Below are 72,089 nucleotides of genomic sequence, written 5' to 3'. Positions count from 1 at the left end.
TATTGCTGCATGCAATGATTCATGGGTTATAGATTTGGATGCATCATTCCATGCTACCTATCATAAATAAATCTTACAAAATTATGTGGAGGTTGATTTTAGAAAGGTTTATCTTAGGGATGACGAACCTTGCGACATTGTTTCTAAGGGTGATGTACATATTAGCTTATCAGATGAGACATCTCTACAATTGAAAAATGTAAGGCATGTTCCGCAATAAAAAGAAATTTGGTTTTTGTTGGGCAACTTGTCGTTTCAAGAACATTTACCACATTCTTGGGTGATTCATGGAAGATGACAAGAGGGGCTATGGTGGTAGCGCGTGGCAAGAAAGAATGTATACTTTATGTTATATCTGGTACCAATAATACAATTGCAGTAGCAACCGCATGGTTGGATGCAAATACATGACATTAAAGACTTGGGCACATAAACGAGAAGGGAATGAATGTAATGCATTTAAAAGGTAAATTATCTTGGTTAAAACATATTAATTTAGACTTTTATGAAGATTTCATATGTGGAAAACAAAAAAAGGTGAGTTTTACAAAATTCAAAATGGCTCCAAAGCTTTAGAAATTGGAGTTGGTTCACATTGATGTATGAGGGCTAGCTTAGGTACCTTCACTTGGTGGTTATCGTTATTTCGTCACTTTCATTGATGATAATACTAGAAAGATTTGGATTTACTTTCTGAAACATAAATTTGGAGTATTTAATTTGTTTAGAAAATGGAAAGCTTTGGTTGAAAATGAAATAGGTCTGAAATTGAAGTGTCTCAAGTCAAATAATGGTAGAGAATATTGCAATGATAAATTTGAAGAATGGTGCATACTTAATGGGATCAAAAGATAGAAAATAATTCCCAAGAAACCACGACAGAATGGTATTGCTGAGTCATTGAATAAAACTATTATAGAACGTGCCAGAAGTATGCAGATTAATATTGGATTATCTAAATCTTTTTGGGCGGATGCTGTGAACACTGCAACTTACTTAATTAACAGAGGACCATTGATTGCATTGGACTTTGGAATACCAGAAGAAGCATGGATTGGAAAATAGGTAAACCTATCCCACTTGAGAGTTTTTGGTTGTACTTCTTATGTCCATATAGGTGTGCTCCCCCTATGGTCTCAAGTTCGATTCCCACCGACTACTAATATTAGTGGCCATGGACCGTAGGATTAAAACCTTGTTTCGCAAACCTTGTTCGGGGAGGAGGGAATAGTTGGTGCGCTTAAGCTGGCCCAGATACCCTTCTTATAAAATTAAAAAATCAGTAAATTAGATCTTAAGTCCAAAAAATACATATTTATTGGATATGACATTGATGAGTTTAGCTACCAATTTTGGGACTCAGAAAATCGAAAAGTTATTAGGAGCAAGGATGTCATATTCAATGAGAAAGTAATGTATGATGAAAAGTTACAAGAAAACAAAATTTTAAAAAGTTGAGTTCAGATTATATTAAAATGGCACCTTTTGGAACTTGTTGTTCTACATACGAGTTAATTTGTTACTTAATATACCTTGGAGTGGATCCTAACCACATCAATTTGTGGCATCCAAAAACATGATTTAATAGCACAAGGTTATAAATGACAAAATTATAAGAACTTTGAATTCTTTTTTTATTATTTAAACAAAAATTTAATTTTCACTATTGAAATTTAGCTTTAAAATTAATTTTCACAGTTGAATTTCAACACCATTGATTAAGCTCAAAAAAGATTTTTTTCATTGAATTTGAGTTTTTCCATGAAATCTAGAAGGTTGTGGATTGGATTTCTAATTTAATAATCCATGTGTGCCCAACGAACCTTAGTAAGATTTCAGCCTAACCTGATTTTCTTCATGTTAGCTGGTAAAACTCTCTTGATTTTCCTTCTTTTCTATTCAAACATATATTTTCTTTTCAAAATTTTCATTATTATTTACTTTTAGTCCAAGCTCCTTATAAGGTTTCATATATATTTTTTTGTTTCGTTTTTTGGGTGAATGCATCATGCTTGAAGGTAGTTAGACTTATGTTTATTATTTGCTTTGGTCTTCTGTGTTGGTCTTTGTTTTTTCCGTAGGATGGGCTCCTCAACACCCTTGCTTCGTTTTTTCCATGGAATTTTTTACTCCATAGCAACTCAAACCTTTCATTCTATTTACTTTGGTTGTTCTAGATTGTTACTATGTTCTCCTATTGCTTTCACTGAAATGTTATTTTAGATGTCCTTTGTAAATTTTTCTTTATATGTATCCTTTTCACCTATCAAACATAATAATCTCCAGAAAATGTAGTATTTACATATGATTGTTAAAAATAAACTTGCACATCAAATATTTTGGTATGAAGTTTAAGACAATGGCATTTAAGTTAGTTTGGATAAGTTGTGTTTTGCACACGAAGAAACTGTGCAAAGAAACGATATGTTCTTGAGATATCCAAAATTGGGGTTGTTGTGGTGAATCTAGAGTGTTTGGCAAGAAAGTGAAGACAAGGCACTCCCACAAAACCCCAAGGTCAAGTGTATGTCATCAATTTGATTGTTTGTGCATGGATTGTTAGAACCCAATTTTGTGTGGCCCAATTGACTTACACGTTTTTAATACTTTATTTGCACAAGGATTCTATATATTAAAGACGACAATAATAAAGGATAATTCCCAATATAATTAGAATTAGAAATACACTATTTAAGTTTTAGTAGAAAACCTTGATAGATATGAATCTTACTAAAAGAGAATATCTAGGCCTTCTATCTCCATCTATTTAAGTGGATCGACACCCCATAATAATAATAAGAGAGAGAGAGACGCATAACACATACATAGGGTTCTAAATCGTAATGATCTCCATCAATTACTAGAACTCTAGCCGATCCAAATAGAGAGGAGAGAGAAGGTGAGTCTAGAAATTGAAGAACTCGATTGGGGATTTACACCCATTAGTTCATTAACACATGGATTACAAAAGGCACACCTCCAACATAATCTTGGATCATCGATTTGACTTATGGCACAAGGTAAGTACCATAAACTTTGATTCTTAGGAACATGAATAAGTATCTTGAGATATATAAATGATTCTTGATACTTGGGAATTATAGACTAATAGTTATGTGAATAAGATTTTATATGTTTTAAATCTAACAGGGATGTCTCAAATATTACCAAAACCAACAGGGCTGCATCTATATTACCAAGCAAAGCCACAATCCTTGTTATAGAATGAAACTTGTACCTTTAGAGTGTGAATGGGCGAGTTTTGGACAGGTTTGGTTTAACCTTAACCTGGTCCTAAGGAGGTAGACTTTATTTTAAACTAGGCCTATACCCCTTTATAGTGGATTGTTAGATTTTGATTATAGGTTTCTCTCAAGTTCTGTAGTTCATGTTGTTCCAAACCAATTTGTACTAACTTGACATTCTATTTATAATCAAATAGAAACCACTAAGTGGAATGTTATTGCTTTGACTTGGGTGTTATTTAATCTGTATATGATATCCTATATCAATATTCAACATTCTAAGAGTTGGGGGACCAATAGAAACTCAACCTCTATTTATTTTTTTAGATTTCTATTTATTAGATTTAGGATTTTATATGGGCTTAATCCTAACTGTAAGCAATTGTTGAAGGCGTTTGAATGTATTATAATGCTTTGTAATGTCAAAATAATGAGATGAATATAATTATTTAACTCATCTAAGTCGAATCATGAGTCGCTAAGTTTGAAGTTTTTGTTTATTTAAAAAAAAAAAAAAACTAGATGCATTAGTAAAGTTTGAAATATTAATAATTATGACTTTAATTTGGGTTAGTAGAATACAATAATTAAAATTTTAAACGCAGAAGGAACACTTGCAAGAGTAAATGACATGTGCATAGGCACAGGCATTGCTAGTGTCTATATATATAGCTCATCAAAATTTTTAATTCGGGAGCCAAAACTTTTCTTATATGGCTTAAAAGTTTCGAATTGGGCTGATTTTTTGTGAGGAGATCTCATAAAAAATCAGCTTAATCTGGAACTTCTAACCTCGTCAAAAGTGATTTAGCATTGTGGACTGTCGATTTTTTACCATTAATTTGTAAATTATTTTTTATGGTTAGAAGTCTCATATTGGGCTGATATTTTTTGTTTTGTTTGTGAGGATGTTCTCCTCACCATAGAGGTCACCCTCGCAAAAAATCAGTACATTCCAAGACTTCTAACCCATATAAGACAAACATTGTCTTCTTAATGTTGGTTGTCAAACGAGAGACAACATTTGTCCTATATGGGTTAGAAGTTTCAGAATAGATTGATTTTTTGTGAGAATGACCCCTATGGTTAGAAGATCATCCTCACAAAAAAATCATCCAATCCAAATTTTGAATTGTAGACCATCGATATTTACCATTAATTTGTAAATCACATTTGATGCGGTTAGAAGTTTCAGATTGAATTGATTTTTTTTTATTAGGGTGATCTCCTCATCATAAGGGTCTTCCTCACAAAAAATCAGCCCAATAAAAAACTTTTAAGTCATATAGGACAAATTTTGACTCCCAACATTGTGTGCTAAATGCCACCTATATATATATTATATATATATATATATATATATATATATATATATATGGGTTGGATTCCGTATACAAACTTCTAGACAAAGTGTTTTGTCTTATATGAGTTAAAAGTTCTGGAATTGCCTGATCTTTTGTGAGGTTGATCTTTATGGTGATGAATCACCCTCACAAAAAAAATCAGCCCATTCTAAAATTTCTAACTCTAGTGTATGGAAGAATTATGGATTGTCAATTTTTTACTGGTAGTTTGTAACCACTTTTTGTGGGGTTAGAAATTTAGGAATGAGCTGATATTTGCAAGGATGATCTCCTCACCATAGAGATCATCATCACAAAAAATCAACCCATTCTAAAATTTTTAGCCTTATAAGACAACTTTATCTAGAAAGTTGTCTACAATTTTGTCTACCGAACTTTAGGGGGACCACATTGAAGACAAAATTTGTCCTATATGGCTTAAAAGTTTTGGATTGGGCTGATTTTTTTAGAGGATGATCTCTATAGTGAGGAGATAATTCTCACAAAAAAAATAAGAATAATAAATAAAAAAAAATCAGCCCAATTTGAAATTTCTAATCACATCAAAAGTGGTTTACAAAGTTGAAGAATTAGGGAATGTCAAGTTTTATTGTTAAATTGTAAATCACTTTTGATGGGGTTACAAGTTTCAGATTGGATTGATTTTTTGTGAAGATGATCGTCTCACCATAGAGATCATCCTCACAAAAAATCAGTCAAATCCAAAACTTTTAAGCCATGTAGAAAAAAATTTCTCTCCCAACGTTGTCCCCTTTATATTACCTGCCGAATGCTACCCTATATATATATATATATATAGGGTAGCGTTCGGCAACCAAACCTTAGAGATCCAAAGTTTTTTCCTATATGGCTAGAAGTTTCGGAATTGACTGATTTTTTTAGGATGATCTCTATGATGAGGACATCATCCTCACAAAAAATCAACCCCTTCTAAAACTTCTAGCCCATCAAAAGTAGTTTATAAATTAATGGTAAAAATTGACAATTCACGATTCTTCAACTTGTAAATTGGGGTTAGAAGTTTCAAAATGGGCTGATTTTTGTGAGGATGTTCTCCTCACCATAGAGATTATCCTAAAAAAATCACCTTATAATGAAACTTTTAGCCCATATAAGACAAAATACTTTGGTTATCTTAGGGGTGTACAAAATACCCATTACCCGCTCGAAAAACGTGTCGAAAATTGACTCGAACCCAAATCAGACCAAACTTTTCCTGTATTTGACTTATTACCCATACTCGTACTTGATACCCGAAACCATAGTAAAAAAAATTCAAAAAATATGAATTTTTAACACCCCCAACAGTTTTATGATTGTTGGGGGGTAAGTTGGTTCAAAAAAGTGAATTTAAAAAAAATTATATATTTTAAAAATTATTTATTTATTTATTTTATAAATACATCCCTTTAAATCCCTTTCCTCCTCACACAAATCATTCTATTTTTTAATACTCTCTCTTACTACATTCGCTCTTAATCTCTCAAGTATTCACATTTCAAACCAAATCACCAATCATTTTGTAAACATGAGATTTTTTGTATCTAAAGATCTTTACAACTTGAAATTGGAGTTGTCATTTTTTTTAAGAAAAGTGTGAATGGGTATCCAAAAAATAATTTTAAAAATTCATTTTTGTTTGTAGTGACTCTTATACGAATAAGGGTATTGGTCTACCTAAGATTTAGGTAAAGGGGTCCATGTTAAGAGATAGGGAAGATGTTAGGTACCCTACTCCTTCCATCATAGGTGGTAACCTTTGAAAATAATCATTTTTTTACTTCTATAAATTTTAAGAGAGAAAATCAGTAAAGAAGACAAATTTGTACCCTCAAACTAAAGAGATTTTATTTGGGCCTAAATCATAGGGGTCACCTCATTATGAGAGGGACCCTATTGTGTCTAGGCCTACAATGCTTACCTTTTTAATAGAAATGGACTTTCAAAACTCCCCTAAAAAAATGAGGAGGAGAGATAGGAGAAGGAGGTGAAGATTTCAAAGGGGGAAGCTACATAATCCTATTACACATTATCTTGAAGCTTATATTCTTCCTTCTTATTATTCTTCTTGAATTCATGGTGGAATTATTTTTAATGATGTACTTTTGTTAGACTTTTGGAGAGTTGAGTAGGGGTTTAAGAGGGTTTTAAGGAGGTTGAGAGAGAGAGAGAGAGAGAGAGAGAGAGAGGAGAGAGAGAGAGAGAGAGAGTTAAAGCTTGATAAGGGATTCAAGCATTGGGGGATTTGTGAGAGAGTGGTAGGTTTTTATAGATTTTTTAGGAACTTTTTAAGGGTAGAATGGGGGAAAATAGAAAATGATGGTAAATGACTTGGGGTTTGTGAATGAGGTGTAGGGAATTTGTGATTAGAAAAGGGTACACTTGGTAAAAAGGGGTTGAAATGGATCTCTCAACCTATATGGGTTGAGTCTTAGGTGAGGTTAAGGGGTGTGGGTGTTGATTGGAATAATGATTATGTAAGGGGGGTAAGTATTTTGATTTTGATAGGGTGAAGGATATGGTGACACATGACAAAAGGGTATGGAGGTATATGGGTTAGGTGAGTTGATTAAAGAGAAGGGGTATGGGGGTATAGAGATAACTTGTGGAGTGTTTTGAGGAGAATGTGATGGGTTAAGTAGTGGCATGTGGTATAATGCGGGAATGGTGATGGGATGAGGAAAATGATTTCTTTTGGGAGGTTGGTTGTAGGGGGACATGTGTCCACATTGATGATCAAGAGTTGTATAAATCTTGATTGGTTATGATCATGGACATGGGTATGGATTTGTGCTAGAATAATGGCTTGAGCTTAGGATTAGGTAATAATTGAGTAGGTTGCATTTATGATTGGTTTAGGCTCATTGGGTTTAGGGGTTGATTGGACTTGATTAGGTTAGGGTTAGAATGATGATAGGTTGAAAATATGATGGAGTCTAAATAATCCTTATTGAGGGTCCATAAGACTATTAAGAGTTTTAAGGCCTTTGATTTGAACAAAAATGTCAAATTTTGAATATGTTCGATCCTTAAGCCAAGATTCGATCCACAGAGATAACGTTGATCTAGTAATCTTTTCACTTTAAATCCAATTCAATTTATGCAAACAATTTAAAAATAGTTTTCGAGAGAAGTTATCTAAAAGAAAACACTAAAAACAAAAGATTTAAAATACTATGGAGAAGTGTAGATCAGTCAGATCCACCATTGCAAGTCCTATTAACAATATTTAGATGTCCTCTATTTATCTTGATCTATTAAATAAAGCTAATGTTTGTGGATCGAAAAATCAATCTATTATATTACAGATGAATTCAAAATTATGTAATCAATGATTAAGTTAAGATTATAAGAGAAATATTGAAAGTTCTTTGCAAAGCATGATTTATATTGAATTTATCTAAGTATAAACCATCAGAACAGTTAGAACAATCAAAATTCCAACTAATAATATTTACTTGATAAATTTTACAATAAACAAGAAAGCATAACTACGAAAACAGTAAAAAGAAATTAATAGAAACTCACTCCAACTTCCTCGACCAATCTAATGGGGAGTTTTAACTGATGGTCATCGTAAACATAGTAAATAAAGGAAACATAAAAGAGAAAAAAAAATTAGAGATGAGAAAATAAAATTATTTTATATTGTTCTTAATTCTGAAATCGGTAGAGTCTCCTTACAATTTTTAAACTAAGAAAGAAAGAAAAAAAATATGAAAACCTAAAACTAAAAAAATAGAATAAGGGAAGTTCATCTCGAGGGAGATGAGATGAGATGGCTATAGTCTGGTATCTTATTTATAGAAATCAGATAAGGATTTTTAGGGTTTTGGGACCCTTCTGTAAACATAAAAATTATAATATTCTAATTCAATCTGAACAATCTTCAGCCGCAAAACTTCTGTGCGAATCTCGAAGTTGGACTCACTGACTTGACCACACTGCCCTAGTCAACCAGGGTGTCATGGTCAAGCTAGGTTTACTGGACTTGGGTCTTGGTTAGTTGACTTCTTTCAAATCCTTGATCGTAGTGGTTTCTTCGAATTTTCTAAATTATTTCTGAAAATTTACAACTTTTTTCTATTATATGAAAATAACAGTAATTAGTTCCAAAATATATTATTTTATTGAAATCAATAATTATTATGAACTGACAATGAATTATATCTAATAAGGGGATTTAGTGTAAATTTTATTTATAAAGTTTATGTAATTAAGGCTCTAAAAATCACTTTATAGATCTTGATCACACCCCAAACCTAGATTTTACTAGTCTCGAGCAAAAGTAAAATAAAAACGAAAGTACAGACCACTTTCGTAAGTTACACAACTACATTTAGCGGATGCAACAATCCCTTAGTTACCCCTAGCGGACGAGTTTGACTCATGAAGGTTTATAGTGAATATACCCACAATATTTAAATACTTTAAAAATATTAAAGTCAAAATCAAAGTATGTAAGATGAATAACGACATTTTACAAATCAATCAAAGTTCCTTATATTTGAGCAAAGTTCTAGTTTCCATTCCTTACTTTAAAAAATTTCAAAGATAACTTGAGTGTCTGTGCATTTTACGGATTTTTCTTTTAAAAAATAATATCTTTTCAAGAATAAGATTTCACCTCTTAACTGCTAAGAATGATTGGTTCTACTTATGTTTTACCTTGAAACTAAGCATCATGTCTAGGATTGTGAGAGGTGTGGATGTTTATTTTAATACTTTTAAGGGGTTTTATCTGTGATATTCCAGCTTACTCATGTTTTTACCATTGATGACTTTCACACTATTGAAACTACTTTTTTTTTTCAGTTCTAGCATTTGTTGCTCTACTTTGATCTTTTTCACATCTTTCTATTTTTTTTTTCAACTTTTTCACACATCACTATGTTTTGGTGTTTTCTTTCAAAAAGCAAGTAGCAATTTTTAAGGTACTTAGTTTAATTCTATGGTTGTTGTCCAAATCATACTAACTCCAGTTATATTTTTCTTTTAACCAGCCAACCAAAAGACTAGGAAGTTATAGTTCACTAGACTCGATTTCCCTTAACACTCTAGACAGAGAAGAGAGTCAACTCTTGTTCCATAAAATTTTATTTTTTCGGTAACTTAATCAGAAGTATCATGAATTTTTCAAAGTAATCTTTTGATTTTCTTGATGAATAAATAAAAAGAAAGCATGATAAATAATTTTAAGACATGAGCCTGAGATTTGAAATTCATATGTAAACAGTACATACAAAGATTTTGAAGAAAATATTTCAAAAGTGTTAAATATTCTTTTGATTTTTTTTTTTTATCATTTTTGAAAACTTGAAAATAAATTAACAATGCAATTGTGAGCTAACATAATAACCCCAAACCTAAATGAAATATTGTCCTCAATATGTAAGTAATAAGGAAAGAGGGAAAAAAAGTTAGATCACACTTGAAATGGATTGGGCATTAATGTGCAAATTTTGGTTATGACTAGTCTAAAAATAGTAAAAGTTATAACAATGATAATTTCTGAAACAGTTTTGCATAAAAGAAATCCTACCTAAGAATTGAAAAATAACCCAACTAAAAAATTAAAAACATCATAATCTAAAACTTAAACTCATCCTAATCTGAATCTGAACTCTCAGTAGCCCGTGCACTTGTACGTGCCTTCTTTTCTTTAATATAGGCTAATATTTGTCTCTGCTTCTCAATCAACAATTGCTGACCAGTCTATAGTCCTAGTAGCATTGGTTGATTGATTTGGTTGAAAGTTAACTTAGGAAAGAAGAGAGAGATTAGAGTTTGAGGATTTTTAAGTGGAATGTTTTCAGGAAAATAAATTTTCTCACTTGAAAAATCCTAAGAAAATAAATTTGCCAAAATTTTTTTTTGAAAAATTCTTGAAATTTTCAACCCTTGTACCTCTTTTTGGTGAGTTCAAATTTAGAAAAAGAAAAAATAAGGTCCTATGTGAAAACCTATAATTACAAGAAAATAAAGAAATCCTAACTATAGTACTCATTAAAACAAAAACACATGGGTTATTTCCCAAGCAATGCTAAGTTTAACATCTCTAGTTGGACCTATCAAAAGGTCTAATTTTTATGAATTTTCGTAACATCTAATTTGATGGGCACAACGATTGATTTCCTACCCTAAATGGTAGGCAGATAGATTTGAATCATCGTTAGAAAATGAAAATGATTTTGAAAATGATTTTTTAAAATTATCAACATCCCTCGTTTGTCCTCAATTTTTAGTGTCATCACCTTTTCGAATAGTTTTTAACCATCGTATTCCCTAAGAGAATAGAAGTTGTAAGATAGAAGGGCCTTTACAATCTTATGAAAGGATAGACCAGATGGGGTACGAAGTTGGATCTGTAGTGGTTGGAATTAGTGTGACTAACAAATTAGAATTGATCATTGATTCATTCTAGACAACAGTCTCCTCTGATGGTTAATCAATTTTCTTAGCCAAATTTATACAATCGCCTTGCTCATTGGGAATTTAAAACACAACTTAACTCTCGAGGATGATTTCATTTGAAAACTAATCATTCTTTTTTTCTTCTAAGGGCATAATGAGCTGACCTAGCTGGATTTCCATCATTGCTTCGATTGGAACTGTGACCTCATTTGTTTGTGTTTGAACTTCAATTGAGAATGGATTATCAGTTATTGATAGACAATCATCGAAATCCTAAAAAAAGTGGAACTTGTTAATATGGTTATTTTGAAATAATAATATATTTTTTAAGATTGAGATATCCTCAGTTTTGAATTGGTCAATTTTTCCCAGGTTGATTAAGACTTGATCCATATCTTAGAGCTGTTGTTGTTGAATGAACTGTTGTTCTTAAATGAACTGTAATTATTTGATGAACTATTGTTATTGATTTAACAATCCAGTCATCGAGGACTCTAATGACAAAGTTAGAGGAGAGAAAAAAAAAATGAATAATGGAATATTGACTCTGGCTCTACAACTTTATATTTGGAGAAATGTTGAGAATTATAAGATTATTGGGAAATTATGGTTGGATTCATCATCGAGGTGTCGTGAATATAAAAATCCTTATGGTTACAAAAGTGACTATCTTAGGTGAACTCGTTCTGACTAGATATGATATTTGAGGAAAACCAATTATTTATATGGCATGGTTGATCAAACGAATTAGGTGTCGACATCCAATAAGAATTTGGAAAATTACGCATATTAGCCTGCCTAACACGAAACATAGGCAGACTCAGACAACACTCGAGAGAATGATTGTAATTATCACATAGAATGCACGGGATTCATGATTTTTTCATTTGTGGGCTTCCTTATGGGCTTTACAACCTTGCCTTCATGGGCTTGCAAAATTACAATAATATGGACATAGGATAGATACACATTTGATTTTGAAGACTTTAGTGTACTAAGTCTATTAATTGTGTTTTGATACATGATGAGTCATAGATAGTTTTCGGATACCCATTCTTCAAACCTCAATGTACATTGAAGTATCCACGTCTTAGGCTAATAAATAAGGTGGTTGTTTTCTTTCCTGTCACCCAAAATAACGATCTTGGGGGCTTGAGAGTATCTGCATCCGGGACTAATTATTTTAACAAGGGAGGGAGTGGTTGTGTAATTAGTTGTGAAGCGCATGTGCATATGCATTTTGAAAAACGTATCCATCTATACATATTACTTGTATGAAAAAATATAAAAACAAAAAAAGTAAGTAAATATTACATGCATTTTCCCACAAAAATAAAAAATAAGAAGAGACATAACGAACATTAATATATAAGCCAAAAATCAAACAAATGAAAATACATATTTTTGTTTTGAAAAAATGATCGAATCGAAAAGGGTCGGGCCCACTAGTGTATTTTCCAATGGAGTTGTCAAGCTATAGATATGAGATTTTCGAATCCGAAGCTCTCCACTACTTGGATTTAGAGTCGCCACCATTCTTTTTTAAAAGAGGGTGTGAATGGGCACCCAAAAAGTGGTTTTGTAAATATCGTTTTAATAATGACTCTCGTACGGATAACGGTCATTGATCCACCCAAAATCTAGGTAAGGGGGTCTATATTAGGGAATAGTGAAGGTGTTAGGCACCTTACTCCCTCTACCATTGGTGGTAACCTCGGATTCGGTCAATTTTTGTAAAATGAAATAAAAGTCAAAAAAATAGATTTTGTACTCTCGAATGCGAGGGACTTTGATTTTGACTTACACCATTAAGGGATTCCTTATTGAGGAATAGGCTCCATCATAGTCCATGCCTTTGGACAACTTGAAAAATGTTGACTTTTTAGTCAAGAGTCCATTTCCATAAAGAAAGGGCCCAAGGCCTTGGTCTCAAAAACGTTTTTGTGGTGTGTGCACTAGTATAGGATTTTTAAGAAATATTTTAAAAATGATTTTTCAACTCCTACCCTTTTGACCGAGCTGAATCCCAATCTACCAGAGGTAAGGGAGGATACACATTACATCTTAGGGTTTATCTAAAAGAAAATTAAATTAAATTAAAAAAAGAAAGGATAAGCAGAAGAGAGGAAAGTATAGAGGGGAGAGAGAGGAGGAATTATTTTCTTTTCGTGGTTATTGTCCTCACTATAACTTTTTCTTTGAATTTTCTTTTTGTTCTTCTTGAGGTATGTCTTGTCTTTTGCTTGAATGGCTTGAGTTGTAGATCTTGAAGGTTGAGATGATGAGAAAGTTGAGGGTATTTTAGAATTTGGGAGTTTAGTGATGAGAAAGTTGAGTGATGAAAATAGAAGCTTGATGAAGGGATTCAAGTTTTTTGGAGATTGTGTTGAGAGTATGGAGGTCTTATAGGACTTTGAAGGGGACTTTTAGGGGTAAAATGGGGTGAAAAGGTAAAAAAGGTATAATAGTGTGAGATTTGTGAATGTAATGTGTGTAAATTTAAAGTAGTAGAAGGGTATTTATGGAAAGGGGTGTAAATGAGTTGCTTGTGATCAAAGTGGGTTGGATCTTACACTCCATTTGGGTTGAGTGTTAAGTAAGTTGAATGAAACGAATTTTAGTTAGAAGAATAAGGGTGTAAAAAGGTTGTTGTTGATTTTTTTAGGGTGGAGAATATGAAGACATGTGTCAAAGAGGTGTGGGGGTGTGTGTTATAGGTGAGTTGATTAAGGAGAATGGGCATGGGGTGGTTTGTGATAAGATATTTGAAGAAAATGATGGGGGTAGGTTATGACATGGGTGTGGATTGGGATTGGGATAGGTTGGTTTTTTGGAGAAAAGTAATGGAGTTGGTAGATGAATTAGGGACGTGGGTTGAGGTGATAACATGTATCTCATTTTGATGATTGGTTGTGATCATTGGGCTTAGGTTGAGATTTGGGCGTAGGATGATGGTTTTTGGTTGGTTTTTTAGTCCAATGGGTTTAGAGGTTAGGTAATGATTTAGGTTGGATTGGATTTAGGTGCATTGAGCTTAAGGGTTGGGTTGGGTTGAGAAGTGAGGTGGTGAGGATGCAGATTTATGGTGGGATGTGGTCCATTCCTAGCCTATGGGCCAAGTAAAAGGGCCCTAGGCCATTATTTGAAATAAAATAAACATATTTTTTGAAGATTTGGACTTTTAAACCCGTTAATGATTTTTTGAGAAAAATGCATATTTTTTAGCCCTTCTCGAGTTGGGTCCTTTCAAATTGGGGTGTCTATACATAGTGTATATTATGATGCATGAGAAATAAGTAGGTTAAAAAAAATGCTTCAAAATCCATCCTTTCGCCCAAACTACTTCAAACATTCAATGTTAAAAGTTGAGGTTCGACCTACTCGAGATGAAGGAGAGTTCTTTATTACATCTTAAGGATTTTCTAAACAAAAAAGGGATAGAAGAAGAAAATGTAGGTGCTTAAAATAAAATTAAATCCTAACCAACCTTATCCCTTAATAGTCTTAAATGAGATTGTCTTGAGAAGAAGAATTTGAAGTTGAGAGCTTTAGCTAAGAGTTGAAGGTAAGAGGTGAGTGATGCTTTTTGTTTAGAAGCTTGAAGGTTGAGAGAAAGTTGAGAGTAAGGTTCAAGATGTTGAGTAGGGATTTTGGAACTTATGAGAGACCACTATGTGTCCTTTTTTGAGAGAGGTGTAAGACTACAGGCTTTTTGAGTTAGCATGAGCTTCAAATAGGTTTGGTATGACTTTAGACTTGGGCTTGATATTGGATTATGATATGGATAATGGATTGGTTAATGAAGAGTGGGTTAGAGAAGGTTTTATGAAATTAGATGAGATTACTTAAATGAACTATGAATAAGATTTGGGTATGCAAAATAATATAAAATGATGCATGTGTGCATGTATGCATGCATGAATAAATGTGCTAAGTGACAATTATTATGGAATGTAGGCCTGTTAAAAGGCTTTAGGCATTTAATTGAAATCAACTTTAGATTTTAAAATTTTGAATTTCATCTAATGAGTTCATGTAAATTAAAGTGTCTACAATTGGCTCTTATATCCGAGTATATATATGTATTCTAGAAGGTGGCATGTGCAAACCCACGTGTCAAAATGGATTATTTGTAATTTAAAACATTGATTAAAAAGTTTTTTAATATTATGTAAAAGGATGCATTTTTTTTGTAACTTTGAAAACTAACAATGTGATTTTAAGGTCGCGGATGTCAATTTTCTTGGATTTTGACCAAAATGACCTTTGATTCTATTAAGTTTAAATGTAAAGGTGGGGGCATTTGTGAGATATATATAAATGTTAATTTTATCCCATTATAATTATAAAGATATATATAAATAAATAATTTTAAATCAAGAAACCATTTATCTCATTGTCGAAGAGAGGACTCAGGCAAGTCAACTTGGGGCCACCCTCTAGGGTCCAGTTGACCCTCGATTCAACATGTTGCACGTAGGACTTTCTAAGGGGAGTGGTGTGTGTGACCATGGGATTAATCTCATGCAAGGGTGGTGCTACCCACGATAAGAAAAAAAAATAAAAAATCACATATCTTGGTCATTTTTCTCTAAACACGGCACATTTCCAAGTATCAGAGTTGTTGATTTGGTTCAAACGAGTTTCTAAACTGAGTCACCTCGAAATTCAACTGAGTCGATTCACGTTGACTCCGCGAATTTTATAACACCACTTTTAATTTGGGCATTGAAATAGCAAACTGCAAGGCCAAGGCCGCATGGACCGATACTCTCCCTTCCATTGAAATTCGACGGCTTACAATCTGAGACATTGTCTAAAATGCGCCATGTGGTATTCTACGCACTTGAGAGTATCCTCCATAATATGCACCAAAGCAAATCAGCTACAAATCTTTGTAGTCACCACCACCAGACATTGTTTCACAATTTCAAATCGATTTCCAGCTTAAACACCCAAATTCAGAGATACCCAATTGAAGAATTCCAAAATAAATTCAACAATTCATTCGAATTCTACGGATTCTTTAGCCAAGTTTTACAGGATTGCATCAACACCCATGATCTCCGAACGGGTTCTTCAAGTCATACCCAACTCATAAAATTAGAACCCAGTGGTTATATCTCTCTATGGAACAAAATTCTCAATTTATACTGCCAATGCAGGCAGATTCGACATTCTCATCGACTGTTCGACACAATGCCTCAAAGAGACATAGTTTCTTACAATACAATTATTTCGATTTATGTTCGCCATAACTGTGATATTGTCGAAGCTTTAAAACTGTATTCAAGAATGCAAGAAGAGGATATTAAGCCAAACCATATTACATTTGCCACATTAATTGGTGGTTGTGTGGGTAAAGCTGATTCACACTTGATAGAACTTATTCAAGCCCAATCGATTCGATATGGTTTAAGCTCTAATGAGTTTGTTGGGAGCTCATTGGTTGATGGATACGCAAAGCGAATGAAGTTACATGATGCCATCAGTGCATTTGACGAGATAATTGAATTGGATTTGGTGTCATGGAATATCATGATTGATGGGTGTGCACGTAATGGTAGTAAAGAACATGCCTTGAGAATCTTCTCCAAGATGCGACAACAGGGTGTAAATTTCGATAGCTTCACCTTGGCAAGCATCACAAAGACATGTTCGGAACCGAGAGATTTGAGCAGAGGCATGCAACTCCATGGTTGCGTGATAAAAGCTGGTTTGGCATCCGAAACACCAATCAGCAATGCACTTGTTACCATGTACTCAAAATGTGAACAAGACATGGTGTCTGCCACCGACATTTTCAAGAGAATTATAGCACCCAACATTATCTCGTGGACTGCAATGATTGCGGGGCTTATGCAAAATGGTCAAAGTGAGGAAGCAATTGGGTTCTATCGAACAATGCTTAGAGAAGGCGTGAAGGAGAATGAATTTAGTTTCGCTAGTATTCTACCGGTGTATAGTAGTTTGGCAAGACTAGAGCAAGGGACGCAAGTTCATGCAAGGATCATAAAATCACGGTTTGGATTGGATATATCGGTGAGGAATGGTCTTATAGATATGTATTCCAAGTGTGGAATCTTAAAAGATGCTAAACTGGTGTTCATGACCATGGAAATACGTGATGTGGTATCTTGGACGGTGATGATCACTGGACTTGGCCAGCATGGGAAGGGAAGAGAGGCTCTCAAAATATTCAAAAACATGACAAGTGAAGGATTCAAGCCAGATGGAGTTACATTCCTTGGAGTCCTATCTGCGTGTAGTCATTGTGGTTTAGTTGACGAAGGACTTTGGGTTTTCAAGTTGATGATAGATTTTCATAATGTCAAGCCTAGGAGGGAACATTACGCTTGTGTTGTTGATATGTTGGGTCGGGCTGGGAGGTTGAAGGAGGCAGAGAAATTTATTGATGATATGAGGATTGAATCAGATGGATTGGTATGGGAAGCATTGCTCGGTGCTTGTCAGATTCATGGAGAGATGGAATTGGGAGAAAGATCGGCAAAGAAGATTATGGAATTAGAACCTAAGAGAGATGGGCCATATGTGTTATTAGCAAATATATATGCTGATAGGGGTTTGTGGGAAGACAAGAGCCAAATGAGGGAGAGGTTAGGTTTGGGTGGAATAAAAAAGGAGGCTGGGCGAAGCTGGGTGACAGCGCAAGGTACATTTTAGAGAGTTGTATAACAAGATGGAACAACGAATTATGTTCTTCAAGAACTAAAGAAAAACTCGACATTATAAATCTCTTTTGACTGTGTTGCTGCGCTGAGCTTCACTACAACCAAGGGACTTAATGATCCTTCTAGTTCAGATGAAGTCTATAAAGGCCCATGTCTTGTTCCAATGGGAACATTTCTTTCGTAACTTACGAAGATTATCTCTCTTCACGCAGTGATCGCACCTTCTTGTCTTTTAGCACTAAAAACCCTATCGGATTTTTATGTAATCACTTTTGATTGTAAAGTTGAATCATGATAACGGAATTGCTTCCAGTGAATTCAGGTGAAATTTATCAAGAATCCTCCAGGTTACAGCATCTGGGACCAACCCATTTTTTCTCATCTCCCCCAAGATCTGGTAAGCTTCTCTCTTCAAACCCAATTTGCAAGCATTGTCAATAAGAATGTTATAATTCACAATATTTGGAGAAACCCCCGAGTCTACGAGTTCATATAAGAAATCGTAACCCTCGTTAAATTTACCCGAACTGCATAGCCCTTTGAGGATTGCTGCATAAACGAAATCATCATGAATCTCGGAGGGCCAAACAATTTTATCCCAAAACCTCTTGGCCTCATCTATTCTGTTGGAACCAAACAACCCATCAATCATTATGGTGTAAGTTGTACTGTTTACAACTATGCCATTGCCCACCATGTCATCGAAAATTCTCATTGCTTCATCCACCTTACGTAGTTTGCATAAACCATGAAGAACTGCATTGTAAGTCACAACAGTAGGTCTAAGACCTTTTTCGGGCATTTTCTTCTGCAATAGATGAAGGGCTTCACTGCTTCTTCCATCATTTAAAAGACCACCAATAACGGTCGTAAAGGTTACAGCGTCTGGTGCACAAAGATTCCCCATCAGCATATCGTTAAGGACTTTTAAAGCTTCTTCAACTCTTCGCATCTTGCATAACCCATTGATGACTGTATTGAGAGTAACCACATCGGGCTGGCATTGGGTCTGAAGCATGGATACGAGTACGTTAAGAAGCTCACTTGGATTATCCGTAAGACAGAGTGCTCTTAAGAATATATTGTAGATTCGAGTCCTGTTAACACCACTTTTATTCAACATAAATTGCAGTAAGTCCTTGGCCTTGGAAACATCGGATTCTCGGCAAAGACCCTCAACTAGAACCTTGTAAGTAGGCTCTGATGGAGAGTACCCAAATTCAATCCCTTCTTTAAATAATTGATAAGCCCTCATGGAACCTCCTCCCTTGCTAAGACCATGGACTATGGAATTATATGAAACATAGCTCGGAACAAACCCTCTCTTTCTCATTATATAAACAATCCTCGATGCACCATGATTTTGCCCTGATCTACAAAGTGAATCTATCATCTGCCCATAAGCAAATTCCTCATGGACACTCTTCCCTTGTGGCATCTCTTCTGAAATTCTGAAAACGTCATGAAAAAACCCTTCTCGACACAATGAATCAATGAGATTAGCAAAAGCAGCATTATTGACATATGGGTCCTCTTCATCGATCATTTTCTTCCAAAGCTTGTGCATCACTTCCCTTGCTTCCTCAACGTTCCGCTTCCTCAAAATACCTCTCACCAACACACTATAAGTGAGTGAATTTGGCGTTACCCCATTCTCACCCATTTCATCAAACAGCTTTTGAGCGATACCTGTTTCGCCAATTTTGCCAAAACCATTGATTAAAGCAGTGTAGGAGACCGTGTTTGGGGAATGACCCCGGCTCTTCATATCGAAGAACAATCGTTGAGCATCAATGGGTAGTCCAAAAGAGCATAGTTGATCGATGAGGCGGTTGTAATTGATCAAAGAGGGGACAAATGCGGGCTTGGCGGCAATCAAACTATGGATGACACGTAAAGTGTGATGGGGAGATTGGGCGTCAAGGAGGCGAGCAATAAGGACATTGCAAGTGCGTTCATCCGGAACACATTGGGAGGCGATGGAGAGGAGAAGACGGTTGTGTGCTTCGGAAAAGCGATTGAAGTCGCAGAGACCGTGAATTATGCTATTGAGGTTGAGGGAATCTGGATGATAGCCTTGGAAACGGAGGTGATCGAGAAGACGAAGTGCTTCGTCTACATTGCCTCTTGTGGTGCAAAGGTTGTGAATCTTTCTAGTCCAATATGACCTGTTGTGTATACTCTCCTCTTCTTCATCTTTTACTTCAACTTGTGATGGTGTTGGGGATTGAGAGGGGTTTGGGTTAGAGTGGAGGTAAGAGAGGGACCTAATGATGATGGGTTTGTGGATGATTAGATCCTTTGATCTTGGAATTGGAATCACAGACATTCTCCTTTTGCATTCTCTCTACTTTGTGTTGTTTGAATCTTTCTATCTGTTTGAATGAAGAGTAACCGTTTTGTTTGAAGTACGAATGTAACAGTCATGGACAACACATATCTCTAGGATGCATAGTTACCTAGGACAAACCCCAACCATTGGATTCCATGTTTTAAAAATTGGAAATGGTAGTAATCCCCAGAAGATTGGTATTGATCGCAAAGAAATCTGCATTTTCCCTCAAATCCCATCCCTATGATCATGTAAAAGTCCTAAAAGTTTACTGCGATGTCCAAGCATTTTATCTTTTGAATTCCAATATAATATGGAACAAATATAAAAAAATGGGTAATTATAAAAGTACTCACACGAATTAATAAGGGCAACCCACATATAGCAGAATTGTTTTGTCTTATATGAGTTAAAAGTTTTAGAATGAGTTGATTTTTGATGGGGATGATCTCTATGACGAGGAGATCATCCTCACAAAAAATTGACTCATTCCGGAACCTTTAACTCATATAAGACAAAATAATTTGATTATCATATGAGTTGCCCTTATTAATTGGTGGGTGCTTTTATAATTTCCCATAGAAAATTAAGAAGATGAAAAAAAGGGTATTTTTTTAAGAACTAATTACACTAATTAATAACATAAAAGCTTTATAAAGAATAATGTTGCAATGACCTCAAGATTGTACCTCATATCTCACTTTCCTGACGTGAAAGTATGTAGGAACCATAATATGACTTCTTTAATCGATTAAATTTGACTAATTTAGTAATACCACCAAGAAAAATTGATAAAATTAGGGTCACCCCCCTGCAAAATGCAAGATTAGGTATACCCCTTGGACTTTTGTTGACCCGGTTAAATCACTAATAAAAATGATTGTCTATTAACGAAGATGGTAAAATATCAAAAATACCCTTATGTGTTACGAAAATGTCATTTGATTAAAATAATCCAATTTTGTTTAATCTAATCATTCTAAACCCAAAAAACATGAGAACCCTAATCGTTCTTGTAGATATGTAGGCTTCGAAACCTTTGGGGGAGGTTTGAGCTCATCTACACGAGTTTAGGAGTTGCCACCATTCAATTAAAGTGTCAATGGATATTATAAAAGATTTTTTAAAATTCTGTTTTTTAGTTTATAGTAACTCACATATCCAAAATATAAGGGGAAAATGTCTACGTAGAACTCTAAAGTAAGGAGGTTCGATTGAGGGACAAGGAAAGTGTTAGGCACCTTGTCCCTCCCAACCTAAGATGATTACCAATAGATAACCACATATGAAGATTAGAAAACTGTGTTTGGATTTTGAAAATAAAGACAGTTATAGAGAAAATTAAGAGGCAAAAGAACTATAATCTAGTTTTAGAAAATTAAGAAATAAAATTAATGAGCAAGCTAAAGTAAAAATATTGCTTGTTGAAAATTTTATGAGCCTAGGATTTTGGTGGGAATCCACATGAATTTTACCTTCTTGAATTCCAAGGTCTTTTTTGAGGATTATATGCTCACTTGAGAGCATCTTTTTGTTGGTTTAGCTTTTATGAAGTATCCATGAGTTAGACACCACCATGAAAAGACTAGGAACCTTATGCATGAGATGTGTTCTCTTTGAAACTATTTTTTGTTAGCTTAGAAAGTTAGGTGTAAATCTAAGTAGATCCCCCACCTTTGACCCTTAGCTATTTTAGATAAAATATTATGATGTGTGTGCACATAGTTTATGCATGTAATGGATTTAGAAAGAGAAAATTACCTCCAAGGAGGGATTATTCTCTAGCTCTTAAGCTATTAAGAAAGAAAAAAAGAAAAATCTATATTCTATGAATTTAAATTTGCAAAGAAAGTAAAAAACAACTAATATAAGAATTTAAAACTTTTAGAAAGTAAATAAACAATTATTCTAATGCTCTTAAAAGCTTATTGAAGACTTATATGAGAAGATTACCTCTAGGAGGTTTTACTCTCTATCTCCATGCCTCAAACTAAAAACAATGAAAATCTATATTGCTAAACACAAGGAAAGTTTAAAGGTAAAGAGAGGGAGTAGATAGAAAAGGGAGACTTAAAAGGGGAATTACATAGAAAAACCAAAAAATTAAGGTGTCGATTAATTCAGCTTCAAAACGCAAATTTTGGTGCGTTTGCGGTGTGAAACGACGTTTTGAAGCTGAATCAAACGAGTCCGACAAATTGCGTTAAAAATCTGAGTTACCGATTTGCGTTTCTAAATGCAAATATGAAAAGCTTAAATTTATCATTTTTTAAATCGTGTTTGCGGGAGACGCAAATTATCAAAAAACGTCTCATGTGAAAAGACATTACTGCCCCTCAACTCATTTCTCTTCTTCTCTCCATCGACAGAACCGCACAATCTTCTTCGTTCTCGATAGAACCACCCACACACGATCTCTCTCTCTATTCTCGATAGCACGCAGCTGTGCTTGTAGATCAGCAGCCCTAGAGATCATCATTTTCAAAGCTCGACAGAATCGCACAATCTCTATCATCGTTCTTGACAGAACCGCAAGGCTTGAGCCTATCTCGATTTCATCTACAACCTCAAGGCGATCGTGCAGGTATCATCTCTCTCACTCTCTCTGCCATAGAAACCCTCGATGTGTAAACCAAACATTCGTTTTGTGTAAAAATATTTTACCTTTTGATTTCTGATCGACGATGAGGCAAACCTGACATTCGTTGATTTCTGATCGATGACAAGGCAAACCGGACCTTCATCGTAGAAACCCTTTATTTGTATATTAAAATGAATGATTGTTCATTTTAAAAATCAAGGGTTTTGGTTGATAAAAATCAAGGGTTTATAAATCGATTCGAAGATAAGGGGAGTTGTGGGGGGAAATTCTCAAACATAGACACGTGGCTCGAATGATGCTCGAAAGTGTGGATTTGAAGCTCGGATGGACTACTATATGGGCCCAGTTGGTTAGACTCCTCGAATGCACGGACACCCAGCTCGAACCTGCACCACCAATCCATCATATAGCACGGATGGCGTACTCCGTGGATATCAAGTGCCAGTATAGGTCGATAAGACGAGTCTGACAGATGTGCCATTGATTGACAGTTCTGACAACCCATACCATGTTAGATCAACTCTGATTATTCCAGGATTGGCAGAGCAGTTGCAATTACTCCTGCAGCTGATGTGTCAGAGAGTGAGCTAACTACCCTGAGAGTAAGTTAATTGCCCTAAGTCACTTCAAAGAATGGCACTGAAAACGATCAAGTTGGATGCTTATAAAAGGAAGGGGACCATGGGTAACAGGGGGTTCTTTTTCTTCTTATCTCTGTATTAGATTAAGATTTTTAGACTTAATTCTCATAGTGTCTAACTTGATTGTCGGAGTGGGCTGATTCGCAGGTCCGCCCGAGCAAAGAGAGGAAGGAAAAGTGTAGAGCCGAAATCAGCATCTACAATTTGGCGCCGTCTGTGGGATACTTACAAGGAGAAAAATGATCAAAATGGGAAGAGCCAGAGGTGAAACGCTCGAAGAGCCATCAAATCCCTTACCAGCAGACTCACCTCCAAACACGCAAGACCCCATGCTTGCAATGTACAACTTACTCACAGAGATGAGGGAGGAAATACGCAGGGGGTTGGAGAAGCAGAATGATGAAATAACGAATATAAGGAGGGAAAATGAGGAACTCAGGAAAAAATTGGGCGAACGCGCGAAAATCGAAGAAGGCCCAAGTGTAGAGCAAAGCATGGATCATACTGTCCGAACAACGCGGATAGAAGCAGATTGGACCGAAGATTCAGCGGCAGTAAAAACGCAGCAAGGAAGCTCAGAAGTTAAGGAAATAATGACGAGGAAGGAAGTGGAGGAAATGCTAAGGAGGAGGGACGAGGAACTTGCACGTGAAAAGTATCCCGCGCAAAAGGTGCGTAACGCAATTCGGGAGCTCAAGGGGACACCGTTCTCACCAATGATAATGAGTTCGAAACCCCCAAGAGTGTTCCATACACCGAAATTTGAAACCTATGACGGAACAAGGGACCCTATTCTTCATTACAGAAGTCAGATGGTGCTGTACCAAAACGATGATTCGTTACTTTGCAAGCTATTTCCATCAACTCTGAGGCACGGGGCTATGATGTGGTTCCAGGTGTTACCAGCTGGATCCATCATGAACTTTTTCGAGCTAGAAGAAATGTTTGTCGGTCAGTTCGTACATCTACGGAAGAATAAGGTCGGAGTTAATACTTTGTTCAATCTTCGATAGGAGGTCGGGGAGAGTATCCGATCTTTCGTAACTCGGTTCTGAACGAAAGTGTTAGATGTAGAAGGCATGGACGAGGCAACCGCTTGTGCGGCGTACATCGTGGCAGTTATTCCGGGAACACGGTTACACGAGTCATTGATCAAATCTGACCCAACCCGTTTGGAAGACTTGTATTCAAAAGTGGAGAAGTACATCCTCGTGGAGGAATCTGTGAAGGGCAGGAGGTGGAGCGCTCAAACAGTGGCCAATAGCGAGGGAGGAAATGAAGCACCAAAAGTACCGTCCCAGCTTGGAGGGGAATGAAACAAGAAAAGGCGGAGAGAATCGAATGAGCAGTCGAGATGGAAGAGAGGCCGGGTGTATACATCACTCAATGAAAAACTATATGTAATACTGAGGCATATAAAGGGCGACCCCAGTTTCATTCAGCCACCTTGGGGGTATAAGGGGAAACCCGGAAAACCGTACTGCGAGTATCATGAGGCTGAGGATCACCCGACCGAGGACTGTTATAGGTTACGCCATATCATCTAGGATATGGTTGAAGCAGGGAAGCTCAAAAGGTATGTCTCGTCGGGAAGAAAGAGAAGAAGGGAGACCCCCGAAGGAGATGAACGAAAGCCCAGACCTAGGTGACCGGAAGAGGGGGGACGTCACAAGCCGAAGGAGCACAGGATAGTGCATACCATCACGGGAATGCTGGGGGCAGGAAGGCCGTCTAAGCAGATAATTCGGGAGAGAGTAAAAAGGATCCGACATATGGTTGGTATCAACCAAGTAACATCGGGGGCACGGGTAGTTGAGACAACAGGCAATGGAGCGGATACACGGGTGATAGCTTTTACGGAGGACGACCTGAGGGGAATAGCTATGCCCTATCAAGACGCTCTTGTGATCGTAGTCCCAGTTGGGAACGTCGAGCTCCGTAGAATACTGGTGGACTCGGGAAGTGCAGTGGATAGTCTTTTCTTGAGTGCAGCGAGAAGGATGGGGATTTCAGATAGTTTGGAATCAACCCAGACCCTAGTTTACGGATTTAATGGGGCTCCCAGTAGCTCAGTGGGAGAAATCACACTCCCGATCACAACGGGATCGAAAGTGATAATGACAAGATTTGTGGTGATAGAGGTGGACTCAGCCTATAACGCAATCCTTGGACGAAGATGGATACATGAAATGATAGCAGTCCCTTCAACTTATCACCAGGTAATTCGATTTTTGAACGAGGAAGGAGTGATGGAGATCAGAGGTGACCAAGAGATGGTGCAGCGGTGCTTTCACCTGACCTTGAAGCAAGGACGGGGCGCTGAGGCCCTTCCTCAAAAGAAGAGGAAGGAGTCACCTGTCGAAGGAGAAACATTATAGCAGTTACAGAAGGAGCCACAGTAGGAACGGATGGCAACAGTTGATGAAGTTGAGACGGTAGACCTCGGCGATGGTGGAGATCAGCTGATTAGTATTGGCACCACAATGTTGCAGGGGGATAAAACATCATTGGTCAAGCTACTAAGAGCAAATAAAGACGTGTTCGCATGGTCGTTCGAGGATATGCCAAGAATAGACCCTTTGGTCGCATGTCACAGACTAAACGTCAACGAGGAATCCCGACCTGTTCGACAGAAACCAATGAGACTTTCACCCCGTCTAAGGCAGGGGGTAAATGAGGAAATCGAGAAGTTGTTAAGAGCGGAATTCATCAGGGAAGTAGATTACCTAGAATGGATAGCTAGCATAGTTGCAATACCGAAGAAGGACGGAAAGATGAGGGTGTGCATCGACTTCACAAATCTCAATAAGGTATGCCCAAAGGATAGCTTCCCTTTGCCAAGGATCGATAGACTGGTCGATGCTACTGTCGGGCATGAAAGAATGTCATTTATGGACGGATACTCGGGTTATAATCAAATCCCTTTGGCAGCGAAAGATCAGGAGAGAACGTCATTCATCATCGAGTAAGGGCTATTCTGCTTTAAGGTCATGCCGTTCGGCTTGAGGAACATCGGGGCCACTTACCAGAGGCTCGTGACAAGAATGTTCGAGGGATTGATCGGGAGAACTGTGGAGGTGTACATCGACGACTTGTTAGTGAAAAGCAGGAAAGTGAAAGACCATCTGGCAGATCTCGAGCAAACTTTCAATCGATTGAGGAGTTTTCGGATGAAGTTGAACCCGAAGAAGTGCGTGTTCGCAGCTTTTTCAGGGAAATTCCTCGGACACATTATCACCAGAAGGGGCATTGAGGCCAACCCAAATCAAATCCGTGCCTTGATGGAAATGCTGAGTCCAAGTAATCAAAAGCAGGTACAGAAACTTGCAGGAATGATAGCAGCGTTGAATAGGTTTATTTCCCGAGTATCCGACAGATGCCGCCTACTATTCAAGCTGTTACAAAAAGAAAAGAACTTCGCCTGGAGCGAAGAATGTGAATCGGCGTTTAATGACCTGAAGAAGTACCTAGGGCAATCACCAATCCTTAGCTCTCCAGAGGAAGGAGAGGAGTTAGGAATTTATTTGGCAACCAGCTCATCATCGGTAAGCTCAGTTTTTTCAAAGTCGACTTGGGACGGGAGTACCCTATTTACTATGTCAGCAAAACACTGGGTCCATCAGAAATGAGGTACACGAAGATAGAAATAGTGGGATTGTCGCTCGTCTATTCAGTGCACAAGCTCATGCTTTATTTCCTCTCACACCGTATCCGAGTTGTGACAGATAGCCCATTAAAAGAAATAATGCACAGGTAGGAGAAATCCCGGAGGATGGCAAGATGGGTAGTGATTATCGGGGAATACGATTTGTAGTTCGAATCACGGACATCACTGAAAGGGCAAGTGCTAGCAGACTTTCTCGCTGATTTCCCGGTCGAGGATCCAAACTGGAAAGAGTTGGAAGAAGAGGACGAGATGGTGGAAGAGACAAAATTGTGGGATAGGCATACAGGTTGGAGGATGTTTGTCGATGGCTCATCAAATTATTCCGGCTTAGGAGTTGGAATAGTGCTAGTAACACCGAGTAATGACAGACTTGAGAAGGTAATCAAGCTCGGATACGGGGCATCAAACAATGAGGCCGAGTACGAGGCAGTTATCAATGGGTTGAAAATGGCGAACAAGCTGAAGGTTGACCGAATTATGTTATGCATCGATTCGCAGCTCATAGCAAATCAATGCAATGGTAAATACGAAGCAAGGGACGAACGAATGGCGATATATCTATCCGCGGTGAATCGAGAAATTGAGAGATTTGACCAAGTAAAGATATGTCAGATACCAAGGGACGAAAATAGACATGCGAACTCGTTGGCATATATCGCTTCAATGCTAGGGAAAATAAAAAGTCGGACTTTACCGGTAGAATACTTGTCTAAAGCAAGCATCGATTACGACGAAGGAGAGTGCGCACAGGTAGAACGAGCCTTGGGATGGATGGAAGTATACATGGAGTATTTACATTCTAAGGTGCTACCACGAGAGAAGAAGGAAGCAAGGAAGATGCTACAGCAAGTCGGGAAGTATACAATCGTTGAAGGATAACTCTATAGAATGTCGTTCGGGGACCACTTTTGAAGTGCCTTAATAAGGTGGAATCCGAGCTCATAATGGCAGAAATCCATGAAGGGATCTGCGACAACCATTTGGGAGGACGATTACTGGCCAATAAGGTAATCAATCAGGGCTATTTTTGGCCAAGAATGTAGGAAGATTGCAAAAAATGCGTAGGGACGTGCGATAAATGCCAAAAACATGCCCCCATGCATCTACAACCAGCTAGTGAGCTCCACCCTATGAAGTCACCCTGACCGTTCTCTATATGGGGGATGGACATTGTCGGACCTCTACCTCGGGGAAAATGGGGTAAGCTCTTCATCCTAGTAGCTACAGATTACTTTACTAAGTGGGTCAAAGTTGTTCCGCTCACTCGAATAAGGGAAGAGGAAGTTATCAAGTTCACGTGGGAGCACATTATAATGCACTTTGGAATCTCCTATGCACTGATCTCCGATAACAGAACATAATTCAAGGGTAACCGTGTACAATCGTACTTCAGAGAGTACGGGATCCGATCACTCCAGTCATCCTCGAGGTATCCACAAGGCAACGGGCAGGTAAAAGCGTCCAACAAGACAATCCTCGGAAACTTGAAAAAGAAATTGGCTGAGCATAAAGGAAGATGGGTGGATGAGTTACACAGTGTCCTATGGGCTTACTGTACTACGGCCAGGAGGGCAACAGGGTTCACTTCGTTCGCACTAGCTTATGGGACGGAAGCCGTCATCTCGACCGAGATCCAAGTCCCCACTGCCAGAACACAAGTGGCCTAAACTAAGCTAAACGACGAAATGATAGCTCAGAATTTAGATTGGTTGGATGAGATATGAGAGAGGGTCATGAAAAGATTGGCACGGTACTTGCAGGTATTAAAGAGGTCTTATGACCGGAATGTACGTCGCAGGGAATTCAAAATCGGTGACTTGGTACTTCGAAAGGTATTTTTCAACACGAAGGAAATTAACAGTGGAAAGCTCGGGGCTAATTGGGAAGGACCCTACATCGTAAGCAAAGTCGAAGAATCTGGCGCGTACCATTTAGAAACATCAATAGGGGATGTAATTCAGTCACCATGGAATGTATTCAACCTAAAGAGATGCTATCAATAAAAAGTTATCTGTAATTATGCCTAACTTTTCAAAGTTAAAGCCTTGGCCTGTCACGGGAGCCAAACCCAACTGGGGAGTTGGTCTAAGGCAAAGCCTCGGCCCCTCAACAGGAGCCGAGCCCAACTGAGGAGTTGGTTCAAAGTTAAAGCCTTGTCCCATCACGGGAGCCAAGCCCAACTGGGGAGTTGGTCTAAGGCAAAGCCTCGGCCCTTCAACAGGAACCGAGCCTAACTGAGGAGTTGGTTCAAAGTTAAAGCCTTTGCCCATCACGAGAGACAAGCCCAACTGAGGAGTTGGTCTAAAGCAAAGTCTTGGCTCTTCAACAGGAGCCGAGCCCAACTGAAGAGTTGGTTCAAAGTTAAAGCCTTGGCCTGTCATGAGAGCCAAGCCCATACTAAAATGTCGATATAAAGGAAGACCATGACCCTCAACGGGCGCCAAGCCTAAGGAGTTGGTCAAATAAAAGCAGGACCAAATTATTCTGGAATTATTAAACGGCAAACCTCAACATAAAAGTAAAAAAAAAAGAGAACAAGAAAAAGAGAAAGGCACAAGAGTTGCAAAAATGCTTCCATTAATGTAAAAAAGGGTTTTACATTCAAAAAGTACATGGAAAAGTACAAAAGTTGTATTACAAAAGAAAGAAAGAAAAATCAGGTTTCCGTTTTTACTATGGCCAGGGCATCCTCGGGAGCTTGGTTCTCGACAGGCGCAGCAGGAGCTTTGAGAATCAGCTCGGGAGCAGCGATAGGTGTGGCTTCTGGAATTGCCTCCGACTTCTTTGCTACAGCCTTGACTTTCCTTAGCTATTCCTTCAGCTTATTGTAGGATTTCTCCTAAGCTTCCTCTGAAGAATCCAGCTGGACTTGGAGGGAGTTAAGTTGGTCTTGAAGAGCTCTCTTTTGCTCCACCTCCTTCGCCTTTACCAGCTCTTCCAGGGAAGAGATCTTCCCCTCCGCCAAAGCCAAGCGGTCTTTATTTTGCTCCAGCTCGGATAGTGCGCTATCCAAGCTTGATTGGAGCTTTGAGGAATTGACCGCAGCGGCATCCCTTTCAGCCTCAAGTTGAAGAATGCGATCTTCCGCGACATGGAGGTCATGCGCGGAAGAGTCGCGAGCTTCAACGAGCTTGGCCACGGCATGTTGTGCTTGGAAATAAAAAAGAAGTTTTAGAAGATTGCAAGTGTAGAAAATAAATGTCAAAGGATAGAAAAAGGAAAAGGTTTACCGCGACCAGAGCTCGGAACGCGTCGTTAGAAAATTTTGTCGAGTCATCGGCAAAACTTTGAAAACCGCCCTGGCTACCGCCAGATTGGATAAGGCTGAGTCCCTGTCTGATACCGGCCTTCCCCCGACCATGGGTTGTACCACCCAGGGGGAAGGAGGGGGTAGATTTCCCCTTTGCACCGAACCAGCCGAGGATGCCTGGGATATTTGGACTGGCTGGCTTGTCCCCTCGGTAGCAGGAAGAGGAGGCAGCTGGAGCATCGGGGAAGGGGAGCGGGGCCCTCTCTTCAACCTCTTGAGAAGAGGTTGATGATCTTCTTCTTCTTCCATGGCCGCACGCCCCACCCCGGGAGTTCCAGTGGGTAGGGTTGGGAGGGGACCTCTGCGACGTCCTCCTCGGAGTCGGAGCCTAGGATTGGTGGAGGACGCTTGGATTGGAGTACCATGTCGGATAGGCGGATCGTTAGAGGTAGAAGGGCAGTGACCTGGTCGTAGAGGTCGGGATTCGCGAGGAGATGGTGATTGCCACCGATTCTCCTGGAAACTTATCCTTACTCAGACCTGCAATTACATTTAAACAAGTAAGTCATAAACTCGAGAAGGTAAAGAAATGCAAGTTTCAGAAAGGAAGGTGGGAAGTAATAAATAAGACTTACCTTGGGGGTTGAAGGAAGAGAAGGCCAGAGGGGGAAGCTCGTCCCCTGGAACATTTTCCCATTATCCGGACAGCTGAATTGGGAACAAGAACTATTCCTTGTCCGAGTCAGGTAGCTCGACCAAGGACGGCTTCCCTCTCCTCTTTGACAAATAGAAGAAGTCCGGCCTGTTCAGGCACTTCTTCAAGACGAATTGGGCCCTGATATCCCAGAGCCCGAGCTGGAGGCCATCCTCTAGCTTGTTGTTCATGTGCTCGAAAGCACCTATGAGTCGGAAGAAATTCCTGCTCATTTGGCCGGGAACCCTCCTATATAAGTTCAGTACCTCTCGAGTCAACCTACTTAGAGGGACTCTGAGGCCTACTCTGAATTGCCCCCAATGTACCACTATGGTACCTGGGGGACTTCCCCTGAGCAGCGTGGCCTCGTCCACATAGGACATGCTCACGCTATTAGGGAAACCGAATGTGTCCCTGACCGCCTCTAGCAGAGGGCAGGCGTGGGAATAAGACTTCCCCTCTGGCCATTTGAATGAAAAGAATGAGAAAGGGATGTAAAGGAGTTAGAGGAGAGGGGAGGAGGCCTTGGCTTCGTTACCTTTTTCCTCTGTTCTTTTCCTTTCAAAAAGTTGAGGGCTTCAGATCACTAGAACACTGGTAGTGCAATGGCACGGTGGAGGCACCAGCGGAGGCACGACCGGAGGCACGAACGGAGACAGAGAAGACGCGCAAGGGCAGAGGGGCAGAATAACGACAATAAGAGTGAAAGTAAAAGAAAAATGAGAAATGGATGGGGTATATATAGACCAGAGGAGCCTCGAGATGTGTGTGGGGGAATCAACGGTTGGGATCTCTTGGGCAAGTAATGATGAGGCATTAAATGCTAAGAGATATGATATGACCGTTCGACCATCTCACGTGAATCAAGAAAACCATAGAGCGCTACGTGTACACAAAACATAATCACGCCGTAAAAACCAACATATAGGACACGCCTTACCAGAACAGTTCCACCGACCGCCGTCCTCGAAAAACGAACGAGCTAAGTAACGATTCGTCGCAGTAAAATCATTAATCTAAGCTGAGGCCAGCTGAGAGCTTGCCACGTGTCAATTTTTCCACTTTTTAGATTAATTTCTCGAGCACCCGAGCAATTTGCCCGAGCCCTCGAGAGGGGGTATTGTGGGGGGAAATTCTCAAACATAAACACGTGGCTCGAATGATGCTCGGAAGTGTGGACTTGAAGCTCGGATGGACTTCTATATGGGCCCAGTTGGTTAGACTCCTCAGATGCACGGACACCCAGCTCGAACCTGCACCACCAATCCATCATATAGCACGGATGGCATACTCCGTGGATATCAAGTGCCAGTGTAGGTCGACAAGACGAGTCTGACAGATGTGCCATTGATTGATAGTTCTGACAACCCATACCATGTCAAATCAGCTCTGATTATTCCAGGATTGACAGAGCAATTGCAACTACTCCTGCAGCTGATGTGTCAGAGAGTGAGCTAACTACCCTGAGAGTAAGTTAACTGCCCTAAGTCACTTCAAAGAATGGCACTGAAAACGATCAAGTTGGATGCTTATAAAAGGAAGGGGACCATGGGTAATAGGGGGTTCTTTTTCTTCTTCTCTCTGTATTAGATTAAGATTTTAGACTTAATTCTCATAGTGTCTAACTTGATTGTCGGAGTGGGCTGATTCGCAGGTGCGCCCGAGCAAAGAGATGAAGGAAAAGTGTAGAACTGAAATCGGCATCTACAGGAGTTATAGATTATAAATTTTTTTATTCATAAATCGTATCGAATGCTTTCAAGTATTCAATAATTTATATATATATTTTTTTATAAATTGAATATAATGTTATTGGGTATTCGATAATCAATTTTATAAATTTATAAGGGGAGTTATCGATCTCCAACTCAACTCACCAAGATCTGAAACCCCAAATGAACAATAGATTCATATATTATCAAGTTTTAGTTCCCTCAACTTCAAGAGATAAATAGATTCATATATTTTTGAGGGTTTTATAAAATTGGGTTTTCGTTGTCAATTTGTTAACCTAGATCTATAATGAAAAAAAACTACATCCATCTGGAGTTCTATAAATCTGGATTTTGATATCCATTTGCTTATCCAAGTCTACAATTAAGAAAACATAGGCTCATACCCCCATCTGAAGTTCTATAAACCTGGTTGAATCTCTAAAATAAAATATACTGTAGAATTGGATTTAATAACTTCGTATTGTGTCCCATTATACAAAAATCATATGTTTTAGTAAGTCTTGTGGATCCATTAGAATGCCACTTACCTATTCAAAGTTCATTTTAATTTTGTTTATGTATTGTTTTTTTGAGGATAATTTTCACTTTAATAAAAAAAATTTGGATCGGAAATGATGAGTGTTAATTGTTATTATCTTTACAGAGGTATATCGTATGAGATTTTGCTTAGATCGGAACTCCAATTGGAGAACAGACATGTGATATTATTTTCACTAACTACTAAAATTTGGAAAACAAAGAATGAAAAACAATGACAATTGGAGTGATATTTTTTTAGTTTAAATTTGAGAACGTTGTACTTATGGGGATAAGAGAAGATAGTAAGATTTAGTTATATTTGAGTGTGAGGAATGCTATCCCTTCTCTCACCTGATTAGTTTGCATCCCTTGTTTATCATCATCATCATCTATGCCTTATCTCAAATATTTAGGTTTGTAACATCGATATGTATTCATCATTCAACTCTATCTAAAGGTATATATTTTGTCAAGGCACGCATTTTCATAGATTTTCTTATTGTTTCAACCATGTGATGATGAATTATTATCATTTCTATTTTCGATACTTGAATACTTTTAGTAAAACACATATTTCTTAATGGGTTTTGAATCCAAGACTTGGCAACCAACACTTTTGCTCCTTACAAACTTAGTTGAGTAAGCAATTGCCTTGTTTAAATGCATGAAAGTAACTTCTATCTCTCTGTCTCTCTGTGAATTGGCTTCGATAAATTTTAAAATTTTGTTAGTTACGTGCAAATAATTTGTCATTTTTCAATCTCATCTGTTGATTGTTAGTTCAAAACATAAGAGTTGGTCCTAATTCACTAGTAATTGAAATGAAAATGTCAATATATATATATATATGTTTTTCTTTAACTTACACACGCATACACACACAACAATTACTATATGTTATACAGTCAAAGATTGAGATATTATGTGGATGTGTTATGTATATACGATGTAATGTGAATGTTAGATTGTGTATTGCGCAGGTATTTTGTTTATCAAGAAAATTTCATATGTCCATTTTTAAGAGGAGATGCTGTCGAAATTCTATAGAATTATAAACATTTTAAAATGAAAATAATTATTTTATTAATTTTTTATATAATTTTATTATATTTATATATATTTATAGGGGTATTCTGATAATTTTTTATGTATTATGGGTGCATTATTGGATTGCGTATTATGCAGGTATTTGTGTTAATCAGGAAAATTTCGTATGTCCATTTTTAAAAGGAGATGCTATCGAAATTTTTTAGAATTATAAATTTGTTTATAATTTTTTTTGAATTATAAACATTGTAAAATTAAAATAATTATTTTTTTAATTTTTATATAATTTTATTATATTTATATATTTAGTGTAATTATATATTTATAGGGGTATTCTGATAATTTTTGATGCATTATGGGTGCACTATCAACCTTAAGGGCATTTTGGTCATTTTACCCTACTACAACAGATTTTAGAAGCTGTATCAAACAGTAATTACTAGATTCTAGTCAACAGCACAACAGTTTTAAAAAGCTCTATCAAATAAGCTTTTCAATGCTTCAGATTCTGACAGTAGAAGTTGACAGTAGATTTTGGTAGCTGAATCAATCGGGCCCTAAGCTACACCCCATATTGGTATCTTCTTGGTTAGAGCTTCTTAAGTGTTTAGAAAGGGACTTGGACAAAGTTTGATAGACTAGAGGGCTTTGACGAGAAACTTGGATAGAATTTTGCGAATTCATTATGGTTTCAATCTTCTAAGTTTCTACTTGATTGATCTTGCATTGGGAAGAATGGGTAGACGGTGTATTACTCGATCAATTTCAAGCCTTGATATATCTTGATAGGACCATGCGAACACATCTTAGTACTCTCTAAGGAATTTAATCATTTCCAGCTTTTGGATTGTGGTTAGAAGGGATCCAATTTTGATTATTTTTGGGTTATCTTTGAATTTGAGATTTACTGAGTTTATTTTCTCAACATTTGCTGGACGTTCTTCATCATGAAGTTCTACAAGCTTTTTCAGTTATTTTGACACGTCGACCTCTTGTGCGCCCAACTCTTCCTCAATCTCCATGACATCAAAGTTGGGTTTGAGGTGATAATCATTTAATCTTGTATTCCTTGTCTCATATAACTTTTCAAGGTTTTGATTTTCTGAATTTTTTGAGATTTTATTAATTAAGTTAGACATTCTAAACAAACACCCTCTGAAGATGAAGGTCTATTAGGATCCTCGGGGGGAAATTGAAAAACTAACAACATTTTTTTGGAGGCCTTAGTAGCCTCAAGGGTAACTAAGATGATATCCCAATTGTGAAGAACATTCATTTTTTTTTGCAAGGTAAACTACTAAAAGGGAAGGAGCTTCCCCCGACTTAGTCGTGATGACCATCACAAAATCGTAATGGTCATCTGATAGTGATACCTCTCCTAGTGGTAGGGTTACATTAGAATCCCAATCAACATTAGGTGTGATAAAACAAACAATCATTGCTGGCATCATCTATTTTCACGGGCTCTCTTTTCCCAAAGTCTTCCTTGAATAAGCTACAGATGTCATCCTCGAGGGATGGCTCATGTTCAAGAGTACTTTTGACTATTTCTGACCTTATTGTGGTAGTAACTACATTTGATGGCCATTAGTTGGGCCGTCATCACTTATCATTGTATAAGTCGACATGGGGTATGTCTCCCTGATGTGAGAGACCATCCTGAGATCCCAAATCTTGGATTCTCAGTACTCCATCCTTACTAGTTTGAGCTCTCTCTTCTTTGTTTCCATCACTTTCCTGTCCTTCCAGGTGGGCTTAAAACCGAAGCCGAACTATGGCATGACTTTCTGAGTCAAAATAAGCTTGACTCTATCTTGATTTATCTTTCCTAGCCCTTTTTCCTATATGAAATTCGGATTGCTTTATCACCCTTCCTATCATCATCACAGTTGGTGGCAAGCTTGCCTTTTTTTACCTTTGTACATTTTGAAATATGATTGATCGGATCGAATTGGAAGGAGTGATACATGAGCTATTCATTCATCCTATGTATGGCACATCTGGAGATCTATCTATTGGCAATAAATTTTTTACTTTCACTGAAATCAATTCTTGGTTGATGATGAACTTCACAGTCTAGTGAAGAGATGATGGCACTACCCTAGTTGAATGGATTCATGGTCTCCCGAGAAGAAAATTGAAAATACTTTGCATGTTTATCACAACGAAAGTGATTTGGAATGTGCAGGGTCCAATTGTTACTCATAAATCAATTTCACCCATTGATTTTCTCTTTTAGCTATCGAAAGCTTGGGTTTTAATATGTAGTCTTAAGAGATACCAATCCATGCCTAGCTTTTCAGAGTTGTGCAAGGACAAATATTAAATGCAAATCCATTATTTAGTAACACACGAGCAACGATCATATCCTTGCCCATCACTACGATATGTAGTGGTTCTATGTGACCACAATCCTCTGGAGTAAGTTCATCCTTCGTGAATGTGACGACGTTCGATGATACAATCATTCCAACCATCTTATCCAACTACTCGGGCGAAGTGACTTCTATCACATGTGATTCGTTAAAAACCTTGAATAGCGCATCTCTGTGATTTTCTGAGTAGCAACCCTAGTATCGATACTTGGGCTAGTAGTTTGTTTAATTACTTTTTAAAGTTATATTAACTTTTCTTAATCAGCTTAAGAAAATCTACTATATCCTTGTCTGTTACTTTTTTCTTCTTTTCTGCCTGTTTGCTCTGTTTTTTTTTTTTTTTTTGTAATGACTACCTTTCCCTTTTCTTTGTCATTTTTCTTTGCCATTGTTTCTATTACTTCTATCTTAGCTACCTTTTCTTTTTAGAATATCTCATTTTATCTAACTATTGCTTCTATATTGACTATTGCTTACTCTCTATCGACTATAACTTATGTTTCAACTGTCTATTCTAACTGCTTTATTTGCTCTGTATTAATAACGAACCTTTTGTAGGTTGTTTATTCTGTACCTTAGTATGTTCATTCTGCAATTCTTTGCTGATCTGACCAACCTCTATTACTATCTGCTTCCCCTTTTCTTTCTCAGTCTTCTTCTCATTGTCTTTTTTTTCCATGTTGTCCCATTTTTAGTCGTTCATACCACTATGCTTCCCCTAGTAATGTGGTTTGCATCATTGGGCTCCTCTTCCTTCGCTAGTTTCTCAACCTTTTCTGTCTCCTTGACTTTCCCTCCTCCTTTTAAGAATACTAAACTAGTTTTACAACTCCAAGGCATAGCCTTGTTGGTACATAAGGGAAGGGTTTGGGAGTTTTGAAGGTGAGTTGGGGAAGTTTTGGTTCAACATGAAGGATGAGAAGTGGTGGTTATACAGTGGACAAGGACGAAATGGGTGTGTGAATGATGAGTGGTGATGGATCTAAATATAATGAGAGTGGCATGATGTTGGATGGAATAATAGAATTTGAGGATAAGATGAGAGGTGGTGGGTTTGGAGAAGATGGTAAAAGGTTTAAGATGAGGCCTCCAAACTAGGTGGTGATATGAATGTGAGTGTTATTTTAACTTTGAGGGAGGATAATGTTGACTGAGCCGTTGGGTTTGGGGTAAACTATGACTTTTGACCCTAAAGGAATGATCAACTATGAGGGATCAAAATCTAACTCTTCATCGGAGATTGTGTTTATTGTATTTGTCGGTCTTGCACCAATTGCATTACCATTATAAGCTGGAAGGGGATTTTTATTGATATTTTGTTGCATTGGTGCGAGATCCAAAACTATAAGCTTCCTATATATGAGGGTCTGAGCTACATCCTTAACTGCTAACATCGGTCTATAGGGTGACCAGGAGTTCCCATGTGGAACTCGCAGTTAGTGGTTAGGTCATACCTGAATGTGTTCTCGGCTTTTGGATGTGGCTGCTCAATATAACATAACCTCCCTTGACGAGGGTAGGCAAAAGCTCCGACAATTTTATTGGCAATCAAGTAAACTCTCTTCTTCTCTATTGTTAGTAGTTGTTATACTTATTATTGTTGTAGGGTTGACGGTATTGCTGTTGCGGTTGTGCTTGAAACTAAAACTATTACTGATTGTTGTATGGCCTTGCTTGGGGTTGTTGTGCTTGATACAGATAGTTAGATAGTGCTTGAAAATTTATGGGTGCTTTAGGTATTGTAGTTGGGAAATGAACTGGTACTTGAGCTTAACCCACCCTTTATCCTTCTTTTTTGTCGTAGCTACCAATTTCTTTTGTACTGTGTTATTGAATGAAGCACCTTGTTGTGGAGTTGTCCAATCTATAATCATCTCCAACTTCAAATCATCATTTATCTTATCAGCAATCTAAACTAATAAGTAAAAACTGGATGCAGTGTGCCCTATTAGATGAGTATAGTAGCGTTGCCCTAGTATTAAGATGAATGTTGTGTTCATCTCAATTTGTGTCATGGAAAGCTTTACCTGTGAAGCGAACTGCCTCCATCACTGAGCATACCCTCTGATGGTCTTTTTGCGCTCCTTTGTCATATTGGTTTCACTATGCCTATCCAACGCCACATCTATATTGAATATGTAGTTGCCTATGAAGGCGATGGCCAAGTCTCTCCAAAAGTGGATTTTGTTGTAGTCCAACTGAGTAAACCATCTTTGTGTTACCCCTGTCAAGCTCATTTGGAACATTTGTACTATGAGCTTGTCATTTCTTCTGAATTGGCACATAGCGCCACAATATAGTTTCAGATGGGTGAGAAAGTACCCAATGCCATTGTATTTCTTGAGCTCCGGATACTTGAAGTTCGTTAGTTGTATAAAGTCTAGATATAAACTTAGATCATCAAACCCGAAGCTATCTTGGGAATCTCCCCCTTTCAGTCGGTTCAACTCTTCCATAATTGCATCCATACGACTTGACAACTTGTCCTCGACGTAGTTCCTCTCAGGTATTCTAACCCAATTTGACTTTTCCTTCTATGTTATCTCAACATGTTGCAGAAGAGGACATTGAGTAAAGATAAGGGAAGGGATTTTCATGGTTTGACTGGTGCTGGCACATAGTTCTGAGCTTATGTCGATGTAGGATTAAGAGTTGGTGCCATTGGAGGAGGTGCCATTGTTGGATTGGCTGTTATGGGTGTTTACTGACTAGACTGTCCTGAACTATTTGCATGATTCTGAATAGCTTGAGTAACCCTAGAATCTGAGTCAATACTAATAACATGTTCCCAATTGATGCCACTTAATCATTCAGTTTCTTAAATTCTTCCTCACTAACCGATCGATTGACAGTCAAATTGTCTGTAACAAATGGATTTTCTATAACTAATGGCTTGATTCTACCTGTTCACTTCATGATAGTAGTCTTGGACCTGAGATGATACCGAATTTGTGTTGTAACCCCTCTTCTCAATCCTCTACTGTTTAGATGCCCAATGTGTGCACCCTTAGTATAGAAGATCACTTTGAAACGTATGTACCTTTGATATAAAAAATAAAAGATCTGATTTTAGTTTTAGGAAAATGATGACTTTGTTAATATTTTAATTTTTTTTTTGTTTTGAGTCAATAGCAAACCCCTCTCATGGTGAGATTAGAAGAAATCATGAAAAACTTTAGGAGAAAGGATGATCCTAGTTGCAACCCTTTATTGCTTCTTTTTTGACACCTAAAGGAATATAGAGGGACTATCCTAGATGAATCTAAGACGTTCTATTAAGGGCCCTTAAGTGATAAAAAAAGTAGAAAAAAGGGAAATGAATGCTAAGGTAACCTTTAAAAGGTTCAAAGTTCTTTAAGAGACCCAAACTATGAAAATAAATACTATCTAATTTGACTTTAAAGTGGTCCGAAGTTCTTTGAGAAGCCCAAACTATGAAAGGCAATGCGATTTAATTTGACTTTTAAGGGGTCCATAGGTCTTTGAGAGACTTGAACTACGAAAAAAATGCCACTAATTTGACTTTTTTAAGAGGTCCAAAGGTCTTTGAGAGACCTGAACTACGAAAGGAAATATGAGCTAATTTGATCTTTAAGAGGTCTGAAGATTTTTTAGAAACCCAAACTATGAAAGGAAAAACGATTAATTTGACATTTAAAAGGTCCAAAGGTCTTTGATAGACCAAAAATATGAAAGGAAATGCGAGATTCTGAATTTAAGCTATAAAAATGAAGATAGGCCCTTGTCTAGATCTTCTAACATTAAATCTCAATCTAAGATAATTTTTAAGAGGTCCAGAGATATTTAAGATATCCGATCTATGATCTAAACTAACCTTTAAGAGGTCTAAAGGTCTTTGAGACACCCGGTCTACGACCTAAGGTGACCTTTAAGAGATCTAAAGATTTTTAAGAGACCCGATTTATGAAAATATATCGAATGTAAGAGAAATAAATGAAAATGTCCTTTATATGGGTATTATGTTCGGACCTTTGAATTGGGTGCCTCGAGTGTATGAGGCAAAACCTGGAAAACCTAAAATAAGGTTCGTTTTTTAGGATCGCCTTGCCCTTGAACCTTGGAAGTGAGCATCTCGAATGTTTGAGATTTGAACCTGAAAGGTCTTGAAGAATGTTCGTTGTATAGGGTCATTTTGCCCTTGAACCTTGAAAATGGGTATCTTGACTGTATGAGATTTGAACCCATGAAATGTTGATAGGATTGCACAGCCCTTGTTGGCAAAGATCTTGGTGACCCATGGCTAGGATTGAGCCTTGAGGTTCTAACAAACCCATAATAAATGAGGATTGATTGTGTACACAACCCTTGTTGACGAAGGATGATAGGGATGACCCATAGGTGGGGTCGATCATGAGAGGTTCTAACAAACCTAAAATAGATGAGGATTGATAGCATTGCATGACCCTTGCCGACGAAGAATAATGAAGTGACCCACGTGTAGGCTCGATCATGAAAGGTTCTAACAAACCTAAAATAGATAAGGATTGATGTCACTATGTTTCCTAAGAATTTTAAAGTTCTAAGGAAGGAAGAGTGGAGGTCTATCTTAGGGATTGAGCTAAAAAGCTTTTCACCTCTCTTGGAGTTGAAGAGCAACTTAAACTTACGAGTACTTCTAGACCTATAGATATACCTAAGTCTAAAGAATCAGAACCTTAAGTCTAATTTGGAAATAACTCCACAAATCCTAGAAATTGGTATGATCGAGATGCTAAACGGATTCCTAACTTCTTTTAGGATTCTTTAAATTCATATTATTCGATTGGGTTTACACAAGTAAAGATTGATCACTTGAATACATAGGGAAACCTATGGTGATAGGAATGATGTCATTGAGTCCTAATCCTATACTTGAGAAAATCTAGAAGACTTTGATAGACCTAAAGTTTGAATCTAAGAGTTAAGTTTCCCTTAACACTAACGAACCATTGGCTAAACACTAAGTGGGAATGTGTAAACACGCTTGATTTGGATTTAAACTCATCAGAAGAAATCAAAAGAATTTAAAAAGTTAAGGTTCTTTTCTAGTTGGCGAAGTTCAAATTAGGCCAAACACTTGTTCTGACTGGGGGGTGAAGGTGGATAGTACCAAAAATTGCCTTTGGTCGTAAATGAGGCCATTCTATGCTACAATATTGTTTGGCCGAATGTCAAGTACGACCAAACAAAATAATTGCTTTGGCCAAGGGTCAGGTATGGTCAGATAGAATTTCTGCCTTGGCTAAGGGTTAGGTACAACTAGGCAATAAAAAAGCCTTGGCCAAGGGTCAGGTATGGCCAAGAAAAAGTTTTTTCTTGGTCAAGGGTAAGGTATGGCTAGGCAAAACTTTTGCCCTAGCCAAAAGTTAGTCGCGGACCCCTAAAATTTGTTTTGACCTATGAACTATAACTTATTTTTTTGCAAAAATTTTCCTTTCCAACATCAATTTCAATTAGTTTTGTTGGGGCCCGCTTCAAGTTGAAAATTGACTTTGGGGAGTTTAGGTCATTAAGAGGTATCTTGTAAAGCTCAGAAAAGAATACGAAAAGAAGAAAATCCCCCTTACCAAAGGTGGGATACTCTATTTTATTACATGGATCATCGAAACAAGGCCTTATAACTTGATCTTCATAGGGCAACTTGGACTTGCAATGCTTTAAGGAGTTGGCACATAATCCGTTGTGATTTTTTTTCAAAACACGTGTCCTAAACCTCTAATTGAAGGCTATGCATGATTGGCAATAGGTTTGAAGGTTCTTAAATCTTTAAATCTCCACACATACCAAAGCAAGTATTTTATATGTTGGTGATTGAATTGGATGTTTTTGTCTTCATTTCTTAAGATGGGTAACCTCAAGGCGTAAGATTACTTGGATCCGAGAATAGAGAGTTTTTATAAGACAACTGGTTTATGCATTGACCATGATGGAGAAGTACAAAGGTGCATTTTAAAAAAAGGTGTGCCAACTTTACAATGAAATCAGTTTCAAACATATAAGCAAATCAGTCACACATTACGCCCATTCACCATACCACAAGAAAGAACATAAAAGAAACAAAACAATGTTAGTTATAAAAAGGAAAAATAACAAGTTAATGTTTCAAAATCAACACCCATAGTCATTAAAATTTTGGTTTGAACCCTTAGTATCCCTAGTGGAGTCACCAGACTATAGATATGTGGACTTTAAAACCTTTAGGGAGGTTTGAGCTCATCTACATGTGTTTAGGAGTTGCCACCATTCAATTAAAGTATGAATGGACATTATAAAAAAAATTTAAAAATTTTATTTTTTGACTTGTAGTGACTCACATATCCAAAAGATAAGGAAGTTCGGTTGAGTGATAAAGAAGGTGTTAGGCACCTTATTCTTCTCATCCTAAGATGGTTACCAATAGATGACCATAGGTGAAAATTAGAAAACTCTTTTTGGATTTTTAAAATAAAGGCAGTTATAAAGAAAATAATAATTAAAAAGAACTATAATCTAGTTTTAAAAAATTAAAAAACTAAACTAATAAGTAAGCTAAAATAAAAATATTGATTGTTGAAATTTTTTATAATCCTAGGATTTTGGTGGGAATACACATGAATTTTACCTTCTTGAATCCCAAGGCCCTTTTTGAAGGTTATGTGGTTACTTGTGAACAACTTTTTGTTGGTTTAGCCTTTAGGAGGTGTTCATGAGTTGGACACTACCATGGAAAGATTAGGAACAGTAGGCATGAGATGTATCCTCTTTTGGACTATTTTTGTTAGTTTAGAGAGTTAGGTGTAGATCAAAGTAGATCCTCACCTTTGACCCTTAGTTATTTTAGAAAAATATTGTGATGTATGTGCACATAATATATGCATATAATGGACTTAGAAAGAGAAGATTACCTCTAATGAATGATTATTCTTTAGCTCTTAAACCATTAAGAAAGATAAAAGAAAATATATATTCTATGAATTTAAATTTGTAAGGAAAGTAAAGAACAACTAATATAAGAATTTAAAGCTTGTAAAAAGTAAATAAATAATTATTCTAATGCTCTTGAGAGCTTATCGAGGGATTATAGGAGGAGATTACCTCTAAGAGATTTTACTCTCTACCTTCGTACCTCAAATGAAAGAAAATGAAAATCTACATTACTAACATACAAAGAAAGCTTAAAGGTAAAAAAAAGGGAGTAGATAGAAGAGAAAGGTTTAGAAGGAAGATTATATAGAAAAATTAGAAAATTAAGCTACACCCCACCTTGATCTATTCCTTTTCTTCTTCTTGGTTAGATTTGCTTAGGTGTTTGAGAAGGGATTTGGACAGAGTTTGGGTAGGCTAGAGGACTTTGATGAGAGACTTGGATATAATTTTGGAACACTTGAGCTCCTTATCCTTATCTTGGATGGGGATCCTATTTATAGGATTTTAAGAGACCATTAGGGATAAACTTATCCTAAATCATACGATTCTCAATATTTTTAATAGAAACTCTAGAAAAAATTCAAATGGCATCTCCTCTCATTGGACTTGATGGTCTTTCACTCACTAATCATGATCATCAAGATGATAGGATAATAAAAAGTCATAGTTTCTAGAAAAATCTTTGAAGAGGGTGGAAAGGTCCTATGTCATTGGCTTTGGATAAAATCCTAAAGAACTAGGCTAGATGTCATGTAAATATGGATTGGAATTTTGGACATTAAGGTCATCTAACCCAACTAACTCTCTAACAACCTAAGGTTAAGAATGTCTTTACTTGCAAGTTTAGATAATTCTATGGGTTGGACAAAGTTGTCAAAACCTCTAGAACTTAGTCTAATTACATTGGCCCTTCTAAGATTGAGGATAGACTTGGGGGGAGGGGGAGCATAATAGTAAACTACATAATTTTGATTCTAACAATATAGGTTAGGATAATAATTACACTCATGTGGGGGATCAATTTGACTAAGGGTCTTTGTTGGAAGAATAAAGAAATTACAAGAAGACCATGATGGTGAAATTATTGAAGAGTTAGATAAAGGGTAAAATAGTAAAACGAATGAATTTCTTGGAGGAAAAGTCATTGTGGGGGGGGGGGGGATTAAAGGGTAATTATCCCTAATAAAATTTGAACTCACATAGGCTTGTAACTGCCCAACATAATTGGCCTTAGGTGAATCAAGGCCTGAACAAAAATAAACCTGGTTGTGGGTTACCCTTGGACCAAGCAAAAATGGTTTTGGCCATGGGTTACCTTTGGCCAACCAAACAATTAAGCTTGGCCAAGGTTGAGGTACGACTAAGCTTAAATTTAAGCTTGGCCAAGGGATAGGTACGACCAGGCTTAAACCAAAATCTTGAAAAATGGCCTTCGGGCCTTGTGAATGTTTGAAGGTTTTGATCCTCTTAAAAACTTGGATCAAGCCCTTTCTCGAAAGGTTTTTAGCACTCTTGGGTTCGGCCTAGGCAAAAATAGGGTGTCTATAGCTTTGAACCCAAATTTTCATCGATTTAAATCTAAATATTATATTTTTGAAATTAAATCTGTTCATTTTCACCTCATTCTTATTACTCAAAACCTAATTTCATCTTTTTCAACTTAATCTCATCGTGTTCATCTCAATCTACATGATCTCATCCCAAAGGCATTCTTTGACCCAATGCTTATAATCTTCAAATGGAAAACACTGAAATAAAAAAAATGAGAAAAATATGAAACAGTGAAGAAATTGAAATTAGTAATACCCCCTCTAGTAAATATTAATATTAATTCTATCTTTCATTTAGTAAAGAACATAAACAAGTTTAATGCTTGATTTTTTTCCATGAAAATTTAAGCCTTGACGTCAAAATTGTTCAAAGAACTCACTTGAGAGTCCAAACATCCACTCAATGCACAAAATATGAGATCTTTAACTTAATTAACCAAAATCTAACCTGAAATCGAAATCGAATTCAAAGACATTAAAGGTAGTGTTTCAAAGCAGTGGATCTAAGGAATAAAATCCAAACCCTCTAGAGAATGATCCAACAAGAACAAAAACATACCCTAACTTGAATAGGTGAGATAATGGTGAAATCCTAACTTCATCTTCTTAATCTTCAAGAAGATGAAGTTAGAATTTTTCTTTTAATACAATGGTGTAAAACATTTCACTCCAGTGGCTCATATTATATTAGATTCTTTTTTCTTTTTTTTCAATCAAAATAATGACATTTTAATAATTTAAATGCTCAAGGGTAGTTTGGGTATTTGGATAATAGACCGTCAATTGAACAAACCTTGGTAACGGTTTGAACGAGTCAACAAAAGTCTAAGGAGGTAGACTTCATTTTGCAATTTACAGGGGTGGCCCTAATTTTTCCATTTCGCAGGGGGGGTATTACTAAAATACAGTAAATTTTTCCATTGGGACTCCCTTTTAAAATCCCAAAGAAAGAAATTGAGAGAAGGAAAAAAAAAAACATGTTGGTTGAGAGCCTTGCACAAAGATGATGGATGATGTATCATTTTGTTGAACTGTGAGGGTGAGGGAGAATAAACGATGTAACACTATGTGAGTTTATGAAAGAAAGAAATTATAAAGAAAGTCGGGCTTAAGCCTTTTAAACCCCTATTATACATAAATTGTTTTGATTTTTTTAATTTGAAAAATAAATAAATCATAAATAATTGGCATAAAGTAAAAGAGGTTGTGAATTTTTCCAAATAATTCAATTGCATGACTACTTTATCGTTTTATTCAAGGAAATTTGTGAGATACGTCTTATGCTTTGAAAATGTGTATAGATCCACACGTATAGTATTTCTATTTGTGTTTGTAATGTTTCTCTTATACTATACTAGGGTTTGCCTATGGGGGTATAAGAGAAAATAGAATAAAGTTGGAGGGATATTATTAAGAATAGAGGAGAAGAGGAAAGACAATAAATTTGGAGTGGTATTATTAAAAAAGGGGGAGAAGAGAAAATGCAATAAAGTTATCCTCGAGATTTGTAGTGGGAATAAATCTCGACCCCTATTTTTGTTGGGGAATAAAGAGGGGAGACAATCGTCATGTGTTTATTATATAGATTGTTAGCCCCAAGGTTGAACAAAGGAGGATAATTGCATCAAGTTGGCTTTTATCCACCTGATTCTAACATTATTTATAACCATTCATTTCTAAAATATACAAATAAATGACTTAAAATAAGAATTTTGAAATTTTCCTTTGAGATAAACTACTTGCATGCTATCTAGAATTAATTGCACCTATCACTTTTTTTTTATAACATAAGGTATCCCATGTCCCTTTTGGGAGGAGATTAGTCCTTATGGTTGCATACCTTGACCCCACAAAAGTTTCCCAGCATGCAACATGGTAAGTTAGGAGGCCACTCAATTTTGAACACTTAACTAGAGGGAGCGAACCCTTGTTGCTAGTTTTGCCACTAAGCCAACCCCTTATGGGTTATTCCACCTCATTACTTAAAAAATCTCCTTTGTAGTTCTGTTACGCCCCAAAATCTTAACATGAATCCCTATGATTCATTAATTAGAATCTTGAGGTGTGAGGTAACCAATCACACAACCTGTTAGAATATTCACAAGTAATAATATTTATGGAAAAAAATATACGCAGTGGAATTAAACATTCATTATCATCTATAAAAGAGTCTAGAGTAAGCGAAACAATCGCCAAACACTGATGTCATTAAAATCCTTAATCTCATAATACTTTAGATTACAGAAATTTTTAAACTAACATGTTTCTTATCTACAAGGAAAAATTGCTAGGATCCCCTACTAATCCTCAATGACACGGTGGTGGTGAGACATCAGTTTGATCTTCCTCAAGGACCTCCTCAAAAGACTCCTCAAATAACGACTCTTCAATAGTTGAATAATCTGAAAGAAGAAGGATAAGATGAGTAACAGGGGAATGTTACTCAGCAGGATGAACGCCGTTCTAACAACGAGTCATACATGCACAAGTAATCATTTGAACAGTTAAATAATGTAAGTTTTTCATAATGTAACATACGATAAATGTCTAAGGATACTCAATAAATAGTGAAATAATTTCAACCTATCATTTCTATCATTTAAAGTAACTTGTGCATCTTTCAAATAAAAACATCTATTAAACATCATAAAATAAGAAAAAGATACATAATAAGAACACGGCGGTGTAGTCGATAAGAGAACAGATGAACACGCCAATATAACCACCTCAACTATGGCAATTCGTTATTCTAGACTTCCAATCCAACGTGGAATCCCATCGTTATAATCTGATTTTGTGATTGGTCTAACATACCACAATTTGATGATTATTTATCCGGCTCACACTGGCTGTTGACCAAGAACCCAATACTGAGTTCAATTAACGGTGAGGTCAACCATTTGACGACTACAAACTAACAGTGATCACTAACTAGCCCAGGAAACCCCTCGCGTCGAAGCCTATCAAGAGGTAATGCATGTGAACCCCGCCTACCTCTACACTATACAAAGACCGTCTTTACACGCAACGTTTCCCAAGAAATAAGTAGGAGAAATTTTCGAATCTCATAAGCTATAATATGCTCTAAGGTATCATAAACTACCGAAGAACATATGACATCTAGAGCTATCCTAGATTGACTCGTCGCTTCCGGATACACAGCAACGCGTCACACTTTATGGGTTTTCTACGAACCTTTTCTGATAAACAAAATAGTTTATTTTTATATACTATATACTAATTTTTTTGTATCGAAAATACAAACAAGGTCTGATAGTACTCTTTAGTAACAACTATATGTCATTTTTATCTATCAATCATCCCATCCATTTATCTATCGATCACGTTTTATGTGGTATGATCACTACGTAGAACTGGAGGCACTATCCCAACAATCAGTCGAGAACATACATTTTCTCTACCCATCCATCAATCAATTGATCAATCAATCGTCTAACGTCTTACATATCTATCAAAGTATCTTCACCTTTAAAGTTGTTTGAAATCCATAGAACATCAACCAATTCTATTTGATGATTTTGGTTGAGTAAAAAGGCTTGGAAAACGTATTGAAACTGTAAAACGTAAAAATTGGAAATCTGTGAAATTTTGGCAAAGTGTTAAAAAAATAAATTTCAAAGTTGTTGAAATTGAAAAGCCCTCGACAACATAAGAAACACCATAAAATTTTTATTACTTAATTCAAAGGAACGCTTAAGATATCGCGTTATGAAAATCGGGAGAAAACGTCGAATTTTACGTTTTATTTTTTTAATCAAAAATCACATTTTGATACGATGAGATTTGGATCTTAAAACCATTCCCAACGTTTCGAAATGGAGGGTAAGACCTTAACTTCATAAATTTTTTTAAAGTAATTGGAAATTACTTCAATGTTTTTAATGAAATAAAAGTACAAAATGCATATACATACTATATTGAAGCAACACAAATAAAAATTAGAACTAAACTCAACATTTGAATTTATTTATTTATTATTATTTTTTTTCGAATTACTGATTTTTCTGTCGAAACTAGACAAAAATCGATACAAACCTTATTGTGGGGACCACAAAACCCCATGTCAAATCTCGAGGCAATAGGTGGCACCTCGAAATTTTGGCATGGACTCCTTTATTTATGTTAGCATTCAAGGGCATTCAACCTGTACCTAATAGACGACATACATAATCCTGTATATATACATACAAAATATAATACAAACGGAAGCCTATATATATCTAATAACGTACGATAGATCAGAGTGCGGAAGAAGAAATTTATATACGGGATTATACAAAAATTTCTCACTCTAACAAAAGTCTTAACGCTCAGTACAAATCTATAATATTCTTGGAAAAATCGAGTATATCCCCAATACTCACCAGGTGACAGACTTTAGTTGTCTATCTAACCCACCAGATGATCCTCACTTGTGCTCTATACTTGCCTCGCCAAGCTCTGAATCTGAAACTAAAAAATGGAGAAGGAAAGGGTGAGTAACAATGGTTACCCAGTAGGAAAGCAAACAATTTCTACCAATAACCTCTCCTAACATGAACGAATAAATATACTGAATCATTTTAAAATATGCAAAGTTTTATAGAAGAAACTACAATTAATTGGTACATATAGCCAGGATGAGCAATTAAACATTTTAAAACTTACATTAAATCAATCAACAGTACCTACTATAACATTTTCTTTTTATACAAATCTAATTAATCAAATGGAAACATTAAACATGCATTTCATTTTATATATCAAAATAAGGCAACAGATACATAATACACAATGGTGGAGTAGTGGAATTAGAGAGTTTTAATTCATGACTGAATCGCTCCCAGTCGGGATATGATGTTTCATAATAAAGTATTAGTTCCTGATTTTGTGGCTGGTCGCTGTTTACCACACTTACGAGACCATTTATTCGGCTCAGGCTAGCCGTTTGACGTGATTGTAAGCAATGGGTCTCTTTTCGATGTGTCACAACGTTCGACTACTATAGATTGTTAGTGATCACTGACTAATCATCGTTGCCTATGCTTATCAAGCGTGCATACGACTCCCAAATATACAAACTATTCGTATACGACCACCCTTACATTATAAGTTTACTGGTAAAGGTAGAGAGGAATAAACCTGGATTCTAGCTGTGACTCCACTCTCATACGCGTCCCATACCACGTATGAGCTTGGTGGTCCATACCGTACATCCCAAGATAGTACAGTACTCCGAATGATATGATGCACTATCCCTTCAGGCATTCACAGACTCTTTAACAGCTTACAAAATAACTACATATATATTATTTTCATTTGAAAAAGAGAAATTAACAATACAAGGTTGAGAATGGATATCCAGTTTCTTACCATGCAACTGTGGCCACTCGACCTAAAATAAATAACGGAATGGAAAAGTAAACAGTGACTTGCGTTGACAGAAAGTAAATAAACATGCAACCAGTAACATTATCCTTGGATATCCATTCACCAACCTACACAGAACATAACAATATAAAATGCAGACATCACCCATCGGGTGTGACTCTGACATTTTACCGTTTCATACATTTTTTTCTTTTTTCTGATTTTTATAGTTTTCAATCTCTCAAACAAAATATCTATTTTCTGATATTCATCAACTCAATATGAGTTCATTGAATATTCATTTTTCCTATTATAAAATTTAATTTTATCAATAATATTTAAAAAGTATAAAACTTATATCAAAACGGGGTCCGAGCGATGCACAGGTCCCAACTGACAAAAATAACCAGGTGAAATATCCTACCCATGTATAATTTATTATAAAATACAATTAAACATATCAAATATGCAAGTTCTGACGTGAATTTGAAATAACCAATTTATTTTCTATATTTTCAAAAATACATTACAAATTTTTAATAAAATTCTAAATGCAATTTTCACAATCTACGATTATTAATAGAAATTGAGATTTCCTTATTATTTCTGTGTGATGAGATCGAAACGCGTACGCGAAAATCAAGATGGTTGATGCAAAAATTGAGGTGGATTGAATTTTGAGGTGGCTGATTTTTGAATCTAACCCGATGGTTTCGAAGATCTCGACGCCGTCGTCTTTTCTCCTTTCTGCGATAGAAGACGATTTAACTCCGAAATAGATGAAATCCGAGGTCGAAGTTACGAAACCCTCGTATGTATATACAACTGATTTTTGATGACATGAGGGGAAAAAGAAGGTGAAACGAAAGTTGTGTGTGGGTTTTATAGAGAACGAGGCTGCGAACGTTTCTCTCTTCTGCGTCAGGAGTCGACGGCGAGCCGTTTGCAACGAATCTGAGTTTAAAAATCGAAAAAAATAAATGTCTTTTTTATAAGTTGTGGCTGGTTTTTTTGGAGAACTTTGGAAGATGAATAGTATTTTTATAATAAAAAATTGTTTATATAAATGCGGGATGAAATTGATATTTTTCCTATTGTTTCGTTCGACAATAACTTGACCGTCTAGACTCCAAAAGTAATGAATGAATACTCTATTTTATCTAATTTTTCGTTTTGAATCTAATGGTGTAGTCAATTTCTACAAATTCTCTCTCTAATAAAAATTTACATTTTTGGCCTGATGTGACCCTAAAATTGACGTCTTTTCATTTTTAACGATAATTCGACTTTTTGATCTCCAAAAATGATAAATAAATAGTCCATTTTCTATAATTTTTCATTATGAATCCAATGGTATGATCAAATTTTAAAAATTATTACTCTAATAAAAAGTCATTATTTTAACCTGATCCGACTCGGTAATCGAGGATTTGCAACTTTTCTGTTCGAATTCTCATTTGAGCGTGTTTACAGGCTAAAGTATGTTTTTCGATCATTTTGAATCCAATGGTGAGGTCAAATTCCATTAATATGATCAGAAACATCCTAAAATTTTATCCTAAGTCCCACTTTCAAAAAATTTCTCAAAATTTCAATATTTATTTTTTCTTCGAGATACGAATCAAAAACTCGGGGTTTTACATTCCCCCTCCCCCTTAATAAAAATTTTATCATCGAAATTGAAATCATACCTTATCAAGCTTTGTTGGCATTCCACTAACGCGACATGTATAATAAACAACATCTATTTTCAATTATCATCTATTCTTGGTTCTAAGTTAATCTCATTTATAACTCATAACCTTATGTCGCCTATTTTTCATCAACCCAATACACCCATCAATTAATCACTCAAATTTATATTATATCACTTCCCTACTAATATCTATCATCAACAATCATTTCACCTCTTCTTTATTCTTTATCTTCTTAACTTCTCTTACCAATTACATCATCTATTATGTTTTATCATACTTGCCATGAATATTGCTCCTCATTGCATAAATTTACCGTAAATACACCACTAATATTTGCATACCCTTTAATACTTCTTAATAAAATAATAAACAACATCCATATTTAATATATTCTTACTATAATACAAATATTTACTAATACTAGAATCACAAATTACATTAAAATCTTCATTCCCAATATACAACTATCTTTATATTCAATTCAATATTTTATTTTTTACTCTACCTTACCGTGCCTATATCATCAACATTCTTTACCCCATGCTACCTCAATAACTTTTTATCAATCCTAGTCTCCCTGTGGTGTAGATAATTTCATTACTCGACTTGTGTCAGTAGTTTCTAGCTCTAGCAAGTGTGCTAAATCTGAACAGAATTATATGATCTAGAGGAACCGGTATTGAACAAAACTCTAATTTTTAATATGATAATTAAAAATTATACCTTTCAAAATTTTGTCGGAGATAGGTACTTTCTCCTAGGTCACAACCTTTACTCGCGACTGTGATAGAGGGCACTCTCTCCTAATATGTCCTACCTGACCACATGCGTAACATGTCAACGATCATGTCTTCGTAGATCTCTGTGAAGCGAGTAGTTGGTGGACTGGGGTCTGTAGGTTCTGAACCTGCCTTGTTGGTTCCTTTAGACCTGTTGGCACCATTGAAGTCTCAATTGTTCTATGACTTGATAATGGAGAAATCCTGTAACTCGATAGTGGAGTAAAAGCTTGGTACTACGGATATGCGAGCCAGAGACACTCGGTCTTGAATACATCAGCCTCTTAGTAGAATCTGATTTGGAAGGAAGAGATGTCTAGGGTTGACTGATTTATCCCTGAGATATCTGTAATTCCATCCCCTTTCGCTTTCAACCGCTAGTTCGATCTATTTACGGTGGCATAAGTATTTCATCAATCTTATTAAAATCTAGTGGCCTTATTGTTACTTGAGTTGGCCCATCTAACATTTTTCTTAGTCACGAATATTTAATCGGTTAACGTCGACCCGAACATTGCTCCCCTTTATGTCCTAACTTACCACATTCATAACATGCCACTACTTTTTCTTTTGATGAATTTAATATTATATGTTGTTGTTTCTTGTAAAACTCTTTCATCTCTTGAGTGGGTATTTCAATAGTCTCGCTTCTTATGCATAGTCGTTTTTCCCACAACCTTACTAGTTTCGTAATTGTTTGCCTCATATTGGATCCTAACTGCCTTTCTTCTACTAGGCTTTGAGGTGGTGCTTATACTGTCCCTATTTCTTCTTCTAGTCCTTCCTGTGATGGGATATTTACTCTTTGATCATTTTGGGATTTATCCTTAAAATAGTGGTCGAGCCTTTCTTCTATCCTCTCTAATCTTTTTGTTAATTGACCCACCATGATCATTTGGGTTTCGAACATCTTCGATTGTATTCTTTTCATACGTGTCTGACTTTGAGATAACTCAGAGACTACTTCTATGAAACGTTCTATCTTGGTGAGTTTTACTAGACCCAGGTAAATCTTCCCAACTAGTTTGACTCTTTGTCACGGGTCCAGTTGCACCTGTATTTTCTTGCATCTTCCCTAACCTGCAAGTTCAGTAATCTTCAATTTATAAGAAGTAAGGCACTTCTCAAAACTACGCCAACACCATTCTCATGGAAGCATTAACTACTAGTATAATAAGGAATCTAGTAATGAACACCATTTTCATTACTAACAGAATGAACCTAGAATTTTATCCTACGCTTACTAGGTTTTAAGGACTTTTAGACACAGAAGAGCTCGCAATCCCAATACGGAATTACTAATGAGCTCGAATATCAGATTTCTAATGTCACTTTATGATTATCTCCAATATCTATGGTATTCGCCTATTCCTCAAACCATAACAGATCTATATATGCTCTGATACCATCTGTGACGTCCCGCCAAAAACAAACACAAAACCCCATGTCAGATCTCGAGGCACTAGATAGCACCTCAAAATTTTGGCATGATCTCCTTTATTTATGTTAGTATTCCAAGGCATTCAACCTGCACCTAATAGATGACATACATAATCCTGCATATATCCATACAAAATATAATATAAGCGGAAGCCTATATACATCCAATAACGTACGATAGATCAGAGTGCGGAAGAAGAAATTTATATACGGGATTATACAAAAATTCCTCAATCTAACAAAAGTCCTAACGCTCAGTACAAATCTATAATACTCTGAACAAATCGAGTATATTCCCAATACTCACCAGGTAACGAACTCTAGTTGTCTATCTGACCCACCAGATGATCCTCACTTGTATTCTATACCTGTCTCGCCAAACTCTGAATTTGAAACTAAAAAATGGAGAAGGAAAGAGTGAGTAACAATGGTTACCTAGTAGGCTACCAATAACCTCTCATAATATGAACGAATAAACATACTGAATCATTTTAAAATATGCAAAGTTTTATAGAAGAAATTACAATTAATTGGTACATATAGCCAGGAATGAGCAGCTAAACATTTTAAAACTCACATTACATCAATCAACAGTACCTACTATAACATTTTCTTCTTTTACAAATCTAATTGACTAAATGAAAACATTAAACATGCATTTCATTTTACATATCAAAATAAGGCAACAGATACATAATACACAATGGTGGAGTAGTGAAATTAGAGAGTTGCGATTCATGACTGGTAGCTCCCAGTCAGGACATGATGTTTCATAATAAAGTATCAGTTCCTGATTTTGTGGTTAGTCGCTGTTTACCACACTTGCGGGACCATTTATCCGGCTCAAGATGGCCATTTGACATGACCGTAAACAATGGATCTCTTTTCGATGTGTCAGAACGTTCCACTACTATAGATTGTTAGTGATCACTGACTAATCATCTTCGTCTATACCTATTAGGCGTGCATGTGATTTCCAAATATACAAACTATTTGTATACAACCACCTTTACATTACAAGTTCATTGGTAAAGATAGAAAGGAATTGTGACGCCCCGCCAAACGCTAACACAAATCCCAAGGCCGCTTCGGGGGACTAGGTGGTGCCTCGAAATTTTGGCATGGTCTCCTCAATTTGTGCTAGTGGTTCACGGAACTCAAACCTGATAAACAAATTCTAAACAATCCTGTATAAAGCAACATATCTACAATGAGTACGAAACGAAAGATGATAGATTTTATGAACAATAAAAAACAAGGTCAGAGTTGCACAAAAAGGTATAAAGTTATACAGGATGACAAAGTTTTCCTCGCTCTAACATAGACCTAGCATTCTGTCCCAAAATACTATGTACACCTTCTAGGACGAACAGACTCCTAGTAGAAGTAGTCATGATGCTCACCGGGTAACGGGCTCTAGTCGTCGATCTGACCGACCAGATGCTCCTCACGGATGGCCCAACACTCGTCTCCCTAAGTACAGGCTCTGCAACTAAAAAAAAAAATAGAAGGAAAGGGTGAGTAACAATGGTTACCCAGTAGGTCCACAAACAATTCCCACTAATAACCTAACCTAACGTGATCAAATAAATCATATTGCATCATTTCAAAACATGCAAGTTTTACAATTGAAGCTACGATTAACTGGTACATATAACCAGGGATGAGCAACTAAATAGTTTAAAAATTACACATAGCATCAATCATCCATACTCATTATACATTTTCCATTTATGCAAATATAGTTGACAACATTGAAATAATAGGCATGCTTTTCAATTTATAATTCGAAATATAACAACAGCTACATAATACAAGTGGTGGAGTAATGGAATTTAAGCGTTGGGATTCACGACCGGATCGCTCCCAGTCGGGATATGATGTTACAACATAAATCTGGCTTTTAGTTCCTGATTTTGTGGCAGGTCGCTGCGCTTACCACACTGGTGACCATTTATCCGGCTCAGGCGGGCTATTTGACGTGACCGTAAGCAATGGGTCTCTTTTCGATGTGTCAGAACGTTCGACTACTACTAGATTGTTAGTGATCATTGACCAATCATCTTCGTCTATGCCTATCAGGCGTGCATGTGATTCCCAAATGACACTCCACTTGCATACGAACACCTTTACAATACACATTCACTGGTAAAGATAAGAAAGAAATGAACCCGGACTCCAGTTGTGACTCCACTCTCATACGCGTCCCATACCACGTATGAGTTTGGTGGTCCCTACTGTACATCCCAGGATAGTGCACCCCTCCGGATGATGTGACGTACTATCCCTTCAGGCATTCACAAACCCTTTAACAGCTCACAAAATAACTACGTATATATATGAATTTTCATTTAAAACAAAAGAGAAAATTAACAGAATAGGGTTGAGAATGGATATCCAGTTCCTACCATGCAACTGTGGCCACCCGGCCTAAAAATAAATAACAGTACTCAGCGCACGCGCTAACATAATCGGAAATAAACATGCAACCCTTTCATTAATAACCTGGATATCCTTTCACCAACCTACACACAACATACAATGTAAAATGCAGACATCACCCCTCGGGTGTGATTCTGACATTTTACCGTTCATTTCCTTTTCCCATTCTCTCGACATTCTCACTTTTCATCTTTTCAAATCAACTATCCATTTCCAATCTTTCAAAGTAATTTCGGTCTTTCCATCATAAACCATCAAGTTTTAGTCAAAACGAGGTCCCGACGATGCACGGGACCAAAGTTGTAAAAAAATAAGGAAAGCTAGTGAAAATTTGGCTAAGTGTCGAAAATTCTATTTTTCAAAGTTCTTGAAATTGAAAACGGGTTTGTCGAAATGAAAGTCTCGATCACGAGATTTGACACCATACATTTTTTGAAATCTAATTCAAAGTAATGCGAAAGTTATTACATTTTGAAAATTTGTCGAAAACATCGAAATTTACGTTTTGTTCTTGAAACCAAAATTCGGGTTTTGATCATTTGAGATTTGGATCTTGAAACCATTCCCATTGTTTCGAAATGGGGGGTAAAACCTTAATTTCATTAAAAAATTTAAAGTAAATGGAAAATAAAAATTAAAGAGTAAATGAAAAGTAAAAATTAAAGAGTAAATGTTTTTAATGAAATGAAGGGTGGGAAATCAAGTATAGGCAATAGGGAGGTCAAGGCAAAAGTCAGAACACAGTTCTGAAGAGAGCTGTTTCTGTCGGTGGCTGTCGGTGGCAGAACCATTGTTCTGTCGGTGGAACCGACAGAATACTCATCGGCAGGTGTCGGTGGGACCGACGACATCTGCCGACAGAACAAAATTTTCGACGGCTTCTTGATTTCTTCGGTGGCAGAAGCTCCATTATGTCGGTGGCACCGACCCTTCCCGCCTACAACCTAAACCTCACTCGAACCTTCGAGTTTTCGATCCCCTTTTCGATTTCTTCTTCCATTCTTCGAACCATTCGACCCACACACGAGTTTGTAGTTAAAAATTGATAAAATATCATCAAAACATCTACTTCTACCATGAATTTAAAATCAAACACAATTTTTTACGATTTAAATGCAAATAATAAGTTTTGTTTCAAAACCTAAATGCACATTTCGGAAATCTAAAGTTACCAATAGGAATTGAAAGTCCCCTACTTGTTTGTGGACACCGAAAGGGATGAACTCGCACAAAGATCAAGGTTGGTAATGAAAGAGTTGGTTTTGAGCTGAGTTTGATGCAAAGTGAGCGAGGGTTTGCAACCCCTTTGACGACGGCACTCCTTTGCTTCCACAATGAAGCGTGGACCTAACTCTCACTCGATGGAACCCTCGGTGAAAATGTGTTAAGATTCACTCGAACCACACGGCTGGATTTTGATGGAAGATGGGTAAAACAAATGAAAATGGATTAACAAGGAGTGTGAGGTTGTAGCTATCGTCGTAGCCGACAACTTTGTCTTCTTCGTCGGAGTTCAACGGTCATTCCTTCTCAATGAATCTTGAGGTGAAGAGAAGAAATCCTAGGTTGAGAAAAGAACTGATGTTTGGGTTCTTGAGAGAAGAAGAGAAATGAAATGAAATGAAAGAAAGTCAGATTTTTATTTTATAACAAAGCTGAGGGCATACTTGTAATTTCTTTACTATTTCTAGTTTCGACCGTAACTTAACTATTCGGACTCGAAAAATGACAAACGATTATACCATTTCGAATAATTTTTCGTTGCGGTCCTAATGATGTGGTCAAATATTCTTGATTCTCGCTCTAACGAAATTCTACTATTTTGGGGTCTCACTTAACGCGAAATTCGAGGATTTGTTAACTTTTCTACCCGAACTTGAATTCAAACTTGTTTACAGACTAAGGTATATATTTCGATCATTTTGAAACTAATGGCAAAGTCGGTTTTTGACAAAAATAAACATAGCATAATCCGAGTACTTTACTCTAAGTTTTCTTTTTAGAATATTCTTCGAATAAATACTATTTGATTTCCTCGAGATACGAGTTAAAAACACGAGGTGTTACAGGAATAAACCCGGATTCCAGTTGTGACTCCACTCTCATACGCGTCCCATACCACGTATGAGCTTGGTGGTCCCTACCGTACGTCTCAGGATAGTATACCACTCCGGATGATATGACGCAGTATCCCTTCAAGTATTCACAGACTTTCTAACAGCTCATAAAATAGCTACATATATATTATTTTCATTTGAAAATAAAAAAGAAATTAACAATACAAGCTTGATTATGGATAACCAGTTTTCTATCATGCAATTGTGGCTACCCGGCCTAAAATAAATAACGGAACGAAAATGTAAACAATGGCTCACGCTGACAGAAAATAAATAAACATGCAACCAGTAACATTATCCCTGGATATCCGTTCACCAACCTACACGCAACATAACAATGTAAAATGCAGACATCACCCTTCGGGTGTGACTCTGACATTTTACCGTTTCATACACTTTTTCCTTTTTTCTGATTTTTACAGTGTTCAATCTTTCAAACAAAATATCTACTTTCTGATATTCATCAACTCAATATGAGTTCATTGAATATTAAATCATTTTTTCAACTATAAAATTCATTTTTATCAATAACATTGAAAAAATATAAAACTTATATCAAAACAGGGTTCGAGAGGTACACATGACCCAACTGACAGAAATAACCCGGTGAAATATCTTACCCACGTATAATTTGTTATAAAATACAATTAAACATATCAAATATGCAAGTTCTGACGTGAATTTGAAATAACCAATTAAATTATATATTTTCAGAAGCACATCAAAAAATTTTAATAAAATTTTAAATGCAATTTTCACAATCTATGATTATTAATAAAAATTGAGTGTTCCTTACTATCTTTGTGCAATGGGATCGAAATACGTACGTAGAAATCGAGATGATTGATGCAAAAATCGAGGCGGATCCAACTTAGAGGCGACTAATTTTTTAATCGAACCTTATGATTTCAAAGATCTTGACACCGTCGTCTTTTCTCCCTTCTACGATGGAAGATGATTTGACCCTAAAATAGATGAATTCAAGGTCGAAGTTACGAAACTCCTGTATATATATACGACTGATTTTTGATGACATGAGGTGAAATAAAAAGAAGTTGGGTGGGTTTTGTAGAAAACGAGACTGCGGACGTTTTTCCCTTCTGCGTTGGGAGTCGATGGCGAACCGTTTGCAACGAATCTGAGTTTAAAAATCGAAAAAAAACAAAAAAAAATTTATAAGTCGTGGCTGATTTTTTTGGACAACTTTGGAAGATAAATAGTATTTTTATAAAAAAATTATTTATATAAATGCGGGACGAAATTAGTATTTTTCCTATTGTGTCTTTTGATAATAACTTGACCGTCTACACTCCAAAAGTGACTAATGAATACTCTTTTTCGTCTAATTTTTTATTTCGAATCTAATGGTGTGTCAATTTTTACAAATTCTATCTTTAACAAAAATTTACATTTTTGGCCCGATGTGACCCTAAAATTGATGTCATTTTCGTTTTTAACCATAATTCAACTTTTTGATCTCCAAAAATGACAAATAAATAGTTAATTTTCTATAATTTTTCGTTACGAATTCAATGGTATGATCAAATTTTAAAAATTATTACTCTAACAAAAATTCATTATTTTAACCTGATCCGACTTAGTAATCGAGGATTTGCAACTTTTCTGTTTGGATTCTCATATGAGCGTGCTTACAGGCAAAAATATATTTTTCAATCATTTTTAATCCAATAGTGAGGTCAAATTCCATTAAAATGATCATAAACATCTTAAAATTTTACCCTAAGTTCCACTTTTATAATTTTTCTCAAAATTTTAATATTTATTTTTCCTCGAGATACGAATTGAAAATTCAGGATTTTATACTTATACTACTTATAAAATATATAAAATACATCAAATAAATTAAATGAACTAAAATAAATAAAAGATAATCATATAAACATGATCCAATACGTTCAAATATGTATAAATGTGATGAAATAATCGATATATCAAAGATTACATGGATTTTCTATGAAATTATTACATAACTAGAAGGTAGAAAGGAAGGCAACCTACCTTGAGCTATATTCAATGGTTGAACGGAATTTAAGATTACCACCGACTAATATCCAAATTTGTCCTCCAGTGAAAATCAAATTTCTTTGTGTTAACGCGTAGTCTTTGTACACAATTTTCTTCTTGCGGCAAAGCTTGAATCATTCTAGTTCGGTGTAGATCTGAGTTGTAATTTTGAGGGAAAAATGATGAGTTTATTTTGGAGAGGAGAATAAGAAGAAATAATATTTTTCTAATAAATTCAGATATTTGTAACTTAAGTGGGACGTAAGCGTCATTTCAGGAGTTATTTTTTCCGAATGTTGATTTAAATAATCTTATACTCTATTTCTGGTTATTTTTCGATACGAATCTAATAGTATGATCAGATTCCTCAAATTATATTTCTAAAATGTGATTTACCTATTTGGTAAATATCTAAAGTGAAACTTGAGGATTTTGTAATTTTTTCGTCCGAACTCGAATTTTAACGTGCTTACAGGGTAAAGATGAACATAACAAAATCTGAGTATTTTACTTTAAGTCACTCTGATAGAATTTCTCCAAATTTCACTATTTATTTTCTCGAGATACTAATTAGAATTCAGGGTATTACAAGTGCACTTACCCTACGGGTTATTCCACCCATTTTCGAATATTACGGGTTATATGATTGCATCCCCAAAGAAAAAAGTTGTACTTCTCCAAACCTTTTTTTTCCTTATTTCTTTTAACAAAAAATAGAGAAAACCTTCTTCTTACTCTTGTTATTTCTTTAAGAAAAAAATTATATATATATATATATATATATATATATATATATATATATATATATATATATATATATATGTATGTATATATATATATGTATGTATATATATATATATATGTATGTATATACATATATATATATATATAGAGAGAGAGAGAGATGAGAACTTATTCATCCTCTAACAAAAAATAGAGAGAAAATGAGGTGCAAATGATAGGATTATGAAAATACATTTTTTTTGTGATTGCTCAATTTTCCTTCTCTCTCAATCTTAGTCCTAATTAAACCACCCATATGTATATTTATCATTTATTCTTACAACCTTCAATATCAAACAATCACCGGGCATCATCCATCTATCAAAGTTTAATTGGTTCTGTACATAGTCTTTAGGATTTTCCATGGTAAATAAAGTCTAGTTACTTTGATGACCCACTTTCGATTTTAAATGTCAAAAATGATATCTTAAATTATTCATGTATTTGGTTGGTAAATAACTTCTAAGTATGGATGAAAACTTGAAGCCTAAAGTCACAAATTTGCAATGTTAATATTTTTTTCTACTTTTTATGCAAAATGGCTTCGTTGTATGATTTATATATTTTCTCCATTGTTTGCTATCACTTGTGAAAAATTATAAATTAAGTAATTCTTAGAAGATATTTTATTACATTTTTCATATTTCATGTGATGAAAAAAATATTTACAAGTAAAGAAGGTGAAATTCTACAAACACCAAATGTACTTTTTAGCTAGGGCTTAAATGGGTTGGACTCAAGTCAGATTTGAGGTTAACAATATTCAATATTAAATTTTTATTTGGATCTGAATCCGACTTGGATCCTACTAGATAAAATCATATCCAAATTGTACGGGTAAAAATGTGCACAAGACACTAATGTAAATAAGATGAATATAAATAATCGATCACACGAAAAATTTAATGCATATCTCGAGGCCTCGTTGATATATTTTGAATTAGATTTTATTTGGTTAAAAATGTACTCTTATCCAAACATAAAAAATATCCTAATTGATTAGAGAGTCTATTTCTAGACATTGATGGATTTAGTAGAGAATCCTGAATTATTTATCTATCCTTTTAGGGTTTTACTTTTGTATTTGTATAAGGAGAGCTACTAGGTAAAAGAAGGGGGAAGAAAAGGAAGAGCAGGCTAGGTTTCGTAGATTTTGTAATGACTTCAAGAATAGTGAAATGGTTCTTTGGAACCCAAGGACGTAGTCTGGATTTGGGACGAACCTTGTGAATTACTATTGTGTTTTGTCTTCTTTTTATTTTTCCTCTTTCTTTGATGTGTAATGGAGGCTAAGTGCAAGCTCGACTCAAGCGACTTAAATTTATTTATTAAGACCTTGATCGAGTTAAATGGTATACAATGGGACTTAATTTTAGCCCAATTTATGAGGTAAAATTATTAAATTACTACTTGGAAGTTAATAACCACGTTATATTCCATGCATATGCTATTTTTTTTATTGCAATTTAAGAGTTACAGGAAAAACATTTAGCAAACCAGACTCATTGAGGAATTTCAATCCACATTCTAAGAGGATCCTAAGCAATTAAGTCTATGTCCCAAGTAGCAAAGCCATCCTGAGTAGCAATAGGTCTAGACTAACCAAGTTCCTGTCTTGAGTGGCAGAGTAGTCCCGAGTGGATAAAGATCATGAGTGGCCAATATATATTGAGTAGGTTAAGGGTTTTGAATGACTAATGTTCCGAGTGAAAGCTCTGTTCAGAGAGGATGAAGGCATTTAATGGCCAATGACTCAAGTCACTAAAGAGGTCCCAAGGGACCATCGCCTCATCAAGGAAAGATAAGGGGACATGATTTTCATAAAGTAAATTGACAAAACAAAAGTGATATCATATTTTTGTAGGGGGGGTCTCGGCCTCACCAATCTCTACCTACGACATGGGCTAATTGCGTGAGTAAAAAGTAGTACAAGACACATGGTGTAAATAAGACGATTATCACTGATCAATCACATGAAAAATTTAACTCATATCTGTAGGCATTGATTGATATATTTTGAATTATATTTTATTTGGTTAAGAATGTAATCTTATCCATAAATAGAAAGTCTCTTAATTGACTAGAGAGTATGTATTTCTAGATAAGGATGGATTAAATAAATGATCATAAATTATTTGTCTTTCTTTTTAGGATTTGACTTTTATATCTATATAAGAAGAGCTACTAAGTAAAAGAAGGGGAAGGTAAATGAAGATGAGGTTAGGTTTTGTAGATCTTGTAATGGTTTCAAGAATAGTAAAATGGCTCTTCGGAGCTCAAGGACGTAGTCCGAATTTGAGACGAACCCCATGAACAAATCTTGTGTTTGATCTTATCTCTTTTCCCCTATTTTTTATTATATTTTTTTATGGTTTTGATAATTTGTATGCATAAAAAATAATGAAGATTAATTGTTAGGGGTAAATCTCGAGGAATCGTCAATATATGAGATTTTACCTCTACACAAATCATTTCATTTTTTCAATTAAAACCCATTCGCCCCTAACCTAAATTGATTTATTTAGGTTGGGTTTGATTGAATAATGCAAGATTATTTTATTTCTTTTCCTGCTATGCTTCTTTGTTAGGGATGGCAATAAGACAAGTTTGGGCAAAGTTTAACTAAACCTGTCCCCAGCCCTGATTATATTTGTTTGCCCTAAACTCGTCACGATTCGGGTTTGATTTTTATGACCCATCCCCTAATACTTTTTCTATGTCTCGTACCTGCCCCGTCCCTTTTTAATGGTAATACAGTCTCGCCCCATGCCCCACCCTACGCTCTATTCATTGGCATGCCCTTTTTAATGTTAGTAAGTAAAAGAACTATGGGTAGATATTTGAACCTAGGATGTAAAAACACTTTTCCACACATCTTACTACTTAGCTAGGTGACACTTATTAATAGAAGTTCTAATATATATATATATATATGGGAGCAGTTCAGCGGCCCTAAATGAAACCAAGCTTCGTTCCAATTTTTTTAATCTGTTAGATCTGGTCGCATCCGACGGTGTGGAAGACGTCTTCCACTTTAAAGTAAAAACGTAATCTTATTACATAACGCCTTTGTAAAAGTTTTGTATTCTTTTACAAATCCCTCACAAAACAAAACCAAGTTACAGAAGCTTTCTTCTTTAAACCTATTCGATCGAAACTCTCTCATTTCTCTTTCTCTCTAAACCAAGTTACAGAAACTATCTCTCAAACAACCCGACACCATCACTGTTTTCACATATTCTCCCCGTTTCCATCACTTTCTCACCATCGTTGTCTCTCTCTCTCTCAAGTTACAGGCATTTAGTTTGAACTAATCGAAGCCATCGTCGTCTCTCTCTCTCTCTCACCTCGTCTTCTTTATACACTCTCAGGTTCATTTTTTCCTTTTTTTTCAATTTACTTCAATTCCTGTAAAGGCATAAAAGTTTGAAAATAAAAATTCAAATTTTTTTGGGAAACTATACAAAAGATGTTTTTGCGTTTCTTCCCAACAACCCATTAGCTCAACCTCCCTAAAACCCTATTTTGTTCTAGAGTTGAAGGTTGGAAAATATAGAATCTTCAGGTTGAGAGTGGTGGTGGTATTAATTGGTCCCTCATTTTGATAAATTTTTCAAATTGAAATTAAAAATTAAAAAAACCAATTTTTTCCTCAAAGATTTTCTCTACTACAAATCCCAATGTTGTTGTTCTTGTTAAAGATAATTTTAATGCCAAGTTTTCAGTTCCTTTTTTTTCCTCATGTTTTAATTATCGCAAAACTATTTACGAGTATAAAAATAAACTATTTTCAGAATTTTATGCAAGAAATTGCCATCCAACCACACTATTGCTGAAAAATACCACAATTTGATGCATTATCTTCATTTCTTTAGATGTAAATCTCTACAGCCAAGGGTATAGGACAAACACAGCTGCTCTCACTACTATAATGTTCAACAATGGGTTGTCTTGTGGGTCTTGTTATGAAATTAGGTGTGTAAATGACCCAAAGTAGTGCTTGCCTGGCTCCAATGTGGTCTCAGCCACTAATTTTTGCCCACCAAACAATGTTCATGGTTGGGCTTCCTCTTGCCTTTTAAAATACATTGATTTGCACCATAAAGCTCTTCATTGGTACTGTTATTGGTCCTCATTGCACACATCACAAATAGACTTTCTCTTATGTTTTTTCCCATAGGAACTATTCCATAATTTTCTCAAATAAACTTATTTCTAACTGTTACCTTTCTTAGATATGGGATGAGCTGTGTATATAATTTTTTTATACAGGGCATATGAGTTTTTATTGCCTTACTTTAGTGATCAGCTGGATTTGCAGTTGAAGTCTTCAGGTTCATTGGTTGATAAAGAAATGAGTGGTGTAAATAATAGTAATATTATTACAAGAAAAGGCTGAGTTTGTGTATATAATGTTTTTCTATTTTGGGTCTTGTAGGGTACACTGCAGGAAGAGAGGTGGAATCAGATTCACCAACAATGGTCATTCTTACTTCAACCTAGTCCTGGTACACAATGTTGGAGGTGCTGCACTCATCAAATCTTTCTCACCTGTTTCAATCAATGGTTTGGATAATTTTTTTTTCTTTTATATAACAGGTAGCTTTACACGTGAAATTATCTTGCCTTGTCACTTTGCCTTTTTTTTCCAATTTTAAATGCAATTCAGCTGAGAATTTTCATTATTGTTTATTTGGGAAGATTGTTAGAAGAATACTCTTTTGAAATCTGAAAATTAAATGAAAAAAAATAATTTTATGTGTCTAAGTGAGAACTTATCCCACGTGGGTAGATGACTATGCAAGTATTTGTAGGAATGTAGATTTGCTGGAATGCCTTTCCTTTTATTTCTTATTTTTTCCAGTCTTTCAAATCAGGTTCAAAAAGTTTGGTGGGAAGGATTTTCGATCTCTTTTGTTCAAGTTTAACGAGGTAGGCATATTTTCAAATTTGTTGTTCGGCTTCCTTTACTGATTTGATGCAAATCATGCACATGCATCTATCACACTTACGCATATAGACATAGTAATGTTGTCTGGATGTGGAATGTATATGGCTCTCAGTATTGCACTAGGGTCTGTTAGTGTCCAATTTGAGGTTGTCCAATATGCAAACTTCATGCCTTAAAAAAAGTTCATGAAATATAGATTGTATTTAACAAGGACATAGATACTTGTGTTGTTGCCACATTAATATAATGAGACAGAAACACTAACCCCGACAAACCTGATATATGTGGATTGCCAAAATCATGGTACATCAAAAGAATGGAATACCTTGCTGCATCACACTTAAAACTTTTTGGATAGAGAACATGTCACGCCCCAAAATCCCAACACAAATCCTTATGATTCATCAGCCAGAATCTCGAGGTGTGAAGTAATCAATTACACAACCTGATAGAACATTCACAAATAATAATACTTATGGAAAAGAAAATACACACAGCAGAATAAACATTTGACTAACATCTATACGAGAGTTTAGAGTAAGCGAAAGAAATCGATAAACACTGATATAAGTCAAGATCTTCAATCTCATAATACGTCAAATTACAAAAATTTGAAAGATTAACATGTTTCTTATTTACAACCAAAAATCGCTAGGATCCTCAACTAGTCCTCAAAGACATGGCGGTGGCAAGACATCAATCTGATCCTCCTCGGGACCTCTTCAAAAGACTCCTCAAATAACGGCTCCTTAAAAGCTGAATAATCTAAAATGTGAAGGATAGAGTGAGTAAAAAATGTTACTCAGCAGGATGAACGCCGTTCTAACAACGAGTCATACATGCATGAGTAATCATCAGAACAATTAAATGATGCAAGTTTTCATAATATAACATATGATAAATGTCTTAGCATACTTAATAAATAGTTATAATAACTTTAATCTATCATTTTCAATCATTTAAAGTAACATATGCATCTTTTAAATGAAAACATCTATCAATCATTATAAAATAAGGAAAATATACATAATAAGAACACGACGGTGTAATCAATAAGAGAGCAGAGGAACACGTCGATATAACCATCTTGGTTATGGCAATACAATATTCCAAACTTAACCTCCACTATGGAATCCCATCATTTTTATCTGATTTTGTGGTCGGTCTAGTATACCACGATTGGATGACCATTTATCCGGTTCAGACTGGCCGTTGACCAAGAATCCAATACTTAGTTCAACTAATAGTGAGGTTGACCGTTTGACGACTACAGACTAAAAGTGATCACTAACTAGCCCAGGAGACCCTTCATGTCGAAGTCTATCAAGAAGTAATGCATGTGAACCCTGCCTACCTCTACACTATACAGAGACCGCCTTTACACATAACGTTGCCCAGAAAATAAGTAGGAGAAATTCTCAGATCTCATAAGTTGTAATATGCTCTAAGGTATCCCATACTACTGAAGAGCATATGACATCTAGCTCTATCCTAGATTGACTCGCCGCTTCCGGATACATAGCAACACGTCACTCTTCATGGGTTTTCTATGAATCTTTTCTGGTAAACAAAATAGTTTATTTTGTATATATTATATCTTTTCTTTTAATCGAAAATATAAACAAAGTCTGGTAGTGCTCTCTAGTGACAATCATCTGTCATTTCTATCAATTAATCATCTCATCCGTCTATCTATTTATCACGTTTTACGTGGCATGACCACTACATAGAACTAGAGGCACTACCCCATCAATCAGTCGAGAACATACGTTCTCTCTATCCATCCATCAATCAAATTGATCAATCTATCATCTAATTTCCTACATATCTATCAAAGTATTTTCACTTTTAAATTGATTCGAGATCCATCGAACATCAATCAATTCCATTCTATGATTTTGATTGAGTAGAAAGATTCGAAAAACACTTTAAAAGCATAAGGCATAAAAATTGGAAAACTGTGATTTTTCAAAATAACGTTAAAGATATCGCATTTTAAAAATTGGTCGAAAATGTCGAATTTTACATTTTGTTTTTAAAACCAAAATTCACATTTTGATACGATGAGATTGGGATTTTAAAACCATGCCCAACGTTTCGAAATGGGGGGTAAAATCTTAATTTCATTAAAGAACTTATAGTAATTGAAAATTACTTAAATATTTTTAATGAAATAAATATAAGAAATAAGTATACATACTATATGGAAGTAACAAAAAAAAATTGGAACTAAACTCAACATTTGAATTTTTATTTATTTATTTATTATTATATTTTTTTTTCAAATTGCTGATTTTTCGTCGAAACTTGACCAAAATTGATCCAAATATTATACTAACTATAAAATGCTTATACTACATCAAATGAACTAAAATCAATCATAAATAAGCATGCAAACATGATTCAAATCGTTCAAATATGTATAAACTTAATGAAACGATCGATTTATCGACGATCGCATAGATTTTTTATGAAATTATCGTATAATTAGAAGGTAGAAGGGAAGGCAACCTACCTAAAACTATATTCAACGGTTGAAAAGACTTTCAAATTGCCTCTAGCCAATCTCCAAATTTTTCTTCTGACGAGAGGAAGTATCTCGATGAGAGGAAGAACTTTCCTTCTTGCGACTAAGCTCGGATCGTTCTCGTTTGACGTAGATCTGAGTTTCAAATATCAAGGAAAAATGGTTGAGATTTATTTGGAGAGGAGAATAAGAAAAATCTGATTTTTCTAATAGAATTCAAATATTTATATAACTTAAGTTGGGACATACTTGTCATTTTTAGAATTATTTTTTTCGAATGTCGAATTGGACAAACTTATACTCTATTTCGAGTGATTTTTCAACATGAATCTAATGGTATGATCGATTTTCTCAAATTACGTCTCTAAAGTGTCATTTACCTATTGAAAAAATATCTAATGCAAAACTCGAGAATTTGATAACTTTCTCAATCGACTTCAGATTTAGGCGTGCTTACAGGCTAAAGTATGTTTCTCGATCCTTTTAAATCTATTGGTGAAGTTAATTTCTTCAAATATTAAAAATTAAGAATCCATACTTTTAAATCAATGCACAAATCTCAAATTCTTTCCTTGAGATACATTTTAGGATTTTCAGGTCATTACATCATCCTCCCCTTAATAAGAATTTCGTCATCGAAATTAAACCTACCTCATTCGAAGAATAATTCTAGAAATTGAGCACGCATATTCGTTTCTTTCTCCCAAGTCGCTTCTTTGATATTATGATTGTAGACACGTGATTTCGTCATTACGACGACCACATCTACAATGGTTTGGAGCCGCTACCATTCATATTATAAGTGGGTGTGAATGGTCACCCGATGTGTATTTTTTGAAAAAGTGACATTTTTGACGTTTTAGTAACTCTCGATGGATAAGAACTAATCGAACATTGAGATTCGGGGTAAGTAGCTCGGTTGGGGAAAAGGGAAGGTGTTAGGCACCCTTTTCTTCCCACTAAATAGTGATAATCTCAACTCAACTCGATCATTTTAATCGAAAATACAATAGTAAAAATAAAGTGTCACGTGTTGATAATGTGTACCCTAAGTACGGATTTATTTTTGGCTTGATTATATGATCATCCCATTGAAGGGGGTGATCCTTATAAACCTTTGCCTTGAGAAGAGGGGAGGGGATAATAGAAGAGGGAGGAGGAGAAGGTAGAGAGAGAGGGGGGATTGCCTTTAACCCACCTTGAAGCTTCAAAATTTTCTTTTATTTTCTTTCCTTCCTTCTCCTTCTTTGAGTCTTCTTGAGTCCTTAGTATAATATGAGAGTATGAGAATAGGAAGAGGTGATTAGAGAGAGTAAGGATTTCTTTTGTTTTTTTTTTAGTGAGACTTGTGGAGGATTAGTGAGAGAGAGTTGGTAAACTTGGTGATAATTGGTGATGGTTGTTAGTAGTGAGAGTTGGGGGGGAGAATTTTTGTAATGAAAAGTTGGGGCCATTTTTGGGAAGAGGATGAGGGTATTTATAGATATTGAGGAGATATTTTAGGGATATAATAGGGTGATTGGAGGGTATTTAGGGAAGGAGGGTTAAATGGGTGAGTTTTGACCCAAATGGTTTGGATCCTACCCAACCCATTTGGGTGGAGTGTTTGGTGAAGTGAGTTTAAGATGGTGGTTGTGATTAAATGGTATTTGGTTTAAGAGAATAAAGGATTTAAAGAGGTGGTTGATGATATTTTGGGAGGGTGAGGGAGATGATGCCATGTGTCAAAGTAGGCGGGAATGAAGGGTTGAGATAAGTTGATGGGAGAGGTTCAGTGTTTGACTTGAAAGGATGGTGTAGGTTTAGGTTGTAGATGTGGGTTTTGTAGGGAATGATGAGGGTAGATTAGGGGAGGTATAGGTTAGATGTGTTTGATTTGAGAGAAAAGGTGATGGGTTGATGTGTGGGTAGATGAGGTTTAAATAAAATTAATGGGGTAGGTACTTGGGTGAGGGAGGTGAGATGGGGTGATGACATGTGTCATCTTTGATTATCAAGATGGTGATTGGTTGATGTGGGTAGTGGTTAATGGGTTAGGGTTGTGGGTTGGATATGAATTGGATATGGATTTGGGCTTAGGGGTTTTAGAGTGTTTTGGGCTTGGGTTATGAAATGATTTTGGATTTTAGGAATTGGTTGGGGGTTATTTTGGAATGGATTTTGAGGGTGTAGGTTGGTATTAGATTTTTAGGTGATGTGGGATTGAGTTTAGGTTAGGGGGGAGGTGAGAAAAATGGATTTTGAAGAATTGAAGGTTTATGGGCCTTAGGTAGGTTTAGACTTTTTTGGATTCGGAGATGGAGCGGTGGAAGGTATAGTAGGTGGTAGGCGTCCCAAATCTCGTTTTTTAATTTTATTTATTTTTTTGAAAATTTTGAAATTATTGAATTAATCAAAATGTCACGTATTGGAAAATCGAATTTTTTAGGCCCGTTGGTGAACTTTATCGAAAATTTTAACTTTTTTGATTTTGGAAGCGGAGCGGTGAATATTGGGAAAGCGTAAGGTAGGGCGAGTCCTTTTGGTGGGCCTCCTAAACCATTGAGAGGTCTTAGGGGCCTCGGTTTGGTCAAGATGTCACTTTTCAATGACTTGGGCCCTTAAGGCCCGTTGACCCATTTATTTGGAAAATCGATATTTTTGAGCCCTTTCAAGTAGTGGCCCGTTCAAATTGAGGTGTCTACAGCTGCCCTTCTTTGCAGGAATTGCATGCAAAGAACTGCAAAGAATAGACTAAACCCCTATTTGTACGGGTCAGAAAAATTTTGTAAAAATGCGATCTTGAATTATCGATTATATTGAAGATTTTTGTGGAAAATGGCTACTCAAGCACAGGGTCTGACAGAGTTTTGCCTTATTAATTTCTTGATCTTGATGGCGCGGAGCTCGTGTGAGATCTTGGGTTTTGATGAGTTTTGAAATCC

At 36.0% G+C, this 72,089-nt stretch overlaps 4 protein-coding genes across 4 annotated transcripts; 3 read left to right on the top strand and 1 right to left on the bottom strand.

The window, feature by feature from the left end:
- The first annotated feature begins 15,624 nt into the window (after positions 1-15,624).
- LOC147406282 (putative pentatricopeptide repeat-containing protein At3g15130) lies at positions 15,625-18,054 on the top strand. Its single transcript, XM_086434239.1, has one exon. It carries the CDS (start codon positions 15,845-15,847, stop codon positions 17,705-17,707), a length of 1,863 nt encoding a protein of 620 aa, XP_086290365.1. The 5' UTR covers positions 15,625-15,844; the 3' UTR covers positions 17,708-18,054.
- LOC147406281 (Pentatricopeptide repeat (PPR) superfamily protein) lies at positions 18,005-20,279 on the bottom strand. Its single transcript, XM_086434238.1, has one exon. It carries the CDS (start codon positions 20,042-20,044, stop codon positions 18,005-18,007), a length of 2,040 nt encoding a protein of 679 aa, XP_086290364.1. The 5' UTR covers positions 20,045-20,279.
- Positions 20,280-24,781: 4,502 nt separating this feature from the next.
- Positions 24,782-25,668, top strand: LOC147406280 (uncharacterized). The gene is made up of 2 exons (XM_086432530.1): positions 24,782-24,866; positions 25,013-25,668. The coding sequence occupies exons 1-2, from the start codon at positions 24,782-24,784 to the stop codon at positions 25,666-25,668; spliced, it is 741 nt and encodes a 246-aa protein (XP_086288656.1).
- A 612-nt stretch (positions 25,669-26,280) lies between these two features.
- Positions 26,281-27,836, top strand: LOC147406279 (uncharacterized). The gene is made up of 2 exons (XM_086432529.1): positions 26,281-26,835; positions 27,105-27,836. The coding sequence occupies exons 1-2, from the start codon at positions 26,281-26,283 to the stop codon at positions 27,834-27,836; spliced, it is 1,287 nt and encodes a 428-aa protein (XP_086288655.1).
- The last annotated feature ends 44,253 nt before the right edge of the window (positions 27,837-72,089 follow it).

The sequence above is a fragment of the Akebia trifoliata genome, chromosome 3 (genome assembly GCF_017979445.1).
Source record: "Akebia trifoliata isolate Shusen 1 chromosome 3, ASM1797944v1, whole genome shotgun sequence".
In the NCBI taxonomy this organism is placed as follows: domain Eukaryota; kingdom Viridiplantae; phylum Streptophyta; class Magnoliopsida; order Ranunculales; family Lardizabalaceae; genus Akebia; species Akebia trifoliata.
This window is presented reverse-complemented; position numbering and strand designations above follow the sequence as displayed.

Excerpts from the sequence above, each read along its gene's own strand:
- LOC147406279 (XM_086432529.1), top strand. The coding sequence starts at position 26,281 with ATGCCGTTCGGCTTGAGGAACATCGGGGCCACTTACCAGAGGCTCGTG. Across the intron at positions 26,836-27,104 it reads TGGCAACCAGCTCATCATCG|TTCGAATCACGGACATCACT; the intron begins GTAAGCTCAGTT and ends TACGATTTGTAG.
- LOC147406280 (XM_086432530.1), top strand. The coding sequence starts at position 24,782 with ATGAGGCTGAGGATCACCCGACCGAGGACTGTTATAGGTTACGCCATA. Across the intron at positions 24,867-25,012 it reads GAAGCAGGGAAGCTCAAAAG|GAAGGCCGTCTAAGCAGATA; the intron begins GTATGTCTCGTC and ends TGCTGGGGGCAG.
- LOC147406281 (XM_086434238.1), bottom strand. The coding sequence starts at position 20,044 with ATGTCTGTGATTCCAATTCCAAGATCAAAGGATCTAATCATCCACAAA.
- LOC147406282 (XM_086434239.1), top strand. The coding sequence starts at position 15,845 with ATGCGCCATGTGGTATTCTACGCACTTGAGAGTATCCTCCATAATATG.